This window comes from Pithys albifrons, chromosome 14 (genome assembly GCF_047495875.1).
Source record: "Pithys albifrons albifrons isolate INPA30051 chromosome 14, PitAlb_v1, whole genome shotgun sequence".
Taxonomy (NCBI): domain Eukaryota; kingdom Metazoa; phylum Chordata; class Aves; order Passeriformes; family Thamnophilidae; genus Pithys; species Pithys albifrons.
Genome location: NC_092471.1, coordinates 21,070,256 through 21,133,654, shown reverse-complemented (window position 1 = coordinate 21,133,654; position 63,399 = coordinate 21,070,256). Strand labels below are relative to the sequence as shown.

Here is a 63,399-nt window from a genome sequence, read left to right as displayed (position 1 = left end):
CCTTGGCCCTGAGGCAGAAATAGAGGTGCCTTTAAAAACACCAAACCAAGAGGCCCTCTGTGAGACCCTCCTGTGCCTGGGAAAGGCCTGGGATCAGGTCCCACGCAGCAGCTGCTGTTCTGGCTGTGCCACAAGGACTGAGCACACAGCAGTCCTGGCTCTGTGGGAGGGTGTGGGTGGATCCAGCAGGTGGATCCAGCCTGATCCACTTCTGGGGATCAACACATCATCTCAGGCTTTGCTGCCTGTTCTTGGTCATGCCTGAGCTCTGCTGGCTGTTGCTGTGACCATCCTCATCCTTGTCGAGCTTCTGGAACTGCCACACCCAGTTCCTGTCTCTCCCCAGCACTTTCTCACAGTGGGCACCAGGACACTTTGGATGTGGGTTTCTGGCTGCTTCCCGAGCTTCCTGACTGCAGCCTCTGGCCAGAGTGTGCCCGGCTGGCCGTAGTATGTGCCCAGCTGGCAGCAGTGTGTGCCCAGCTGGCTGCAGTGTGTGCCCCGCTGGCTGCAGTGTGTGCCCTGCTGGCAGCAGTGTGTCCCCAGCTGGCACCATGGTGTGCCCAGCTGGCACCATGGTGTGCCCAGCTGGCAGCAGTGTGAGCCCAGCTGGCTGCAGTGTGTGCCCAGCTGGCTGCAGGATGTGCCCAGCTGGCAGCAGTGTGTGCCCAGCTGGCAGCAGTGTGAGCCCAGCTGGCTGCAGTGTGTGCCCCCCTGGCTGCAGGGTGTGCCCAGCTGGCACCATGGTGTGCCCTACTGGCCGCAGTATGTGCCCAGCTGGCTGCAGTGTGTGCCCAGCTGGCTGCAGTGTGAGCCCAGCTGGCTGCAGTGTGTGCCCCGCTGGCTGCAGGGTGAGCCCAGCTGGCTGCAGTATGTGCCCAGCTGGCTGCAGTGTGTGCCCCGCTGGCTGCAGGGTGAGCCCAGCTGGCTGCAGTATGTGCCCAGCTGGCTGCAGTATGTGCCCAGCTGGCTGCAGGGTGTGCCCAGCTGGCTGCAGTGTGTGCCCAGCTGGCAGCAGTGTGTGCCCAGCTGTCAGCAGTGTGTGCCCCCCTGGCTGCAGGGTGTGCCCACTGGCTGCAGAGTGTGCCCAGCTGGCTGCAGTGTGTGCCCAGCTGGCTGCAGGGTGTGCCCCCCTGGCTGCAGGGTGTGCCCAGCTGGCAGCAGTGTGTGCCCACCTGGCTGCAGTGTGTGCCCAGCTGGCAGCAGTGTGTGCCCCGCTGGCTGCAGTGTGTGCCCCCCTGGCTGCAGGGTGTGCCCAGCTGGCTGCAGGGTGAGCCCAGCTGGCTGCAGGGTGTGCCCGGCTGGCTGCAGTGTGTGCCCCCCTGGCTGCAGGGTGTGCCCAGCTGGCTGCAGTGTGTGCCCCCCTGGCTGCAGTGTGTGCCCAGCTGGCAGCAGTGTGTGCCCAGCTGGCTGCAGTGTGTGCCCCCCTGGCTGCAGGGTGAGCCCAGCTGGCTGCAGTGTGTGCCCTGCTGGCTGCAGTGTGTGCCCCCCTGGCTGCAGAGTGTGCCCAGCTGGCTGCAGGGTGTGCCCAGCTGGCTGCAGTGTGTGCCCCCCTGGCTGCAGGGTGAGCCCAGCTGGCTGCAGGGTGAGCCCTGCTGGCTGCAGTGTGTGCCCCGCTGGCTGCAGAGTGTGCCCTGCTGGCTGCAGTGTGTGCCCAGCTGGCTGCAGAGTGTGCCCCGCTGGCTGCAGGGTGAGCCCAGCTGGCTGCAGTGTGTGCCCCGCTGGCTGCAGTGTGTGCCCCGCTGGCTGCAGGGTGTGCCCAGCTGGCTGCAGTGTGTGCCCCCCTGGCAGCAGTGTGTGCCCTGCTGGCTGCAGTGTGTGCCCAGCTGGCTGCAGGGTGTGCCCCGCTGGCTGCAGTGTGTGCCCCGCTGGCTGCAGTGTGTGCCCCGCTGGCTGCAGTATGAGCCCAGCTGGCTGCAGGGTGTGCCCAGCTGGCAGCAGTGTGTGCGTGCCCAGCTGGCTGCAGTGTGTGCCCAGCTGGCTGCAGTGTGTGCCCCCCTGGCTGCAGTGTGTGCCCCCCTGGCTGCAGTGTGTGCCCAGCTGGCTGCAGGGTGTGCCCCGCTGGCTGCAGTGTGTGCCCAGCTGGCTGCAGGGTGTGCCCAGCTGGCTGCAGTGTGTGCCCTGCTGGCAGCAGTGTGTGCCCTGCTGGCAGCAGTGTGTGCGTGCCCAGCTGGCTGCAGTGTGTGCCCAGCTGGCTGCAGGGTGTGCCCAGGCACAGAACTGGGGTCACTGTGGGTCTGGACCAATGTGAGGAGCAGGAGTCCCGGCTGTGTAAGATCTCCCACCCAAGCAGGGTCACGGCTCAGGCAGCCTCCTCGGTGCCATGGACACAGCACAGTGGCTTGGATGGGAGTGGGGACACCTCCAGTACCTGAAGGGAGCCTACAAGAGAGCTGGAGATGGACTTTGGACAAGGGCTTGGAGTGACAGGACAAGGGGGAATGGCTTTCCACTGACATAGGGTAGGGTTATATGGGATATTGGGAATTCTCCCCTGTGAGGGTGGGCAGGCCCTGGCACAGGTGCCCAGAGAAACTCTGACTGCCCCATCCCTGGGAGTGTCCAAGACCAGGTTGGACGGGGCTTGGAGCAGCCCAGGATAGTGGAAGGTGTTCCTGCCCCGGGCAGGGGGTGGGACTGGGTGGGCTTCAAGGTCCCTTCGGGCCCAGACCCTTCCAGGATTCCATGACACTGTGCAGATGGAGGACATGGAGCAGCTGGAAGCAGAGTTTTCCTGCAGCAGAGCATCCCTTGCTGGGCATCTTGCTCTGGCATGGACCTGTCTCCTCTCTCCAAGCCAGGCTGGAGCGATGCCCACAAGCATCCCGCTAGGATAGCCTGGAGCAGCCGCCTCTCCTTGTGAGGCCACGGCTGCTCCCGTCCCTCATCCCCCGCCGCTCCAGCCCGCAGTGACCGCGGCCCCGAGCGCTGCGGGAGCGGCCGGACCGGGGTGGGCGCGGGGAGGACACGGAGGGGGAGGGAGGGATGGAGTCATCCTGCCCCGCGGGAAAAGAGGGAAGGATCGAGGGCGCCCCCCCGCTGCTGCCCCGCTGAATAAACGCCTTTGACCCGGGCTGGTCTGTGCTCCGGTACCGGGGGTTGGGGCGGCTCTGCCCGAGGCCGCGGAGGGCGGACACGGAACCGGGGCGGGCGGGAGGGGGGACGAGACAGCGGACCCAGGGGGACTGCGAGGCTGCCCGGTCCCGGTGGGATGTTCCCGGGGACTGGTGCCGGTGGGATGAGGCCGGTCCCGGTGGGATGGGGCCGGTGGTCAGTCCAGGTGGGATGTGGCTGGTGCCGGTGGGATGTTCCCGGGGGCCGGTGGGATGTTGCCCGTCCCATTGGGACGTTCCCGGTGGGATGCACCGTTCCCGCTCCCGGTGGGATGTGGCCGGTCCCATTGGGACGTTCCCGGTGGGATGTTGCCCGCCCCAGTGGGATGTTCCCGGTAGGATGTGCCGTTCCCGGTCCCGGTGGGACGTTCCCGCTCACGCCCCGCCGGACACCTCCCTCCTCCCGGTCGCGGTGCGCGCGCATCGCCCCGCCCCCTGTCCCGGCGACAGCCAATGGGCGGGCGCGGTGGCGGCGCGTGGGGCGGAGCGGGCGGGGCAGCCGGGCCGGGACAGGCCAGGCCTGGCGGTGAGTGCGGGGAGCGGGGCCGGAACCGGGAGCGGGACCGGGAGCGGGGCCGGGCTGGAACAGGCCAGGCCTGGCGGTGAGTGCGGGGAGCGGGCCCGGAACCGGGAGCGGGCCCGGGAGCGGGACCGGGCTGGAACAGGCCAGGCCTGGCGGTGAGTGCGGGGAGCGGGGCCGGAACCGGGAGCGGGACCGGGAACGGGACCGGGCTGGAACAGGCCAGGCCTGGCGGTGAGTGCGGGGAGCGGGGCCGGAACCGGGAGCGGGACCGGGAGCGGGACCGGGAGCGGGGCCGGGCTGGAACAGGCCAGGCCTGGCGGTGAGTGCGGGGAGCGGGGCCGGAACCGGAACCAGGTTGGGACAGCGGGGCCGGGTTGGGGCAGCGGGGCCGGGAGCTGAGCACGCCCGGCCTCCCCCCGTGTGCGGGGGAGGTATGGAGGGTCTGAACAACCCCCCTGGAGGCCGCCGGGACATCGGGAGCCCTCGGGTCCGTCCGGGTGGTGCGGAGCCTGTTTGGAAAGGTTTGTTCCATGTGGGAAAACCTTCGGGGCACTACGGCGTGGTTAAAATCACATCAAAAAGGATCGAGAGTGTCCAGGGAAGGGAAGGGAGCTGGGAAGGGGCTGGAGCAGCAGGAGGGGCTGAGGGAGCTGGGGACGCTCAGCCTGGAGAAAGGGAGGCCCAGGGGGGACCTTCTGGCTCTGCAATCCCTGCCAGGAGGGGGGAGCCGGGTTCTTGTGCCATTTGTTTCCTCAAAATGAGAGGAAATGGCCTCAAGTTGTGTCAGGGGAGGTTCAGATTAGGAATTAGAAACAATTCTTTTCCTGTCAGAGTGGTCAGACCTTGGAATGAGTTGCCCAGGGAGGTGGGGGAGTCGCTGTCTCTGGAAGTGTTCAAGAGGCATCTGGATGTGGCACTTGGGGAAGTGGTTTAGGGAAGATTGTGGTGGTGCTGGGCTGGTGGTGGGAGTGGATGATCTTGGTGGTGGGAGTGGATGATCTTGGTGGTCTCCCAACCCTGATGATCCCGTGAAAGTGGCACAAGGTAGGGACAATTCAGTTGCATTTCAGGGAATTACTGTGATGCCCCAAAGGTGGCTGGTTTGCAGAAGGCAGGGTGAGGGTGGCAGCAGCTTCACATGGGGAGTGCCTGGCTGGGCTGGACCTGGCTGTGCTGTCTCTTTGCCAAGCTCCCGAGGCTGGGCTGTGCCCACTCGTGGCTCTGGGCTGTGCTGGGTCCGTGAGCAGCGTGGGAAGGTTTTGGGAACACTCGTGGCAGTCCCCACAGCTGCTCTGGGCTACAGCTCTGCCACAGCCCTGCTCCCTAAAGGTTCCTGGGCTGTAACTCATCCAGACTTGTGCACATATATTTGTTGGGTTCCTTAAGCATTATATCAAGCTTCTTTATGGTCTTCTTAGTGTCTTATTTCCTCATATTTTGGCCCTGTGTGAGGTCCAGCTGGTACCACCACTGTGTATCCAGGTCACGCTGCATACAGATGTTTTTCTTCTTTAGTGCCACGTGTTTGCTACACAAACGTTAATCCTTGGGTAAGCTCCTCATTAGTCCACACAATTCCTACCTTGCCTCTAGCTACAATAATTAGCCATTGTATATTTCCATATTTTCCTACACAACATTGCAGCAGAGCTGTGGGATGGCAGGGAGCCTGGGGTGGTGGGAGTTTGTCCCTCCAACTTGTGTTCCTTCTCCCTCCAGCCTTACTCTTCCCTGTGCTGGGGCCGAGGGGTTGGTTTCTCGCTTTCTTCAAGGTTTATTTGAGGGATTTTGTGCCATCTAATTAGAAAGGCCCTTGAGCTGAGTTGTTGAAAGCTGTGTGGGGCCGGGGTGAGGTCAGGTTTCTGCACTGAAGGTCATGTTTTTGGTGCGGGCGACTTGAGCTCCTGGCAGGGAGGAGCTTCAATTGCCGAGTCATTTCAGCAATCAGGTGTTGCTAGTGAGGCATTCCCTGCACCTTCCGAAGATGGTGTGAGATTTCTCCCCTAATCCCCCACTTTTCTGCTGACATTATTCCAGTTCCAGCATGTCTGTCCCATCCAGCTGCTGTGTCTGCAGCTCCCTGTGCTGCTGCTGCCCCTCTGTGAAACTCCCTCGTCCCTTAGGCCAGACTTTTGCACTGGGATTTTCTCATAATTCAGATTGCTGGCTTTGATGGAATTTTCTTTGTGTCTTCCCTCTCTTTTTCCCCTCTTTTTTTAATTCTTCCTGTTTTTTTTCCCCAGTTGGTCTGTGCAGTTAGTCCTGTGTCCCTTTGCCCACCAGTTTTATTCTCCTGACCTTTCAAAAAGACATTTCTGAAGATATGAGCTGTTGAGCCTTCCCACCCTGCCCTCCAGGAGTGCTGAGGGAGGCTGGCAGGGTGGGAAGGGATGGGCTGGACAAGCTGCCTGTCCCCTCTGAGCCTGAAACCTCCTGCTATGGAACAAAACCTGCTCCCCCCCCCAAAAATTCCCAATATTATCAATCCTAGACACATGTGGAGAAGGGTGATTTGGCAGAGCCATGTGAGCATCCTGAGCACATTCCATGGGATATTTAATAATTTGGTGTGATCACAGAACTGTAGGATGGATTGGGTTGGAAACGACCTCTGAGATCATCAAGTCCAACCCTTGATCCAACCCCACTGGGATCACTCTGGCACTCTGTGCCCTGGGCTGGTGATCACAGTGGGGTTGGATCAAGACATGATGGATTCTCAGTGCCACATCCATAGAATGACAGAATCATAGAATGGATTGGGTTGGAAGAGACCTCTGAGATCATCAAGTCCAACCCTTGGTCCAACTCCAGTCCCTTTACCAGATCATGGCACTCAGTGCCACGGCCAAGCTCAGCTGAAAAACCTCCAGGGATGGGGAATCCACCCCCTCTCTGGGCAGCCCATTCCAATCCCTGAGCACTCTCTCTGCAAAGAATTTCTTTCTGCTCTCCAAGTTAAATTTCCCCTGATGGGATTGGCAGAGTCCCCCTGTTGGGAAGCACTGAGGGCTGTGCTGGTGAGAAGTGTATGTGCACAAACACACTGGTAAGGGATGTTTTCCTATGTTTTTGCTTACAACACTGAGTAAACAGCACAGCTCAGACAGGACTTGATCAAATCTCCTTATTTTTTTGCTGTGGATGTATTTTTGTGCAAACCCTGCAGTGAAAACCCTGACTGGTGTTACTGACCACTGTGTTCTCGGGGGCAAAAAGGAGAAAGGGGCATTTTGTGTCTTATTTTTTCCTAGTAGTGTTCTGCTTAGAATAATTAGCTTGTCTGAAGTTAATATATTTCTTCCAAAACCAAGGAAAGTGAGCAGTGTTACTGTCAAGGATTACCAGGAATTAATCTTGCAGTGCAAAGGCCACTAATCTCGGGCATGCAAACAGCATTTATTGAGCTGTGTGCCAGCACTTAGGGCAGTGATGTATGAAATCCCTGGCAAATTCAGATGCTCTTGCTGCTAATTCCCACCTGCTCATCCACCTCCATCCCCTGCATCCTGGAGTCTGCCTCTGGGTGTCAGTCACTGGAGATGGATGGGCACACATGGAGCTGCTGGTTGCCAGGCTCTGCCCTGCCTGTCCTGGGGCAGTTCTGCTGTCAGAGTCCCAGCTTTCCTGTTGTGCTGGGAGCTGCCTGGGAGCTCAGCCTGGGACTCGGATTTTTAATTGAGTAACCAAGCTGGGAGCAGTGGGAGCACTGGCTGAACTACTGAGATATGATCAGCATCTTGCCATGTTCCTCCTGCAGTACACAGGTAACCTGGGCTGCTGTGGGGTTCTCTGAATGTGTTTCTCCAGTGGCTCCTGCTGCCATATGGGATTTTCTGGAGTTGGCAGAAGTGGCCATCAGAATGTTGCTGCTCTCCTCAGTGTGCCTGGCCAGCCCTGGGGTCAGGCTGATGATTGTGAAGCTCTAACAATGATAATTAAGCGAGGGGTGCAGCAAAGAGATGTGCACTAGCCCAGTGGTAGGTTTGGAATCTGGGAAACCAGGCTCTGAAAGGAAATGGTTGGGGTCAAAATGCAACTTCAAAGCTTTGCTGTCTCTCTCCTTTCCCTTCCTTGCTGTTCTGTTTTCTCTCTGTCTTCTAATTGAGGTACTTGGTGCCTTCTAAAGTGCATTTCTTGTGGGCTTAAAACCAGCACTGTGTAATGACATGGCACAGTGTATCATATCCCAGAATCCAGTTTATTCCTAAAAGCACAGGCACCCTGCTCAGGCTGAGCACTGCTTGTTTCCTGTATTTGCCAATGTTGGCAAAAGGTAAATCCATATTTATAGCAAAGCCTGTGTCAGCCCATTTCTGGAGTTCCCCCCATGCTGGGTAAGAGAAGTCTGGTAAGTGTTCAGAGGAGCCTGGGGGACCCCAAAATGTCACCTGAGGGGTTCAGAAGAAGCTGGGGCATCCCAGAACATGAGCTGAAGGGACAGAGGAAACCAGGGGACCCCAAAAAGTAACCTGAAGGAGTTAAGAGGTTTTCAGGGAATCCCCAAAGATGACCCAGGGGGGCTGGAGGGCTCCAGAGAACACCGGAATGTGACCTGAGGGGGTTGGCAGAGCCAAGGGTACCCCAAAATGTCACCTGAGGGGCTCAGAGGGACCTGGGGCACCCCAAGGTGTGACCCAAATAGTTCAGGGGGTTCCAGGACACCCCAAAATATGCACCAGCCTGCAGGGACTTTGTGTTATCATTGAAATGCCTTTAGGTGTGTGACAGTGTCAGAGTACCTGTTAGTAGTTTTAATTTGACCTTAGGGACAGAGGTTTGTGTTCCTGCTGCTTATTAGCTAGCTGGATGTCAGGAAAATGGTTCCTGACCAGGGTGAGGCTGCTGTTGGAGCGTGTGGTTCCAGAGCAGTGCCAGGCTGTGGCAGAGCTGCTGTCACAACTGAATGTTCCCGAACCCAGCAGGGCAGATTGTGCCCAAATCCTGAGCTGGCAGCCCGGTGGGTGCTGTGTGGGCACAGGAGCCCTGCGTGGGAGTCACACAATCCCACGGGTTGGTTGAGGTTTCCAGTGTGTTCAGCTCTTGGTGACAGGAATGATCTAAAACCAGGCATTTCAGTTCCCTTGGGGGCTGCTTTGGGTTCCTTTTTCCCCTGGTCATTAAGGCAAATGGCCAAGCTCAGTTGGCAGGTTGGGAAAACCAAGTCCTGTCCTGGCTCTGGCACGGGCCCCAGTGAGGATGGACACCTCCCTTGATTTATGCCTGGAACATTGAGATCTTCCCTCCCTCTCCAGCCCCTTTCTGGACGAGTGCTGTGAGAGTTGCAGCCACTTGCAGTCCCAGCATGGACCTGGATTGATCCCAGTGGAATGGGGGGCCATGCGTTGTTAATGCTGTTTATGCCAACAGGAAGCTGGAGCCTCTCTTCCCATAAAACACACCTATTTCCAGAGGGGAGGACCATCCACAGCACCCCACTGAGCTGGGAGAGAAGCCTTGCTCAGACCCACCTCCTGCTCTCTTCAAGCATCTCCCCTTTTTTTTTCCCTGATCCATTTTTTCTTGCAAGGAATCTTCCAGCCCAGGGTTTTTATTTTTAAATGTTTAGTCACTGCATTATGGCAGTGCCTGGTGGCTCACTGTCAAAAATTGACTCTTCTGAAAATCACTGGAGATACAGATGAGAATTGCTTGGAGTTCAATGGCACACTGACACCTGTGCCCCACATGGCTCTGGAAATGCTGACACTGGTCTGACCCTTGCTGGAAACCTGAATTTTCTCTTCCCCCCTCACCTTCTGCATGGCATTTCCCTGCAAATACAGAAATCTGCTGATTTTGGCCTTTGCAGGCTGGCTTGCTGCAGGAGAACTGAGCAAACCTGGCTTGCTCCTGTGCTGTCCCTTCCCTCCTGACAGAGCCTGGAGTGGCCAAGGACACTTTGTCCTGGTTGGCAGGAAGGACAGAGAGGTGTTTGTGTCTGTGCCTCACAGTCATCCTGGCTGAGCTGTCAGCTTTTGTCCTGCTCTGTGCCCAGGAGAGAGGAGTTTCTGCAGCTTCAGCTTTCTCCTGGGCACGTTCTCTGTGTGTAGTGGCTGGAGCTCTGACTCTTGCCTGAAATGGCATTTCAGGGTGGCAAATCTGACATAGTGAGTGGTTTAAGCACTAAAGTGTGTTGGGAATCCTCTCTGCCTTGGTTAAAACTCTGGGAGCAAACTCAGTGCTTCAAGAGAGCAGCAAGCAAGGTCCCTGCTCTTTACTGCTACCAGTACTGCCCTTTGGTTTCCTGGGTCATTTACTCTTTCCCTGTTCTGGGGAGGTGAGAGCAAAGCTTTCCCAGGGTGTTTTGCTCCTCCATGTTGGGTTGTTACCTGCCTGTGGGTGGTGGATTGTCTTTTTTGGGGGGACTCTGAGGACAAGGCTGCCCAAATCACGCAGGTGCCTCCACCCAGAGCCCTACTTGTTCCCAGCTGCAGGCCTGCCCTGGGACACTCTGGGACACTTCACTGCACCCATGACCCTCACCAAGGTCCTGACCTGTGTTATCGGAGAATTTGTGGTTTCTGTAGGTGAAGGGGATTGTGTGTCCATCCAGAGTACCTGGAGCAAAGCAGGGAAAAGTGCCTGTGGAACTGGGTCTTGTGATCTTGAAGGTCCTGGTTGGAGGAGTTACCAGGATCCCTTGTGGGAGCAGGACCAGGAGTGACTGCAGCTCCTCTGGTGCTGTTTCCAGACAGCACTACCCACCAAATACATTCACTGTGAAGGAGCTGCTCAGTTTCCAGCCTGTGCCTGCAAAGGAAAATGTGCTGTGGTTCATGATCTCCTCAACTCCCATTTTCTGTGACTCTGGAATATTTGGCTTGTGGAATTCGAGCTGGAGGCTGTATGAGGACAACAGTGGGCTTGTCTTCCAGGTACCATGTGAAGTTGTGAGTGCTGAGCTTTAAACTCCAGACAGTCCTGTTTCCACCTTTAAGAGTTTTGGGCACTTTGGAACAGTGAACATTGAACAGGCAGAGCTGCTCTAAACCGGTTTCTGAGTGGAGAAATAATTGGCTTGGAGAAAAGAAAACTTCCAAATGGAGATGAAATTTCACAGCAGGAACAAACATGGTGCAAACACTCCTCCTTTCCTCAGGCAGTGTGGTAAGGTTTTTGGACACTTTGAGCTTGATTTGAAGCCCTCACATTTTATCTCTTTAAGTCTTGCATCCTAATGCAGAGAATCACAGGAAGGAATCATTGGCTTGTGGGATGCCACTTGGAAAAAAGGCTCTAGGAAAGTCAGTTCTGGAACTCTGGGAGCAATATAATAGTTTTTGATCTCCTTCCTACTGTTGGGCCCTCACTGGACTGGCTTGGCTGTTTCTGGATTGCTCTGGGAGACTTGACTGTGGCTTGAGGCTAAAAACAACCCCAAATCCTCCTGTGGGAGCACGTGAGGGGTTTGACTCTGACCTCTTTGCTACTCTTGGGGTGGGTTCTCCCTGAGAATGAGCTGAGCTGTGCCTGAGGAGACTGAGCTTGGGTCTGCTGCCTTGATCCCACTGCACAGTCAGCTCTGAGCATTAACCTGACACCCCAAACTTGTACCAGCACAAAAAATGTTGCTGCATTCACGTCCCAGGATCATGTGCTGCCTCTGAGTGAATGTATCCGATTGCATCTAATGGAGAGCCCATAAATTATATATTTTTTGGAAGAGGGATGTTCATAGAAGGGCTGGAGCAAACCCTTGGTCTGTTCTGCCTGGAGTATCTTGGGTTGTCTTTGTGGTGTTTTGGTTGGTGCCCACATCTCTCGGGCACTGTGTGCATGTGGGTGGGTAGCACTGTGTTTGTTGCAGGAATGCTGAGCTGAGCACACCCTCATCCTTTAGATCTCACACCAGATCTCACCTGACTTCCCCCCCAAAACCACCTCAATGAACTTGAATTTGTGCTGCTGTCACCCATATGTGGTTCCTGTCGTCACTGTCCCTGCTCGTGGCAGGGGGGTTGGACCAGGTGGCCTTTAAGGGTCCTTTCCAAGCCAAACTATTCTGTGATAATCCCCCACCTTGGGGAAGAATGACCCCATGCACTGGTACATGCTGGGGATAAACTGCTGGAAAGAGCATTGTGGAAAAAGTCTGGAGTGTTCTGGTTTGCATCAAGTGGAATCTGAACCAACCACAGACCCTGGAGGCAAAGGAGCTCAGTGGTGCCTGAAGCTCTGCTGAGGGGGCTCCTTCCCCTTGGCACACCTGGAGTCCTGTGTCCAGTTCTGGGCTCCCCAGGACAGGAGCGACATGGACATTCTGGACTGGGCACATGGAGGAAAATTAACACAATGAAGGGACTGGAATATCTGTGGGTGAGGAGAGTCCGAGAGGGCTGGGAGAGTGTGACAGGGAGAGGTAAAGAAGAGGAAGTCAGAGTTGTCTCCACGGTCCAGTGGAAGGTCAAAGGACATGTCAAAATTCAGGAAACTCAACTAATAATGAGAAAACTTGCAGTGCTTGTCCCAGAGGTGTTTTCCAAGCGGTGCTGTTGGTCCTGGGGCACGTGCTGAGCTCCTGTGTGTGTGTGTTCACTGGGGGCTGGTGCCAGCCCTGCAGCCTCATCTGGCTGGGCAACCTCATCTGCAGGGCAGCTCTGACAAGTTTTGGAGCACTGGGGAAGCTGGAGGAGAGGATCAGTTGAGGGGCTGATTTGGGATCTCATTGCTGAATCTCTTTGTGGTGACATACAATGCTTGGAGGAACCGAGCTGCAGGCTGAGCCTGCTGCTGCTGCTGCCCCAAACTGAGCACTGGGGCAGTTCTGGGAGCTTTGGGACAGGTCTGTCCACTCACAAAGCCAACACTGGTGTTCCTGTGCCTCCTCAAAAGCGTTTTACTTGCAGTTGTCCCAGCCTCCTTTCCTCTTTGCTGCTCCCCAGCTGTTCAGACAGATTGTGACTAGGTTGATCTTTTGGTGCAGGAGATAACCTGGAGGAGAATTCCTCAGGAGTGCTTTTAATTACTGGCTCCCTTTCTGGGCTTTTCATAGGGCTTGATGAGTTCTGGGATTGTCCCTTTCTCTTATTTTTAAATTGTTCTTAATGTTCTTGCCTTTGAGGCAGTGTTTAATGCCAGCTCCTGAGGGCTGGATATTTACAGGTAAAAATGTCATATGAGGAAAAGAGAAACAACTACTTACTAATTACTGTTCAGGTCTCCATCACCATAGTCTCCTCTCTTCCTTTTAATGATCTCCTCTTGTTAATCCCCATGCTGAAGGGAGAAGTCACGCTGGCATCCAGCATGGGGAGGGGTGGGCAGTCAGAGCTGTTGCTGGAGGCTCACGAGCATTTGGGGGTCTGTTCCTGCCCCTTCCTATATATCAGGTTGGAGTTGGAGCCTTCTGTGAACAGCTGGGACACACTATTTCAGCAGAACATCATCCATTTCCCAAGAGCTGCATGAATTTCTGCCTGGGGCATGAGCTGAGCTGGATCATGGGATGCGTCTGAGGCTGGCACAGGTGCCTGGGGTGTGTGGGCCTCTGCTCTGGGCACTTTCTGAGGCTTGATTCATCCCTAACTGGCAGGGTGAGTGCTGCCTGTGCAGTTTGAGAGCTTGCTTGCTTGGTTTGTCCTGTACCTAAGGAATCTTTTCACAAAAGACATTAATAAAAATCCCTTTGCCAAGAACACAAGACGTTTTTTCACTCCTTGGTTGCTGCTGGAGCTCTCTGCCTCCCTCCCAGCACAGCCATGGCAGCCCGTGCAGCATCCAAGTGCTCCTCCTGCACCACAGGGTGTCATCAAACATCCCACCTCAGACTGGGGATGGAAATCACCGGGTAAGTGGCTACCTGTGCTCCCCAGTGGGTTGGAGGCAGTGGCTGGAGCTGTGTCCATTGGCATTCAGGTGCTGGGCACTGCCAGGTGTCTCCATGGTGTGTTGTTTTCAGCCAGAGCAGAGTGTCTGTCTGTGCTGGTGACACTAGTGTCCAGCTGTGTCACTGCTCATCCACATCCTTCCCTACTCCCAAGTGTGGAAAAACTCTTGTTCAAGTTTAATGTTGCTTCTTCCATCACCCGGATAATAATAGAGATAAACCTTAGAATTACTCCTTTTCCTTTCTCCTTATGTCCTCCCTGTGCGTGGCCTCTCTATTTTTAACCTGGAGCATTCAGATTTGCTTTCCTGAGCCCTCATGACCTCCATGCTATTTGGACTTTGGAGTGTTTCAGACCCAGCATTGTAGGCACCCTGGATAGCCGGGCGTGACTATTGTTGTTGCCAGCTGAATAGTCCTTAGTTTTTTGGCTGCTTCTTGTGCTCTCACCTTTCAGTGGCTGGGAGAGGAGCCCTCCAGGCTCCCTGTATCCACTTGGCTATTTCCAGCTGGACCCAGCAGCCATGTTTACCAAGTTCTTGGAAGTGGAATCCTCTGGAATAGAAATCACAGCACTGCAAAGTGTCTGGAGGAAGGTTTGGTACAAATGCCTTGGCCCATCGGTGTTTTGGGACAGCATAATTGTCATCTTTGGTGCTCTGGTAGTTTTTCAGATTTCCCTTAGAAATGTGGTTATTTTTATCACTTTATATGGGTGTAGAAAAAAGATTTGTTTGGTTTTTATATTGTTTTTTTACATTGGTGGTTCAGAATGTGTTTGCTGAGAAAAAAGTAAATCAAACTGAATACGTTAATGCTCCTTTGGTCTTGCATCTCTGCAAGTGCTGACTGTGAGAGAAGGTGGGCTGAGGAACTTGGTGCTCAGCTCAGAGCACTGGACCCCTCTCTTGAGCCTGGAGAAAAGGAGACTCAGGGGGAACCTTCTTGCCCTTTCGGACTCCCTGAGAGGAGGTTGGAGCCAGGTGGGGATTGGGCTTTGCTCACAGGGAGAGAGGAAACAGCCTCAAGCTGTGCCAGGGGACATTTAGATTGGATATTGTGGAAAATTTCTTTACAGAAAGACTTGTCAAGCCCTGGCATGGGCTGCCCAGGGCAGTGGTGGAGTCACCACCTCAGGAAGTGTTTGAAAAATGTGCAGGTGTGGCACTTGAGGACATGGTTAATGGTGAACATGGTGCTGGGTGATGGTTGGACTTGGTGATCTTTAAGGTCTTTTCCAACTGTAACAACTCTGTGGTTCTCAGACTCGCTGTGATGAACTGCACAACAGAAGCTCCAAGCCTGGAGACTCCATTAGTTTGGAATTGTTTACACAGTACTTGCGTCTTGTTACCTGTAGTTTTAGAAACAGACCATTTTGGAGAGCTGAGACTGTGATCTGCTGGCACATAAATGCCATTAATTGTCCATCACCTGCAGTTTGCCCACCACAGATCCGTGGGTGGATCATCCAATAGCTGCTTTAGCACAGAGTTACTCTGAAATGAGTGTAGTTCCTTGAATTAGGAAATACACTGGAAGCTGCAAAACAATTTTTCTTCAACCCTCTTTGGTTCAATTCTGCGTAATTCTCTTATATCTTTACCTTTGATTTACTTAATTTATAAGGCTCAGTCTGTATTTATTCATGAGTAGACCTCTCTGTTGTTAGACCTTTATCAATAGCAAAGCCTGAGCAGGAGGACTCAAGGCCCCTCAGTCTTTGAGCACTGAGGCTCAAAATGGGCATGAGGAGGAGTGTGGTCCTGTGGGCTGGGTCAGGAGCTTCCCTCTTTGGGGCCATGAAGAGGAGCAGCTGCCTGCCAAACTCCTTGAATAAAAATTCCAGTAGTACCTTCTGGTTTTGAAGATCTTTTAAGTCATGACTTCATTTTTGGTAGTAAATGACTCCAGGTGAATTCACAACTGGTGACACACAAGTAACTATTGGAAGTGTATTCCTGCACTGGCAAAAATAGGAAATAATCCTGTTTTCTGAGTTTTCAGGCATGAAATTCTGCTTGGCACAGGGTGTTTACACTGTCAGGCAGTTTGATTTGTGTGGGTGTTGGGATTGATGTGGGGGAGTAATAATATTTTATAGTGATATCAGAGTAACATTCAGATCACAGGAGGGCTGGAGTGCTGCTTGGGCCTGAACTGGGCATTTCTCTCATTAATGTGACTGTGAAGCATCACAAATCAGCTTAAAGAAGGTCTCTAAGTGTGTTCTTTTCTTTCAGGCTTAAACCCTCTGTCCTTTGATCCTGCCAGCAGCACCGAGTCCCTGCAGCTGGGCAGTGCCACGTGCCCACAGGTGTCGGAGAGCCCAGCTGAGGATGGAAGTGATCCGGGAAAGAGGAAGAGAGCAGTTCCTCCAGGTGAGCTGAGTGGCAGCTCTGCTGCTGGCAGCAGAGAAGGGACCCATGTAGGGAGCTCGAATCCATCTGCTGTGCTGGGTGTTGGTGTGGAAGGTGGGCAGGTGGGGCTGTGCTGGTCTGGTGTGCCTGAGGCCGGGCTTGGATCATGGAATCTCTGCAAGGAGCACTGTCTTGGGTTGAGCTGACAAATTGCCAACTGCCCAACACAGGGTCAAGGGAGAAAGGAAAAAAACTTTGAAACTCAGAACAGGTTTGAACCCAAACTAATTATATATATTCATACAGAAAAGAGAAAATTAAGAGAAACTACAATATAACACACACACGAGTTAGAAATAACAAGAAATAACTCCCCACTCCCCATTGAGAACAGATTTTATCACTAGATCCATAAGCATTCTAAAAGACACCCAGCAAGAAACAGAAAGTATAAAAACAAAATGTTTTTCCTTCCCTGAACTCAAACAAAATGCAAAGTAGCAGCAGCAGCCACATCAGGGCCCAGACAGCTGAGCATGTCCTGCCTCTACTGCAGCCATGGTGGAACTGAGTGAGCACCTGCCACTCCTGTGTTCATATCTCAGGTTTGCCTCATCTGGTATGAAATACTTCTTTGGTTACTCGGTCAGGTGATCCCTGTCTCTCCCAAGCTACAGCAGATTCTCTGAGCCTGCTAATTTGAGGCCTGGCTAAAAGCACCACAAGCACATAGAGATAGAACAAGGGGGAATGGCTTCACAGTAACAGAGGGCAGGGTTGGATGGGATATTGGGAAGGAATTCTTCCCTGTGAGGGTGGGGAGGCCCTGGGACAGGATGCCCAGAGAAGCCCCATACCTGGAAGTGTCCAAGGCCAGGTTGGAGCAGCCTAGACCTGACTGCTCCAGTGGGACAGCACTGGTGGTTTTTTTCTCATCTGGCTCTTCCCTGAGTGTTGGACTCAGCTGTGGCTTTGGGTGCTGACACTGCAGAGCCTTGCTGGGCAATGTGTGCCCTGCAGCAGAGCTGAGTGCTGCTCTAAGCTCTTAATCACTTTTATTTTCCTCTCAGCAGATGGTGGCAGAAATCTGAGCCTGGACTCCATTCCGATGGGATTGCCAATGTCTGACCCAACCGCCTGGGCCACCGCCATGAACAACCTGGGGATGGCTCCCATGGGCATGACAGGACAGCCCCTTCTGCCCGGTGAGCTGAGCCAGGCCCTGCCCACCTTTCCTTTCTGACAGGCCTTTGGGAATAACCTGTTTCAGTGGAGTTGGGTAAACACCCACCATGTACAAACCACGTGGACAGGCTGTGTTTGAAATGCCTTAAATCTGAAAGTGATTTATTGAGAGACCAGATTGGAGGGGATACATATTTTTTAGTGCAAATAGTAGTTATTGTGGGGTATCTCCAGATATTCTGCAGTGGATCAGGAGCCATGCAGAGCTCAGGAAACCAGTGATATCCAGGAACACATTACTCTAAGCTGAACTGGAGTGGCTTAAAAGGAAAGGTGAGAGGAAGATGAAGAGGAAAGCAACAGGGCAGCAAATTGGATACAGCAGAAATTAATGGAGGATTCTGCACCTTGTCCTGAATACATGTGCATGGGTGAGTCATCCTGCCCAGGACGAAAGAGCTCCTGTGACAACAGAGCTGTGCTGTGTCTGATTTCCCAGCAGTGTGGGATTTGGGGCATCAAAGTCCTGAACTGAACTGACTGTTGCAGTGCTTTGCTGCACTGAGGAGGATGCCCTGTCGTGCCTGAACACTTTGCTGCTCACCCAGGGAGAGAATGTCTGTGTTGGCAGTGTGAGAAAAATCTCGGCTCGAAGAATTTTTAGAGAGACGAGTTGAAGGAGCAAAGCCAGATAGTGTTTAATGGCCAGACTGCACACACAGGGTGCCTCGCCCCAGCGAAGTCACCGGGGAGCACCCCGGGGAGGGGGGGGTCACCCCCATTTGTCTCCTTCACGCCACGCCCTCTTCCCTCCCCTCCAGGAGTCCATCCCTCCGTAGTCCATGCATGGTCCCGTGCCCGCTGGTTCGAGGTTACTCCATCACTTCTTCACTGCCTTCTTTGGGCAATTTCTTGCTGTGCCATCAATGCTGATTGGCCCATCCAGTCGCCCTGTCAGGCCCTACCACCGTCTGCAGGCCCTGACAACAGCCCCCCTTGCTGGGACTGCTGCCTCACAGGCTGCCCTGACAACAGCCCCCCTTGCTGGGACTGCTGCCTCACAGACTGCCCTGACAACAGCCCCCCTTGCTGAGGCTGCTGCCTCACAGACTGCTCTGACAACAGCCCCCCTTGCTGAGGCTGCTGCCTCACAGACTGCCCTGACAACAGCCCCCATTGCTGGGACTGCTGCCTCACAGACTGCCCTGACAACAGCCCCCCTTGCTGAGGCTGCTGCCTCACAGACTGCCCTGACAACAGCCCCCATTGCTGGGACTGCTGCCTCACAGACTGCCCTGACAACAGCCCCCCTTACTGAGGCTGCTGCCTCACAGACTGCCCTGACAACAGCCCCCCTTGCTGAGGCTGCTGCCTCACAGACTGCCCTGACAACAGCCCCCCTTGCTGGGACTGCTGCCTCACAGACTGCCCTGACAACAGCCCCCCTTGCTGAGGCTGCTGCCTCACAGACTGCCCTGACAACAGCCCCCCTTGCTGAGGCTGCTGCCTCACAGACTGCCCTGACAACAGCCCCCCTTGCTGAGGCTGCTGCCTCACAGACTGCCCTGACAACAGCCCCCCTTGCTGAGGCTGCTGCCTCACAGACTGCCCTGACAACAGCCCCCCTTGCTGAGGCTGCTGCCTCACAGACTGCCCTGACAACAGCCCCCATTGCTGGGACTGCTGCCTCACAGACTGCCCTGACAACAGCCCCCCTTGCTGAGGCTGCTGCCTCACAGACTGCCCTGACAACAGCCCCCCTTGCTGAGGCTGCTGCCTCACAGACTGCCCACCAAATTCACCTGTCTGACCTGCATGTGGAGAAATCCCCCCTTTAAAGGGCCATTCCGCTTTTCCAAAAAGCAATTAACACAGAACCTTTTAATTCAACTGTTCAAATCAACCAAAACCCCTTCCTTCCACACCTCCCACAACGAACCCTCTCTTTATTTCTCACAGGCAGTACTCTGCAATCCCCTTTCTGCTCTTGTGGCACAGAGCAGGTTGTTTGCTCTGCAGCCCATACAGATTTAACAGCATCACTTAACTTGCCTTAAGTTTTGCCTGCAGTCTGTGCTCTTGGAATAATAGAATCATGGAATGGGTTGGTTTGGGAAGGACCTTAAAGTTGATCTTGTTCCACCCCCTGTGTTTCACCCAGAGTTGTTTGGAAGGTTCTTAACTGCTGGAATTGGTGCAGTTGTCTGGTTGGCAACAAATCCCTTAATCCCTGAATCCCAGAATCACTGAGGTTGGAAAAGCCCTCCAAAACTGTCAAGTCCAACCTGTGACCAACCCCTGCCTTGTCACCCAGTCCAGAGCACTGAGTGCCACATCCAGTCGTTCCTTGGACACATTTAGGGGTGGGGACTCTGCCATCTCCCTGGGCAGCTTCTGCCAATGCCTCACCACTCTTTCCAGGAAGAAATTCCTCCTGATGCCCTTAACCCTGTGTGATGACTGTCTGTGCTACTGAACTGCCTAATACAACCAAACTGGCTCAGGGTTTCCACTGTTCCCATATGTCACAGGTGTCTTTCTGTGGACAAACCTCACTGGGAAGTGCTTGACACTGTGTGGGAGCTGGTGTCTATGGAGTGGAGAAGGTGTAGTTTATTTTAAGAGAGAAAAGTTATTTGAAGCAATCAGCAATGAAATAGTTTTAAAACATTGTTTTAATGGCACAGATCTGAAGTTTGATGGTGCCATGTTCCCTCTCTGGTGTTTATTCAGCTGGTTGTCACTGGCACATGTGGGAGTGCACCTCCTTTGCTGTCCAAGGTCACAGTCACTGTATGACTCCAACCCCCCACCTGACTGCCTTATTCTCTCCCCTTGTAGACTTTGATCCTGCTCTTGGGATGATGACTGGAATCCCTCCCATCAACCCCATGATGCCAGGCTTGGGGATCGTCCCTCCTCCCATCCCTCCGGACATGCCTGCCGTGAAGGAGATCATTCACTGCAAGAGCTGCACCCTCTTCCCACCTAACCCACGTAACTGTGCTTTGTCCTGTCTCTGTAGGAATATCTGTGTGTTTATATTTGTATAGAACCCAGGTGTGTGAGAGAAGGGCCATTCCTGTACCTGGGCAGAGCAGCTCTGGGCTGTGACTCACTGCTTGCAACAAGGTGACAGAGCAACAGGAAAAGCCTGTTCTTGTCCCTGAGTGTTTGGCATTTCCAGAAATAGCCTGTTCAGTTGTTAGTTTGATAAGGATGGAGAACAAAACATTCCAGCCCCTGGATATTTGAAGTCTTTATCTAAGGCTTCAAAGACAGTGAACTCTTGGAGGTAAAGGGATCATGAGCCACGGGAGTGCTCTGGGATTTGCAGAATATGGTGGAAGGAAAGCAGAGGCAGTTGGAAATAAGACAGAAAACTTGAAGAAACACAGTCAGGGCTCACCAGGCTATAGCAGGAAACAGGAATCCCCTTCATGCTGCCTGAGGACCCTTTCTCCTCACTTAATTCTGTTATAAAAACCAGAGGGTGAAAACCAAACCAGAGATGAACAGGGACATGTCTATCATTGATAGTGTGGGTCTGTGTGTTAGGGTGTAGCTCAAGCAGGAAAGTCTGGAGTGGGTGCAGTTGCAGCACAGAGAATCCTCTGTATACATTTTTCACTTATTGTTTACATTAGGACAGTTTTTAAACTGTGCTTTTGTAACACCTCCCATGCTGAAGTTTTGAGCCTGTGCTGTCCTATGACAGCAGCTCAGTGAACTTCTGCTTGCACTTGAGAGAGTGTTTGAAGGGCTTCAGCTCCTGAGATATTTTCTTTGGAAACAGGCAGGTAAACAGAATCACAGAATCACAGAATCAGTTGGGTTGGAAGAGACCTCTGAGATCATCAATTCCAACCCTTGATCCAACCCCACTGTGATCACCAGATCACGGCACTCAGTGCCACGTCCAGTCTCACCTTAAAAACCTTGAGGGTTGGAGAATCCACCCCCTTCCTGGGCAGCCCATTCCAATGCCTGACCACTCTCTCTGTAAAGAACTTCTTCCTGATATCCAACCTAAACATGTCTTTGAAGGAAGCCAGAAAGGTGTGGTTGTCCCTCAGGAGATGGAATGAACATGCAGTGACAACCCCAATACTGACCTGCTCTCATTTCTCTCTTCAGATCTTCCCCCTCCAGCCACAAGAGAGAGACCCCCGGGGTGCAAGACAGTGTTTGTTGGAGGCCTGCCAGAAAATGGGACGGAGCAGATCATCATGGAGGTGTTTGAGCAGTGTGGGGAGGTCATAGCTATCCGGAAGAGCAAGAAGAACTTCTGCCACATCCGCTTTGCTGAGGAGTTCATGGTGGACAAGGCACTTTACCTGTCTGGTGGGTGTGTTTATCTCAGATGGCAGCTTAAAAATCTGGGACAGAGATGTGATCCTGCCTTTACAGACAGAACAATAGGATTTGGGGCAGATTTATCTAATCCTGTGTCAGTTTGCCTTCTGCTGCCATTGCATTTCTGTTTAAATACATGACAGCAGCTCCTGAGAGGAAAGACAGCAATGCTTTGTTACCTGCACACCTCTACAGAATATTGGGCTGAGATAGAGAGTCCATCCCTGTCTCACCTGGATAAACATCCAACTGATCCTATAGATGGTTGTCTTGGTTTGAGCTGGCAAAACGCCAACTACCCAAGTACAGAGAAAAAGTGTTCCTGTCCCTGCAACCAGCCAAGAGAAAAAGAAGGAGAGGAAAAAAGAACAACCTCCAAACTAGGTTTATGCTGAAACTAACTACATGTATTTATACACAAAAGAGAAAATTAGGAGAAAACTACAATATAACACACACTTACACAAGTTATATATGTATATATATATAAAAGCAAAATTAACCTCCCACTCCGCAATTAATACAAAGTGTATTACTCTAGATCTATAAGTACTCTAAAAGACACCCTGCAAGAAAGAGAAGGTCTAACAACAAAATATTTCTACTTCCCTGAAACTCAAACAAAATGCAAGCAGCAGCAGCTGGAGCAGGGCTTAGCACAGTAGAAGAGCTGCAAGACATCTCCTCCTAGTTCAGCCATGATAGAACTGATCAAAACACCTCCCACTGCTGCACACATATCTTAGGTTTGCATCATCTGGTATGAAATATTTCCTTGATTACCCAGTCAGGTGAGAGCTGTCTCCCAACCCACAGAGATTCTCTGAGCCTGCTAACTTGAGGCCTGGCTAAAACCACTACAATGGTGCTTAAGGATCTGGCTTAGGTTGAGCTGTCAAAATGCCAACTGCCAGATACAGAGTATCAGAGGTTCCCTCCCCACACTGAGAAAAGGGAGGAAAAAGCCTGGAAGCTCAAAACAGGTTTTATATATTTATACAGAAAGGAGAAAATGAAAAGAAAACTACAATATAATACACACACAGTAAAAAAATAACTCCCCACTGAACACAAATCCCACCATTCTAGCTACAAATCACTCCAGAGCTCTCAATCCACCAAGGGACAGACTCAAGCAGAGAGAAGGACGAAGAACAAACATTTTACTTCCCTAAGATAACATGATGGTAAGGCAGTGCTGGGCCTGGTCCTCCTTAGACAGCAAAGTACGTCTTCCCAGATGAGAAGACACGAAAGAACTGAGAAACTCCTCCTGCTCTACTGTATTTATATCTCAGTTTGTGTCATCTGATATGAAATACTTTTTTGGTTGCTTAACTCAGGTGATGCTTCTCTCCTAATCTACATAACATTATCAGGGCCTACTAAAATTAAGGCCTACCAAAAGACCTAACTAAAACTACCACAGGGTCCTATAAAAATCGGCTGTTGTTCCCAATTCCTGGTGTGCTTGACTTTCATCCCGACTTTTTCCCTGTTAGTCATAAGAGCCAAACCCCCCAGGCTCCTGTTGCCTGGGAAGCCCCACGTAAGTCCTGTATCCTGCCTGAACTCTCGTTATCCCCCCAGGCTACCGCATCCGGCTGGGCTCCAGCACGGACAAGAAGGACACGGGGCGGCTGCACGTGGACTTTGCGCAGGCGCGGGATGACCTGTACGAGTGGGAGTGCAAGCAGCGCATGCTGGCGCGGGAGGAGCGGCACCGGCGCCGCCTGGCCGAGGAGCGCTTCCGCCCGCCCTCCCCGCCACCCGTCGTCCACTACTCCGACCACGAGTGCAGCGTCGTGGCTGAGAAGCTCAAAGGTGGGTGCTCTGGGGGCCCTTGTGTCCGGTGCTGGCCAGAGGTCTGTGTTCTCCAGGGGTTACCTTGCTGAGCTGAGGTGCCATGGAGACCTTACAGATGCTCATCCCACAAACAGCAGCTCCCCAGACCGTTCTCTTGCTGAGCTGAGGTGCCATGCAGACCTTACAGATGCTCATCCCACAAACAGCAGCTCCCCAGACCGTTCTCTTGCTGAGCTGAGGTGCCATGGAGACCTTACAGATGCTCATCCCACAAACAGCAGCTCCCCAGACCGTTCTCTTGCTGAGCTGAGGTGCCATGGAGACCTTACAGATGCTCATCCCACAAACAGCAGCTCCCCAGACCGTTCTCTTGCTGAGCTGAGGTGCCATGGAGACCTTACAGATGCTCATCCCACAAACAGCAGCTCCCCAGACCGTTCTCTTGCTGAGCTGAGGTGCCATGCAGACCTTACAGACCCTCAGCTCACACACAGCAGCTTGCTCGGCTGTTCCCCTCTTCGAGTTGTTTCTTTTTGTTGAAACAATCCTGTACTTCAGTCATATTCATAGAGTCAAGGACCTCAAGGCTCACCTGGCCCAGTGTTCCTTGGCAGAAGCACAGCCCAGACCAAATGGCACAACACCCTGCCCAACCCAATCTTGAAAGCATCAGATTTTGGGGAATTCACCACTTCCAATGGCTGGTTGTTCCCACTGTGAAAAATTGTCCTCCTGTGCCCAATTGGAATCTCCCCAGGGATACCCATTCCCCTTCATCTTTTCCATGTCACTCTGCTTGTAAAAAAAAGTAGTTTCCATATTCTTTGTAGCCACCCTTTATATCCCAGAACACAATGACAAAGTCTCCCCTAAATCTTATTTTCCCAAGATTGAACAAACCTGTTGAGTACAACAAACTTGTGCAAATCAAAACTGTTCAGGACAAATTTCATCCAGAAAATTTTGGTTAAGGTTTAAAGGACTAGTATAAGTCCTAATACCTTCTTTGAACCCTGAGACCGATGTGTGACCTGATGGTTTTGGAGCTGGAGGATATTTTCTTTCACAAAATGGTATATCTGAGTAGACATGAAGTTTTATGGCGAGTTTCTAGCAGTTGGTCCTCCTCTTGTTGAGCCTCAGCAGATGATTTGCTCCATCAGCTTGGTGTTAGACTTTGCCTGCCTTTGTGCAGCTGTGTGTTCAGATCATTCCATGCTTCCAGGAGTTCTCATAAACTGCCTGAGGGAAGCTGACCTTTGAAAGAGCAGTTCAGTGCCAGGGAAAGGACCTGAAAGCTGTGCAGGCAACCCCGTACCTGTGGTGTAAATCTGTTCTTTCTTGCTACAGATGACACAAAGTTCTCAGAAGCCATCCAGACCTTGCTGACCTGGATAGAGCGTGGGGAGGTGAACAGGAGAACTGCCAACAACTTCTACTCCATGATCCAGTCAGCCAACAGCCACATCCGCAGGCTCATCAATGAGAAAGCGGCTCATGAGAAGGAGATGGAAGAAGCTAAAGAGAAGTTCAAACTGGCTCTCTCAGGGATCCTGGTGCAGTGTGAGTAGTGTTTCCATGCTGGATGTTGGTTGTCTGGTGTAGGGAAGACTCTCAGTTTCTAGAGTCTGGAGAGGCCACACTGAAAGGGCTCTGGGAACAGAAGTAGTGATGGTTTCCATGCAGTTTCAGCTCATTTAGAATCAGGTGTCTTTAACCTGGCAAAAATTCCTTGTGGTACTTTCTGCTGGGGTAAGAGCCCACATCTGGGGGAGGAGAGTGTGAATGCTGAGTTTGTTTCCTCTTTTAGTTATCATCTATTAGTAGTTCTGTCATCTTTTCACCTCCTGCAGTGCACAGACAAGGTAAGTTCCTGGGAATCTGGTGCCTCAGCGAAGTGTGCAGTATTTATTCGCCAAAGGTAGGACACAGCAGGGTGTTGCCAACACCCTGTTGCAGAAGCTGGTTCTTTCAAATCCCAGTACTTTATTAAAACAGGATATAAGGAAGAGACATGGACTGCATTAGTTCCAGGATGTGTTTTGTAACAGTTTCTCAGACCATTCATTGCCTCTTACACATCTTTGCTTAAATAAATCTGAGTATTTTTACTTCTTTATGAGTACCTTCTCCACGATTGTACTAATTTTCTTTGATCCCCTTACCTAGGTCGTGAACATTCCTAACTTTTGGTTTTATATCTAATCATTTTAGCTGTTACTTGATTTTAATTTTTTTTACTTCTTTTTTTATTTAAATTCTGTTACTGGTAAAAAATATGGGCAGACGGTCCAGAGGGGCACACAGTGAGCACTGCAGAGTAAGTAGTAATGAGACTAGTGTGTAACTCCACTCCCTAAAACACAACTGATAGCCATTCTTAGGTTACTCTAAGGAGTAGGGAGATGTTATTTTTTGAGAATTACAGCTACTGCATCACAAACATAAAAAACCCAATCAAGTAGATGGGCTTCGTGCTGTGGCTGAGCTCTCAGCCAAGGAGGAGCACTTTATATATCTAAAATGCTCTGCTAATTTTCTAGAGAAACAGAAGGAATAAACTTCAGGACCAAGAGAAGCTGATGGAAGGTGCCAGGATCCTTTTCCTGTAGGTCACCCAGGCTTTGGGATGTCCCAAGGGACAGAGCTCATGGTTGTACCTCATCATCCCATTGTGAAGGATGAGTGCTGCCTCCCTGAACTCCCAGCCAGCCTTGCACAGCAAATTAGAATATTTTCCAGCACACATGTGCTGCCTTTTTTCCATGTGTCCTGCCTTTTTCCCAGCTGAGAGCAGAGCCAGTTTCCCGGCTGGTCGTTGCCCGTGAGTGTTTGGCGAAGCCCACACTTCTCTTTCCAGGCACTGAGCCTCTTCCTGAGCGTAGCATCAGCACAGTACAGTGTTATAAGACAAAGGTAGCCAAACCACCTGCCTGATTCCACTTTTTTACTCCTTTACTCCTCTTGTTCGCCCTCTCTGGATGCTATTCGGGCCCGTTTGCTGCTGATTTGCCACTCCAGTCGAGCAGATAGTGGCCGTGTACCATTCTGCCTCCAAACAAAAGGCTTGGGACCATTTCACGAAAGCTCAGCGTAAGAACATCAGCGTGTGGTGCAAACAAGCAGAGGTTGGTAATCTTTTCTTGTGTTAGATCCTCCAGCACGGTCTCTTGCTTGTCAGGATGTTGATGTTAAGTTTGCACGATGCTCGTGTGGATAACAACACCTTCATTCACAGTGTGAGGTGGGAGTGACTCCCTCAGCTCTCAGGTAATTAATTTCCTCTTGGTATTTGTGTTAGTTGTAGCAATACATCGAGACCTGTCTGCTCATTGAAGTTGTGCACAATAATAGTAATAATAATAATAATAAATACTGATTTGTGTTCTGCTGGTTTTATTATTAAAGGAATAAGGATTTCTAGAGAGATGGTAAAAAAAACCCTCAACAGCAAACTCTAAGCGTCATCAGAATCTGTTTTATCACATTTTTATGTGATATTTCCACCTCAAAAGATGGAAATAACTGCAGCTGGACAGCCTGGAAACTGCAGCTGGAAGGCTTGAGGGAGGATGTTTTCATGTTTGTGAATTTATCCCATGCAGTGACAGTGAAATATGGGATTTAAAGGTGGTAGCAAGGATGGGCCTGATGGAAGAAGGCTTGTCACTCCCACTGCTCTTGCTGCAGGAGGAGGGATAGTTCTCAGTCTGATAAGGTTTGATGAGATCAGGTAAGGGAGTCAGGAAAAATGTCAGGCAAAAGGAAGCTAAGGTAAAGAAGGGGTGTCCATTGGGAAAGTGGTGGGTTGGGGAAATATTTTTCATGGGATGTCTGATGAAATCTGTGCTCCTGATGGAGCAGGGATGATGGCATTGCTTGGCAGGATCTTGTGCTTGGCCTTGGTTGGTCTCATGAGGTTTGATCCCACTCCTCCACCATGTCCTGATCCCTTTGATTGTCACTCTTTACCTCTAGTGTAAATCTTCTGTGCTTCTGGGTTTTTCTTGGATATAGAGTTCCTTATTACAGACTTGGGAAGCACAGCTATCCCAGCAAAGCCAGAAGTTGTCTTTCACCTTTGAGATTATTTAACATCAGAAGTGTAACTGGGCAAAGCTTAGAGGCTGGTGGTCTGTGATCACCACAGGCTGGGGTTGTCCAGGCCTGTGATCCCCATGGGTGGGGCAGTCCAGCCCACCTTCCCATACAGCTGTGACCTGGGAAGGGTCTGTAGAGCTGGATCATACCCAGCAGGGCCCTTCTGTAACAACCAGGTGGTCAATCCTCCATCCTGCTGGAACACTGTAAATGCCTGTGTTGTCCTGGGAAGTTTCCAGCTGTGATATCCCCATGAGACTGCACTTCTGGGACTTTGAAAATCCCACTGAGTAGAACCTTTGTAGCAGCTAAAGGAGGAACCCAGGTTTCCTTTCCACCTGAGAAGCCACGTGCAGTGGGATTCAGACTGTTCCTCCACCCTGGGCCCCTGTGCTCCCGTTCCTCCCTGCTTTCTGATTGCTTTCTATGGCTGGGGTGGGAGCTCTCTCTCCACTTGGAGCTTTCTTTTGTTCCAAGGTAAGTTGTCCCGGTGGGAAGAGGCTGTGAGACCACCAGCAAAGCCTCTTCCATGAGCACTTGATTCTGGCCTCAGCCTGCTGCTCTTCCCCAGCTTAGGGTCTGCTCTTAAAGGAAGGTGCAAGATGCAGCTTATTGAGGCAGATTTTGACAGATACATACATAGATAAGTATATGTAAACATGGTCAGCACATCATGTACTTTTAGGTGCAATTTAAAATGTCTCTTATCTCATTGTAGATATGAGATGCTGGGTAAAGGGTGTCTCAGCCTTTTGGGGTCACTCTGGGGAGGTCTGCTCAAAGGACACCCCACCCTGCTGCTGCACAGGTGGCTCAGGGGGCTGCCGGTATTTGTGGTGCCAAGAGATGGGCCTGTAGGCAAATGTTCTTTGCTCTACGTGCAGCTGTAGCAGTCTTGGTTTGGTCTGTCCCAGCTCAGCCTGGGACTTCTGGCTCCAGAGAATTTAAGGCTGAGCACAGTCCCTTGTGGTTTGCATGGCAAGGCTGACTTGTCCTGGCACCAGAGCAGAAGGAAGATGGAAGATGGAATAACTCCAGTAGCACTGACAGATTGACTCATGTTGGATGTTGCCCTTGATTTAAATCATCTGTGCCAGTTTTTAAATCATTTCCTCTTTATTCTATCATGGAGTTGCGTTTTGTAGACTTGGGTTTCAGCAACTTTTCATCCAACCAACCTGTTCCTTCTAATCTGTATTGAAACTCCCTCTACTTTCTGAACCTCAGGAAATCCGTAACATCCATAACGATGAGCTGATGGGTATCCGGAGAGAGGAGGAAATGGAAATGTCTGATGAAGAAATAGAAGATCCATCAGAAATGAAAGAAACAGAAGAATCAGGTAAGATCAATTTTTACAGCTCATAAAGTGCTTCTTTTCAGTGTTTTCTTTCAGAAGTCCCTTTCTGAGTGTCTTGTACCCCAAAATGGTCACAGGCAGAGTAGAATCAGTTCCCTGGAGCCGTTTCCTCTCAGTGCCTGGGTCTGGAGCCAGTGCTTGTCACTGTTCCCTGCCATGGTCAGGAGAACCCAAAGCAGTGTCTGAGCTGCTGTCTCTAGTGAAATGTTGGGAACTGGATGTGGAGGAGCTGTGAGCCCTCTCCAGAGGAAGATCAGCCCTATGGAAGTTGATCCAGGGACCGCAGCCCACAGCCTGCCTTCTCTGGAAATCACAGAATCACAGAATGGTTTGGGTTGGAGGGACCTTAAAGCTCATTCTCTTCCACCCCCTGCCATGGGCAGGGACACCTTCCACCAGCCCAGGTGGCTCCAAGCCCCATCCAACCTGGCCTTGGACACTCCCAGGAATGGGGCAGCCACAGCTTCTCTGGGCACCTGTGCCAGGGCCTGCCCACCCTCACAGGGAAGAATTTCTTCCCAATATCCCACCTAACCTTGCCCTCTGGCTGTGGCAAGCCATTTCCCCTTGTCTTGTCTCTCCATCCTTTGTCACAAGTCCCTCTCCAGCTCTCTTGGAATCCCTTTGGGCACTGGAAGGGGCCCTGAGGTCTCCCTGAGTCTCTCCTCTCCAGGCCAAGCAATCCCAGCTCTCCCAGCCTGGCTGCAGAGCAGAGGTGCTCCAGCCCTGCAATATCCCAAACAGTGCTTGGGACACGTTCCTCTGAGTGCTCCGGACTTGTCCGGGAGTGGCCAAGCCCTTCTGTGTGGGGTGGGTGAGGGCACCCAGGGCCTTCTTGCCTGCAGTTGTTTGACTTGTGTTGTGTTGCCAGCGCTGGTGTCGCAGGTGGAGGCGCTGAAGGAGGAGAACGACAGCCTGCGCTGGCAGCTGGACGCGTATCGCAACGAGGTGGAGCTGCTCAAGCAGGAGCAGGGCAAGGCCACCCGCGACGAGGACACCACCAAGGAGCAGCAGATGAAGCTCCTCCAGCAGGCTCTGCAGGGCATGCAGAAGGTGGGGCTGGAATTCTACGTGGCTGGGGACTCGCTGCAGGGGCAAAGGGGCTGGCATGGAGGGCAGAAATGCATGTGAAAACACTCTGTGTTTTAGTGGGTTACAAACTGGCAAATGGAAGTAATTTTGGCATTACCAAAAAAACCCCCAAATGACCAGATATTTCAACCAGTGACTGTATGAGCTGATAAGTCACATGGAAGCAATTAATGGATTCCATACATGGTCTTTTCTTGACCCTGTGACTTCCAAAGTACCAAGTCTGTGCTTACCTGCTCCATAAGCGAGTAAGGAAGTGGGAAATCCATCCATTGGTGATGGAATTACTGTCCCATATTTGCACAATATGCTAATAGGCAAAGGCATTTCTAAGGTACATTGCAGGTTCTTCTTGTTTATACTTTACCTTGTAGTAGTTCTGGACATGCTCTGTCTGGTCTTCATGGAAAAGCCCTTCTTTCTTTTATAGTCTTTGAATAATGGGAAGTGGAAGGCAGGTTAAGAACTGAGTTTATCTTGTCTCTTCCAGCACCTTTTGAAAGTCCAAGAGGAATACAAAAAGAGAGAAGCAGAGTTAGAAAAAGTGAAAGAAGACAAATTAAAAGTAGAAACATTACTAGAAAACCTCAAGGAGCAGGTATGTGTCATCCAGGGTTTCCTTGTGCAGTCCTTGGATTCTGTGGTCCATCAGGAATGTGGTGAAGGACCTCTGTCCTTCTGTAATCTTGTAGAGGATGCTCAGCCCTTGTGGGAGCAGTTGTCCTTGGAGAGTGAGGAAAAATTAGCTGTTGAATTGGAGGATGTCTGTCAGTAATGGACCTGTTGTTGCTTCGTGTAGCTGTGAGAGCACCTGTATAAATCTCATTGTACAGTCATGTCACAGCTGGAATGGGGTTTTCTGCAATCTGAGCACTAAAAGATGAGAAAAAAGGTCTCAATTATCAAACATTGATTCTTAGCATTGTGGTTTAAGGACATGTTTTGATCTGCTGTCCATAAAACACTATGGAATTGAAAGGTTTTGTTGGTGTTGTAATATTTTGATGCTTGCTGGGTTTACTGCAAACAGAAATACACAGTGCTGCTTCTCAGGTGTGCTCCACTCTGTTTTCATTGTGGATCCCTGCAGGAATCTACAGTTGCTTGGTCCTCTCCTCTGTAGCACAGGCACAATTACCCAAGAAGCACAAGGCAGCATTTCCCCCCATGGCCCCTAGAGACAGACACTGAGTTTTATCTCAGCTTTTCAATCTGTAGCCCCACTTTGTTGTGCCATGAGCTAGGGAAGATAATGAGTGTCCTTCTAGAACTAAAAATGGCTTTGTATATCCCAGCAATGGTCAGAGCAGAAGCTTCAGAAGAGAAATGACAGATTATCATCAGTAATCTTTCCTTTCTTTGCCCATATATAGCAGAGCATGGCAGATGAAGAGGACAAGGAGGGAGATGCAGCTGATTGTCAAGGGAATGTAAGTCCAAGAGCTGCTTTTCTCTTATTTCAGGTAGAACCTCTCACTGATGGGTAATGACACCTTGGTGTAAAACAGGCAGTGGTTTATGGATTGATTTGTGTGGGGTGTGTGAGCCTGGTACAGATGGATTGGCTTCATGTCCAAGGAAAAGGCTCTTCCCCCAGAGGGTGGTGGGCACTGACCAGACTGCCCAGGGCAGTGGGCACAGTCCCAAGGCTGCCAGAGCTCCAGGAGTGTTTGGAATACACTCTGAGGGACAGGGTGGGATTGTTGGGTTGTCCTGGGCAGGGCCAGGAGTTGGACTGGATGATCCTGTGGGTCCCTCGCAGCTCAGGATATTCTGTGATGCTGTACAAATCAAATTATCCATTGCTGGAAGCTTTTGGCTGGAAGAATTGGAGGTATTTGCATCTCTGGGGTGTAGAAATGGACTTTGGTGTGCAAGATAATTGGTTGCAGGGTTATTTCTACTGAGGCTTCAAAAATGTCAGGTGAATCTGGGGCTGTTCAGCATGGAGGAGAGAAGGCTTCAAGGAAACCCCATTGCAGCCTTCCAGTGCCTGAAGGGAGCTTATAAAAAGGAGAAAAAGGGACTTTTTATGTGGTCAGATTGTGACAGGACAAGAGGGAACGGCTTCCCACTGCCAGTGGGCAGAGTTCGATGGAATATTGGGAAGGAATTCTTCCCTGTGAGGGTGGGCAGGCCGTGGCACAGGGTGCCCAGAGAAGCTGTGGCTGCCCCATCCCTGGAAGTGTCCAAGGCCAGGTTGGACAGGGCTTGGAGCAACCTGGGATAGTGGAAGGTGTTCCTGCCCATAGAGGAGGTGGAACTGGATGGTCTTTAAGTCCCTTCCAACCCAGATAATTTCCATGATTCTGTGATTTCCAGGAGAAGGCAGGCTGTGGGTTTGCAGTGTAACTGCTGCTGAGCTGTTGTCCCTGGATCAGCTTCCACACGGCAGAGCTTTGCTTTCTCCTCTGGAATGTGGAAGCTCAGGCCATTTGGGCACAGCCCTCAGCCCTGTGTAGCTGAGAACTGCACTGGAGTCTGAATTTGAGCAAACCCAGGGGACTATTCAGTTCTATGTTTGTCACTGGCCCCCCCTCCAGCCCATCTCATTGGTGACTGGAAGCTGTTCCCAATTATAGCTGTCCACAGCTCTCAGGCCACTGGAATTCCACATAAAACTCAGGAATAAAAGCAAGTCCTGCTTTTAGTGCACCCACCATCTTTTCATCACTGTCAGACTTGTGTTTCTTTCAGAGATAATAAATTATGCCAAATTCTGTTTTAATTCAGTACCACAAAGTCAAGTTGGGGACAGTCTGATCCCAAACCCTGTGCAGCCCCTGGGCACTTGGTCAGTCACTTTGGCCTCAGTTTGTGCTTTTGAAAAGTAAACCTCTGCAGCTGAATTAGCCATGGCAAGGCTTCTTGCTCTGGTTTGTACTTTGTTACTTAAAACAAAGCTGTTCTGGAGCAGACATGTCACAGAGCAGGGCTGGTGCAGTGAGAACTCCACGGGCTCCTCATCTCACTTGGTAAATCACACACAGGACCACAGACATGGCTGTGCTTTGTTGGAAGCATTTTGGAAAACAAAACAGTAGGTACAGCAGTGATGGTTGCAGTGACTGAGAAACAGGAGAACACCAGTCCAGGCTCTGAGCCTGCCCCTGCCTGCTGTGCCAAGGGGGCTGCTTGTGCCTGAAAGGGGCCCTGTGGTTTTGTTTTGCAGGAGAGCAGCACATCCAGAGTTTGTGCCTGCAGCCAGGAGAAGGAATGTCCAGTGGAGAAGACGTTGAGCAACAGTCCTGTCAAGTCTGAACGAGAAGTTCTCTTAGTTGGTGAGTTCTCATGGGCTTTGTGGCCATGCTGAGCTGGGGAACTTGCTTCAAGGTGGCCTCATGTTCCCTCTGGCCTCCTGTGATTCCTTTGGTTATCCCAAGGGAGGTGGGATTCCTGGAACCAAGGAAAACCCGGTGGGGTCAGGGAGTCCTTGTGACAGGGCTGGTGTTCCCAGCTGGCTCTTGCCTCACAATGACATTTGTGATGTTCCTTTCCCCAGGAATAATCTCCACGTTTCTCCACGTGCATCCGTTTGGCGCCAGCATTGAGTACATCTGCTCCTACCTGCAGCGCCTGGACAGCAAGGTGGGTCTGGGGCCAGCTGGGGGCTACACAGGGGGACTTGGGCTCTGTCCCTGCAGTAATCTGCTGGAAGGGGAGGAGGGAAGGGATGAACTTTCTTGGAATCATGTGATGGTTTGGGTGGGAAGGGATTTTAAAGCCCACGTCGTTCCAGCCCTCTGCCATGGGCAGAGACACCTTCCACTAGACCAGGTTGCCCAAAGCAGCTCAGCTTTGGGGTTCACCACTAACCCATATCCCCAAGTGCCACAAACAAATGGCTTTTAAATCCCTACAGGGATGAGGACTGCACCACTGCCTTGGGCAGGGAAAAATCCTCATCTCATATGTATTTTTGTTCATTCTGTTGAAGGTTGCTGCCTTTAGGCAGTTTCCCTTTATTTTCCTTATCCTTATGACCTCCAAGGAGAAGGGCAAACAACCACCTTGTGCCTGGAACATCTCACACACTCTGCCATGTCCCTGTTTCTGTGTGTTCTCTCTAAATTGAACAGTCACTCTGTGCTTGTGTCTCGGAGCAAAGTTCTTGGGTCTTTTGGGTCCTGTCGCCCTTCCCTGAGCCTGTTCTGTCTCTGATCCTGTCAGTGGAGTCATTTTTAGGGGGTGCTGTGCAGGGCTGAGCACCACAGAAACGGAAGCACTGGGGCACAGCCCCTGGGTGTGGGGTGACTGAGGGCAGTGCCAAGCCATGCTCCTGCTTTTCCTGTGGCACAATATGGAGCTGCTGTGTCCTGCAGCATTCCTGTGTCCTGCTGGCTTCACACTCCTTTTTAGAGTAAATGGGAGCAACTGTGCAAAGGCTTTTTGGATGTCCAAGGGAAATTCATCTGGCTCCTCACTGTCCTTCCATTGTCTTCCTTATAGAGCCCCAGGAACAAGAGGCTCACCAGCATGGGAATCGTCTCTTGCGACTGGAACTTTTCCAGCTGCTTGTGTTTATAACTCAGTGTTTAATTTACCCTGTTCTGAGAAAACACAACTCCCTGGCCTGGCTCACTCCAGCCCTATAAAGACAGAGTTAATAATTTATCTCCTCATTCTAGCTCGGAATTTGTTTGTGAGGCCAACAGCTGCCTTTATTTTGGTTTGGAGCCCCTATGAAAATGCCATCATAGCATTCAGCTGCCTCCTGGCACTTACTCTTTGGACTCCACAGGGCAGAGAAGGGCTGCTGGAGGTTTCTGCTGTCAGCCTGGGAGAACAGCCCTGTGCAGAGCCCACCCTTGAACCTCTGCTGTGGTCTCCTTTTGCTTGCTGACACTCAGGGCTGTTGTGCCTCCTGCCTTGGAATATGTTCTGTTTGTCCTTTGTGTCCCTCCTGAGCTCTTCTGTCTCCCTCTTCACTCTTGCAGGAGCTTGAATTAGTTTGGGATGTTTTAGCTTCCAGCAGATCTTTGGGCCTGAGGTGAGGCAGGAGGAGGGGGAGTGCTTGGAAGCACAGCCTGGTTTGTTGAAGCTGCCAGCAGGAAAGGACAAGGAGTGTCTTTCCCTGTTCCCTGCCCATCAGTTTCACCAAGTAGGTTCAGCAGTGAGTGCAGAAATTAGGACCAAAGGTGGTTTGGATCCATGAACCAGCCCTTCAGAAGGTGTCTGTAGCCCTGAATGGGACTTGGCAAGGCCTTGGGCTGACAGACTGCCCAAATCACCGGCTCAGGGTCCTTCTCTGCACTGGTGCAGCCCCGCTTGGCTCTGTTGGAGCAGCTCCTGCACCATCAGGGACGTGGGAGTCAAAATAAAATAATGTACAATTGCTCCCTGTTCACTGACTTAAATACCTGGGAGGTTTTAATCCATTATTTTGCATTCCATACGGCAAAAAATCCAGACAGTCCCTTTACCCCTGACTTCCAGTGTTCATCCCTGCAGCCAAAGTGGGACAGAGCACAACTCACCGTGTCCCAGCATTATTGCCACGAGTCCAGGGAAAGCCTGGATGAGCTTCAGCAATGAAACTGTTTGAGTTTGAATATCTCCAGCCATCACAGGGCTCCCAGCTTCGTTTTTGGTCACTTTTCCTTGTGTTCCCACAGATCTGCACGGCGGAGGTGGAAGTGCTCATGACGCGACTCCAGAACACGTTCCGGCAGGAGCTGAGCGGGGTTGGGGCCAGCTTGGAGAAGAGATGGAAGTTTTGTGGCTTTGATGGGTTGAAAATGACTTGAGCTTTGGCTTAATGCTGAAAACAGCAGGATGTGGACACTGAGGAAATCCGGGATGCTTTTCCCTCTGTTCCTGATGATTCCCTCGCACACACCACGGCCTCGGGGTACAACGTGTAAGTGAAACAAAGTCTGGAGCACCACTGGAAGAACCTTCAAGTTCTGCAGCTCCTTTGATCAGTTATTTGTTAATGGGCAAGTGCTGTTCAATATATTTGGGGAAAAAAAGCTCCTGCCTGACCCTCTGAAGTACAGCGTGTCGACTCTGTTCTGCCAATGTTGTATGTGTTTGTGTGCCCAAATCCTTCCTCCTCAACCTTCCTACTGGTAGGAACAGCCATAGACTGTCCTGAAGCAACAACAAAGAGGCATTTTTTGGTTTCAAGATCACAAAAAGGAAAAAAAAAGTCATTTTTTAGACATTTCTATGAATAAAACCCAAGGTATGTTTAAACAGAAGATTCAGATGGCTCAGGGCTCTCTGAGCCAAGGATTTGGTTCTTTTTTTGTGCTGTTTTCTCTGTTAGCAGTTGTTGAGGTGGGGCCAGAGCCTCTGGGAGCCAAGGGGTATTCTGGCAGTGCCATTCCTGCTCTAGGTCAAATCTGTAAAGAATTTCTTACATGGGGAGGTTGTTTAATTTTCTATGGATGTGGGTTTTGGTGATTTTTACCACCCAGTTCCTCCACCCTCTTTGCTTTGGAGACTGAGCTGCAGCCAGCCCAGACTTCTCTGCTCCTGAACCTTCCCAACGCTGTTCCTCACGCTCCCAGTGCCTGCCAGGCTCCGCCCCAGCCCTCTGCAGGGGTTGGTGAGCGGCAGATCCCACTGTGGATCCTCCTGCCCTCCAGCAGATCCCACTCTCATCCAGCCTGCTGTCACCTGCAGAGCTCACAGCCATTCCTTGCAGGATTCCCGCTGTGCTGTGCATCCTCACATGCTCCTGGGACGGCAACTGTCAGTTTTCCAGCTGCAAACTTCCAGGCCCTCTCTGTTGCCCACACTGTGGGCATTGCTGTAGGTGCCCTTCATTTTGGGTGTTGATTCCACCACGTTTTTGGGGGTGTAGCCCCAATTCCTACGTGCCTGTTCATGGGCTCTTCCCTCGTTTCTGACACGTCCGCAATCCTCGTGTCTTTGGTGCCAGGGGTTCTCCACCCCCTGTCCCCCTGACATGGCTGAGGTGCTGCCTACGTGAGCACAGGCACATTCCAGGTGTGTCCCTGTGCACCTGGCACAGGACGGAGCAAACACCTGGAGTTGTGTGAATCAGCCCGTCAAAACCTCCAAAATCTGCTGGTTGGGCTGGGCTTGGAGCCTGGTGTGGACCTGCTGGCTCTGCCTTTTTCTCCCCTCGTCATTCCCTGCAAGTGGAAGGATAGAGGAGGGCACTGCCTGTGCTCCTGATCCCTTAGTGCTGAAGTCTCTCTGGATCCCTCAGAATTCTTCCTGCAACTTCACCCTCTAACACAGATGAAGCATCATCCCTGTTGCTGCTTCCACTGGCAGAGCCTGGTACCAGTTCTCCCAGGGCCCTGGGGAAGCTGGGATTGTCATGCAGGTGACACACCTGTGCCAGGTGCTACCCTGTCACTATGTCCCCCTGTCCCTTCAGGTCAACCAGGTGGAAGAGGGCAGGGTGGTGTGTGCTCAGTGAGGCTCTTCTTGGGAAAATCAGGGAAGAAACTTCAGACATCAGGACTGTTTCAGAGCCCTGAGGGCAGCTGTGGCTGGAGCACACCCGAGCTGGGGCAGACATGGGGTCAGTGGGATGAGCAGGCCCAGGGGCTGGATCTAACCCAGTGTGGGAGCTCACACAGCACAAAGACTCACTGGATCCCGTCTCTGTCAGCTGCAGGGTGGGAGCTGGGATGGGGGTGGGCCACCCTGGGAAACCAGAACCCCCTCCTGTGGGGCTGGAGGGGCTGGGGCTGTCAGGGGAGCAGGCAGGTTGTTCCATGGGGCAGCAGGAGGGGGCAGAGCTGGGCCCTACTGAGCCATGGCGGGTGCTGTGAAAGCGAGTCAGGGCCAGAGCAGTCCTGGGTCCTGCTGCCTCCCCTCTCCCACCTTTCCCTACCAGGCTCTTCTGGAGGGACTGAGGAGGAGAACCAGGAGAGATCTGGCCTGCAGGTGGGCTCCCTGGCCAGCCAGGAGGTAGGTGAGGTGCCACTGCAGGTGCCAAACGCTCTTGTCTCCATGGAGAGCTTGGAGTGGTCAGCCCTGGAACTGGGGCAGCAGTGAGAACCCTGCCCATGTCTTGCCTGGGTTCAGGGATGGGTGACAGGGACCTTCCTGTTGAAACCAGGCTGTGCCCAGAGGGGCTGTTGCTCTTTCTGCTCCTGAAACCCAGCACTTGCCATGCTGGGAGCAGATTAAAACACTTTGAAGAGAATGTTCTGAGTAGATGTGTCCCTGCAGATGAATGCTGTATTTTTAAGGAATAAACATTTTCTATGGGCAAATCTTGGCCCTGGTGCTTTCCTTGTTTTGTTTGGTGTTTATTGCCTGCCAGGGGAGAGGGAGGCTCCATCCCGAGTTCCACCAACATGGGGCTTCACCTTCCCTGTGAATGTTGAGAGCTCCCTGCTCCCTCTGCAGCCTCTCTGATGGTGTCTTCCCCAGGCAGTGAATTTGGGATCCATGGACTCTTTCCTCCCTCAGAGCAGCTGGAGTTTGCAGATTGTGGCAGTGTTGGGGTGGATGTGGCACAGCAGCACCAGTTTATACTGGAGACAAGGATGGGCAGTGAGGTGATGGCAGAGAAAACAGAACTGGGCAGCACCCCTGGGGTGCTGGAAGGGGTTCTGTGCCATGGCTGTGTGTTTGGGAGGAAGCTACAAGCCGGTCTGTGGCCTCGAAATGGAGCTGCTGTGGGGAAGGAAGCTGGTGGTGACTGGTGGCTGGTGGATCGGGAGACCCAGAGATCCCTTGGCCAGCAGCAAGGGCAGAACAGGGGCCCAAGGAAGCAGGAGGTGTCAGTGCTGAAAGGGAGCCTGTGGATAACCCAGCCCTTCCTGGGAAAGATGCTCTGGAGATGCAGAGCTGGCACAGGGTGCCCAGAGAAGCTGTGGCTGTCCCATCCCTGGAAGTGTCCAAGGCCAGGTTGGATGGGGCTTGGGGCACCCTGGGCTGGTGGAAGGTGTCCCTGCCCATAGCAGGGAGTGGGAACTGGAGAGGCTTTAATGTTCTTCCCAACCCAAACCATTCCATGAGCATCACCATGTCATGGCCCAAGAGCCTGGCTGTGGTCCCTGAGGAGCTGGTGGGTGCATTAATGGACAAGGTGCCAATTTGTGGGTTTCTGTAGGTTTGTGAGGCTCTCGAGGGTCTGTAGCCCCTCAGGGACAACCTGTGAGCTGTAGATCCATCACATCAGGTCTTTGAGCTCCTCAATGCCAGAGCTGTGCAGGGACCCTGCAGTGCCCCAGAGCTGTGGTGGATGTGGAGGGCATCCGTGTGCCCTGCCTGTGCCAGACCCTGCTGGAGACACAATCACTGGAAAGATGCCGTGATGGAGCAGTGGAAAGGTCTGCATGGAGAGCTGAGGGGGAATCCACTTGCTGGCCCTCACTGGCCAGTCCAGGCAGCACATTCCCAGTTCATGTTTCACCTACTGGAACAGCCAGTGCTTTGGTGGGTGTCCTGGTGCCAATGGATGGGAGCGGGAAAAGCTCAGGGTGGAAGGGATTGAGCAATGGTTGCTCCCTGCCCAGGCGCAGTGTCCGGCGTGGGAAGTGCAGCTCCTTCCATCTAACCCTGCCCTCTCTCCACACGCTGTTTCTGGCTCGTTTCTTTTGGCAGAAAATTTACATTCTCATCCCCCCCTCTCCTGCCCTCGGCCACGGCGGCTCCTCTCCAGCCCTTCTCCACTTCTCTTGCTGCCTGCGGGCTGGGAAGGGCCCCCAGAGCCACGGTGGGGACGCTGCCGTGAAACCTCATCCCGAAGGAAGAGCTGGGAGCCCTGGGAGCTGCTGGTCCTGCTGAGACAGGACACAGGGAAGGTAAATGTGGGCCCTTTGTTCCAGCTGGGAAGAGAGAAACTTTGCTGCTGAAACTGGTGGAGCAGCTGCAGCTCCTTGGGAATGAGCTTTTCCTCATGAGATTTCCATTAAGTAAGCCCTAGTCCTGTTTTTGAGTTAGTAAGATTCCAGCTCCAGCATCCCCCTCCGAAGGGAGGGGCACTGGCTTTGCCCCCTATCTCTGAACAGCGTTTTCCTTCCCATGGGGAGCCCCAGGGGCTGCTTGGGCTGAGGGAGCTCTCCTGTCCCGTGGGGCTCTGCAGGGACACCCATCCCTGTCTCCTCCGAGGATCACCCACCCCTGTCTCCTCCGAGGATCACCCACCCCTGTCACCTGCCAGTACACTCATCCCTGTCCCCTCCAAGGATCACCCACCCCTATCACCTGCCGGGACACCCATCCCTGTCCCCTCCGAGGATCACCCACCCCTGTCACCTGCCGGGACACCCATCCCTGTCTCCTCCGAGGATCACCCACCCCTGTCACCTGCCGGGACACCCATCCCTGTCTCCTCCGAGGATCACCCACCCCTGTCACCTGCTGGGACACCCATCCCTGTCCCCTCCGAGGATCACCCACCCCTGTCACCTGCTGGGACACCCATCCCTGTCCCCTCCAAGGATCACCCGTCCGTGTCCCCAGCAGTGACATCCACTGAGCTGCTGTTCCACCGGGCTGGGGGTGCTGGTCCCGGGGTATGAATGTACACCTGGGGTAAGAAGCAGGGGTGGGTGTTTGGGGTTAACTCCTGAAGGATGGGTTTTGGGAACACCAGCGGTGGTGGCACATCACTGGGCTCTTCTCGTGGTGCCTGCGGTCGGACAGATAGCCAGCAGCTTCTCCTTCCTGCCTTCTTCCTGCTTTCCCTCTGCTGCTCCCTCTCCCAACCGGGATTCCTCCTCCTCCTCACCCCGTGGCAGTCGCGTCCTCAAACAGGGGCTGTGGCCGTGGGCTCTGTCAGAGGGTGCAGCTTCACCTGCTGGCAGGTAATGCCCTTCAGTGTGTCTGTCCGGGGGTTTGTCCCTCTGTCCGTCCAGCTGCCGCGGAGCTGCTCCCGTCCTGCCGGGAGCTCCCGCCTGGCACGGCTGTTTGCTTCTCCTTCTCTCCTGGTGTAGCAGAGGCACAGGAGCTGTCGCTGGCACACGGAGATGCTCCCAGTTGTCACAGCCAAGGTGTTACTGTGCTCCACTTCCCAGCGGGGCTGTCCCGGGGGAGCAGGATGGGAGTTATAAAAATCCTGGTATTGCATTTAGTTTAATCTGTCAGAGGGCAGGATTAGGTGGGATGCTGGGAAGGAATTCCTCCCTGTGAGGGTGGGCAGGCCCTGGCACAGGTTGCCCAGAGAAGCTGTGGCTGCCCCATCCCTGGGAGTGTCCCAGGCCAGGTTGGAGCACCCTGGGCTGGTGGAAGGTGTCCCTGCCCATGGCAGGAATGAGATGATTTTTGAGGGCTCCTCTAACCCAACCAGCCTGGGATGCTGTGATGTAGCTGAATTCCTGTTCTGGTGTGCCCTTCTGGGGAGCTCTGAACAACTGGATTATATTTATTTTCATCTTAAATTTTCTTGATACCTCTAGAAGGTGAAAACCTGGTCAAAAGGAACCAGCCCCAGGGGCTGTAGGTGGACAGCCAGCACTGACCAGGGAGCCCTGTCTCATTCCAGGGTGTCTTACCCTCATCCCTGGAGATTTCCAGGCATTTATTTTTCATTTTTGCATTAAACCCTCTTTGGGGAGGCTCCTTTCCCAGCCCATACCCCGCCCCTTGTCCTGTCTGCTGCTGCTGTTGCTCTTTGGACCGGGCTGGGTTGTGCCGGGGCTGTGGCACAGGTGGCACCAGCCTGAAGACGCCCAGGTTAGTGTGGGGTGGAGCCAGGTCCCTGCAGGGGCTCTTCTGGAGGCTGCACACAGCAGGGAGGGCTCCCCACAGCAGGGAGGGCTCCCCAAAGACGTGGGAGAGGGAATGGGGTGTGGGTGTGGGGCTCTGGTCCAGCCTGTGCTGGGAGTAAAGGGAGTTCTGGTCACGTGCAATTGTTTATGAATTACAAGAGATGAATCATGGAAGTGTGTGCTTGGGAGGGACCTCAAAGCTCATCTCATTCCATGCAGGGACACCTTCCACTATCCCAGGTTGCTCCAAGCCCCCTCCAACCTGGCCTTGGACACTTCCAGGGGTGAGGCAGCCACAGCTTCTCTGGGCAGCCTATGCCTCATATCCCTCATAGGGAAGAATTCTTCCTAATATCCAGTCTAAATCCCTTCTCTTTGCTTGGAAATTCAAAGTGAGATGTTGTGTATGGGGCACCTGCAGCCCCACTGGCTCTTTGGAGAGGTGACAGAGGAATAAGTGTCTCCTGCAAAGACACCCTGAGCTGTTTCCAGCATCCCTGCTGTGTGCCCCTGCCTCTTTTATTTCATATCTGTGTGTTTTCCAGAGGATCCTTGTCTTGGCTCCTGTGCCAGGCCCTGGGATGCAGGCTGTCCCCCTGCAGAGCCTGTCGGAGCTGGAAAGGGCCAGTCTGCAGGAGCTCGCCCTGTACCAGCTGCAGGAGAAGCTGCTCCTGGGGGACCTCAGCCTGGACAGAGGTACAGTCTGGAGAGGGTGGGAGGGGACGGAAACAAAGCCCTGAGGAGGGTTGAGGCTGAGCCATTAATCTTGAGCATCCACGCTCCAGACCACGGGATGATGGTTATGCAAAGACATTTATGACAAATTTTGGTCATTTTTATTTTCCATCCGTGCTTTGGGCTGAGCCCCAGGAGCTCAATCAGCCTTTGGAGGGGATTGCGTGTCCACAGGAGTGTGAGAATGTGACCCTGCCCTGTGTCTGCCTCCAATCCCCCCTAACCCAAACCAGATGTGACTGCTTGGCAAGGTCCCCTCTGGGACTGTCTGAGAGCTGTTGGGATGGGACAGGCTTTGTGTTTGCATCCCTATCCGGCACAAATTCCCGATGTTGGGAAGGGGCTTATGGGAGGCTGGAAGATGCACTGGGAGATTAATGGGTGGATAAATTTAGGAGTTCCACAGGGACTGAACACAGAGGCCCTGTAGGGGTTCCTAGGGCTGCCCAAGTCCCCTGACATCCTCCCAGCAAACCCAGTGAGCTGGGGGTTCCACTCACTCCTTTGCTGGGGCACCTTTTTGCCTCCCAGCAGGGCAGGGGATGCCTCCAGCTCTGGGGTTCCAGCAGTGCAGGTGCAGAGGGAGTTCAGGGTTTCCAGCCCGCCTCTCACTTCCAGCAGGGCTGTCACCAGTACCAGGACAGGTGGGGCTGGGATCCCCCAGGGATGGAGTCCCCCAGTCTCTGGGCACCTCTCCCAGGGGTGGAACATTTCGCAGTGCCTCACCCTGGGCAGCAGGGGACACCCAAGCTTGGTTCCCAATCTTAATTAATATTTGTAAGGTTTCATGACATGAAATGAACTTTTAATCATAAAATGGCTTCAAGAAAAGTCCAGCAAAGCTCCTCTCTCCCTCCCAGAACTCCAGTTGCTCCAGGGCTACAGCACCAGTCCCTGGAGGAGTTTGAGCACTAACATCCTGGTTCCTTTTCGAGTCTATTTTATTTTAGGCTGTTGTGGTCCCATTTGCAGTGACACCCTGCAGCACTGGCTTCTCTAGGGACCAGTCCAGTGCCAACCCCCCCCCCCCCCCCAAACCCCAGTATTTCCTTCCTGGCTTGTTAATGTGCTGCTGGATAATTTTTATTGGCTTCCATGTTGATGTTCCTCATTCCAGCTGTCACAGCTTTCCTCTAAATCTTACAAAATAATCCAAACAGTCACATATAAGCCGTTCCTAGGAAGAGAATTCTTCAGGAATGAGGAGCATGAGCCAGAATAGCATGATGTGCCCTTGAAGGACTCAGTGTAGGCAGTCACTAAGTTCTCAGTTTGTTGCTACTGGATGTGCAACATGGGAGTCCTCCAGACCAGGATGGGATATATGATGGTGTTTTGTCCAACTTTGTCTGTGCTCTGTAAAACATTCCCCAAGACTTTTTGGGCTGTATTCCTTGTGTAGTGCTGTGGTATCCTGGTACCTGAGTGCCAGTCCCTCCATCCCTTCACCCGGGAAGGATGATGTCCATCTCCAGGGCTGGTCCTGAGGTAGCTGATGCTCATCTCTGGAGCTGTTCCCACGTAACTCATGGATCCCTCATGGATCCCTCAGGGCTGTGGCTGTCACACCCAGAGGCTGCAGAGGAACAGGTATCTGTGAGGAGGGAGCCTGTGCTGAACCAGCTCCAGGATGATGATGCTGAACCTTCTGTTCATCCTAGATGGACCCAAAGGCAGTAAATCCATCCGGCAGAAGCTGGAGAGCTTCTCCAAGGAGAGGAAAGGTGAGCACCCTCCCTTTAACCTGGGCTTTCATCCCTGCTCTCAGGTGGAATGGGTGATTTTTGGTGGGGTGAGCTGGGAGGTGCCTGAATCCAGCAGGATGCTTCGTCCCAGGTTGTTTTGCTGCTTTGGGGGTGAGGTGGAACAGCCTGAGTGTGATGGAGCCTGGAAGGCATGGACATGTGTGGGTGGAACACGTGGGCACATGAATGTGCCTTTTCAAGCTGTGCACATATAAACGTTTCTATTTGCCCATTTTCCCCCAATCTTGCTGCTTCCAGTTCAATTTTATAATCTCTTGAAGGACCTCAGCGACAACACTGGAGCATCCAGAATCCCACAGCAGAGCCAGGCAGGAATGAGCTTCTCCACACCGGTACAAAGCCAACCCAAGGAAATTATTTCAATTATTAGCTCATATTTTACTACATGGATTTGTGGCTTGTGTTCCCAGGGTGGTGTGGAGGGCGGGGGTGAGGAGAGCTCTCCTTGTCAGAGGGATGGAAAGGGCCAGTTATTTGGGAAAAACACCACCAATACTATGGCTGTTCTACGTCAGCAGATGTAGCTGAGACAAACCCTGTAGAAACTGGAGGTTAGACTTTGGGAGGAACCTTTTGGTTAGGGTATTTCTGGTGATTTATGAAGCCTTTGCTTCACAGGTACCATGGTACCTTCCTGGGCTTATAACCAGTAAAAGGAGAGAAATTCCAGGAAAAACCAACACAGGCTCCAACAAGCTCACTGATGGAGATCAGTTTTCCTTCCCATCTCCCTTGTATCTCCTTCCTCTTCCTCCAGCACCCCATTTCCCATGCTGTGCCTTCCCTGCTCAACTCTCTGGCACCCAGGATCCCACCACACAGTGCCCTGGTGCTTTCCAGGGGCAGCAGCATCCTCTGGCTTTGCCAGGTCCTTGGGAATGCTCTTCCCACCTGCCCCAGGTGCTCCTGGGGACAGGAAATCTGGGCTGAGTGCAGCTGGTGCTGTTTCTCCATGTGTCCCATGTTTTCCCCAGACTGCTCTCCCCACACCTTCGGGATCCCTCTCTCCCAAGTCATTGCCAATGACCGCGCCCACCGGCAGCTCCAGGAGGCCGTGGGGAAGAGCCGCCGGCTGTGCCTGGAGGTGGAGGCCACGGTGGCCAGTTTTCGGGCTCAGAGGCAGAAGAAATCTGGGATGGGCCCGAGTTGTGTCCGGGCACCTGATGGCAGCTGCTCGGAGGAGCCGCTTTCCCCAACTCTTCTGGACAGGAGCTCCTGGAGTCAGCGGAGGGTACGGTCCCAAAATGGGCTGTGATGGTCCTGCAGGATGGGGGGGTCTGAATTCAGCAAGAAATGGGCTTTTCCTGGGTCTTTTCTTCACAAATGTGAATTGGTTGTGCTCCAGGCAGGGTTGGTCCCAGGTTGCCCTCAGGGAACTGGGGATGTCCCTACTCCCCCTGGAGATGGACTGTGAGAGATCTTACTGATCCAGGGCTACCAGGAGGACATTTAAGGGTCCAGAGGGTTGGTTTAGCTTGAATATGGAGAAAATATTCTTCCCTGTGAGGATGGACAGGCCCTGGCACAGGTTGGGCAGAGAAGCTGTGGCTGCCCCACCCCTGGGAGTGTCCAAGGCCAGGCTGGACAGGGCTTGGAGCACCCTGGGCTGGTGGGAGGTGTCCCTGCCCATGGCAGGGGTGGAACAAGATGCTGCCCTTTCCCACAAACCTCTGAGATGGCAGCAGTGATGGTTCACTGGGATCTGGGGGGGTCATTCCTGCCCCCCTGCAAGCCCCCGTGCAAATCCCCCTGCTCCATCCCAGGGGGCCATGTCTGTGGATTCCATCACGGACCTGAGTGACAACACGTCCAAGCTGCTGGAGGCACTGCAGCTGTCACACCCCTATGAGCTGGACCCACGGAGAATTCCAGGCAAGAAGAAGACCCTGAGCCTCAACCCCATCACCTGGCAGGTCCCACGGATCGTGGACAGGTGTTGCACACACATTGAGACCCACGGTAAGGGCACAGGTGCCTCCAGCAGGTCACATGGGAGGCTGGAAAAAGCCCCTGTGTGCAGTGTGCTGGGGCATTCCAGCCCAGCCATTCCCCAGAGTGGGAGCAGACAGCTGTTTTAGTGGGCATGGATTCGTTTGAAGGTTGGACTTGATGATCTTGGAGGTCTTTCCCAGTCTTAATTATTCTATGATTCCTGGGGCAGGGCATCCTCCCAAATGGCCACCTGTGGAGAGTTCTCTGGGCTGGGTGCTGCATCAGAAGGGAATGTCACTGAGAAGGGAGTGACACTGTGTGTCAGTGACCATCTCCTGAGGCCTTAACTCCCTCTGCACATCCAGGCCCTTGCTCAGAGTGGCTGTGGGGATGGGAACTCCTCCCTCACCCACAAACACGGAAAATCTCACAGCTCCTCAACCTTTCCTTTTCCCCACCCTGCCTGGAGAGGGGAGGGTGCACACAGGAGCCCTTGCCATGGTGCTGAGGTGCTCCCAGGACCAGCTGGGGTGGCACAGATCCATGGGGATTTACAGCACTAACCTGTCTGTTTCCAGGCCTCCAAACAGTGGGAATCTTCCGCGTTGGGAGCTCCAAGAAAAGAGTTCAGCAGGTAAAGGGAGACTTTTACTGCATCCTCGTGGCCATACCACATGCAAGGGTCAGAGGCTTGTATGGATAGGCATGAATATGGCAGGCACTGGTGTGGAGAGGTCTGACACATCCCAGGCACATGCTGGATCACAGAAAACCTGTATCCTGCTGCTGGGTCCTTCTCCCAGCAGGAGACCAGTCCAGCTCCTTCTCTCCAGGCTGCCTTTGGCAGACAAGACTCCATTCCCTGGTTGGCACCTTGGAGCCAGGAGCTCCATCTGGTCCCACAGCCCATCCAAAGGGCAGCAGGGGACTGTTGGGCTCTGACATGCTTTTTAGGGGTGCCCTGATTTGGGGAGACATTGGGAATAGCTGACTCTTGCATCCTGCTGTGGCAACAGTCCTCTTGTCATGATGACTCCTCCAAACAGTAAGAACTGACTGTTGCATTATTCTTTTCCCTTCATCCATCTCTAAGCTGAGGGAAGAGTTTGACCAAGGGCTGGATGTTTTCTTGGATGAGCATCAAAGTGTTCACGATGTGGCTGCTCTGCTCAAAGAGTTTCTTCGGGATATGCCAGATTCCCTGATTCCCAGAGAGCTCTATGGAGCCTTCCTGAGCACAGCCAGTGAGTACCTGCTGAGCAGAGACTGCACAGAGCCATGGAGTGGGTTGGGTTGGAAGGGACCTCAAAGCTCATCTTCTTCCACCCCCTGCCATGGGCAGGGGCACCTTCCACTAGACCAGGTTGCTCCAAGCCCTGTCCAGCCAGGCCTTGAACACTTCCAGGGATGGATCCTTCCTCACTGCCCTCCTTTTCCAAAACAACTGGACAGTGGTGGGATGGGTGATGTGCTGGCTGGCACTGCCACGTGCAGTTACTCTAATCTGTGGGTTTGGAGGATTTTTTTTAAATTGGATTATAATAATCCCTTTGGACCAGGACAGTCTTTGACTGTAAGGCTGTGTGATGCCCAACACCATCACATCACAGCCCTTATCGGGGGATGTGATGTGGGATGAAGGATGGGACACCAGCCTGGCTCCCTCCAGAGCTCATTCCTGTGGATCTAGAGCAGGTCTGGAAGTGCCTGGTGGGCTGGAATCCTCACTAACAGCTGCTCTCTGCCCAGCCATGGAGGGGCCAGCACAGCTGGATGCCCTCCAGCTGCTGCTCTTCCTGCTGCCCCCCTGCCACAGCGACACCCTGCACCGGCTCCTGCGCTTCCTCAGAGAGGTGGCCCGGCATGCTGAGCACTCCTGGGATCCCGACGGCCGGGAGGTGAGGCTGATCCCGAGGGAACCACTGGCCAGGGAAGGGCTGCTCAGGCTGTCATGGTTAGAACTGAGCAGAGCTGCTGCAAGCCTGGATGAAACCCTTTAGAAAAACCAAATCCTTCACAGAATCACTGAGGTTGGAAAAGCCCTCCCAGCCCATGGAGCCCACCCTGTGCCCAATGCCCACCTTGTCCCCCAGCCCAGAGCACTGAGTGCCACGTCCAGTCATTCCTTGGACACCTCCAGGGCTGGGCACTCCACACGTCCTTGGGCAGCCCCTTCCAATGCCCGACCACCCTTTCCATGAAGAAATTCTTTGTGATGTCCAACCTGAACCTTCCCTGGCACAGCCTGGGGCTGTGTCCTCTTGTCTTGACAAGACAAGAGGACAAGATTGTCATGTCCATGACAGGCCTGGGTGACTCAGGCCACCTCAGGGATTTTCAGGGTGCCAAAACCCCCAGAGAGACCTGGCTGTGTGTCCATGGGCAGTGCAAGAGGCACTTTTTGTGGACTAAATCTGGTTTCCCACCTCCCAGTTCCATGAAAAGACTTAGGACTTTGCATTGAGGTTGATTTTGGTTGTTTTTGGGCAACTCCACTCTCTCTTTGATTCAGAGGCTGGTTTTGTTCCAAAGTGATGATATAGAAGTATTGATCCTTACCTGTTAGTAGGGGTCAGGAATGCGAGACAGGTGGGAATGAAGGCCCTGATGCAAGGAGGGATGGAGCATGTGCTTCAGCTCCTCAAACCCTTTGTGCTTGCCCTGCCACCCACTCAGAGAGGACCAAACCCCCTGGCCCTATCCAGCAGCTCCTGTTCCTGCTCTGGAGAGGGGAGGGATGTGAGGATATCCTGGGACATCCCATGCTGCTACATCCATAATCCACAGTTTCCTTTGGTGCTTCCTTGCCAGATTCCTGGGAATAAAATGACCGTTTCAAACCTGGCCACAGTCTTTGGTCCCAACATCCTACAGAAAGAGAAGCCTGGAGAGAAAGATGCTGGTGCCCTGAACTTTGAGGACAGCACTGCCATAATCCTGGTGCTCCAGAGGCTGATTGAGCACCACCAGGACCTGTTCATGGTGGGTGAGGCTCCTCAGGGCAGCTCCTCCAGACCTTCCTTCGTGCCATGAAGGTCCCCTCTTTTCTGTCCCCTCCCACCCTGGGGACATCTGACCAAGCTCCTCTGGGACAGGGAACATCTGGCCAACAGCAGAGGTGGTACCTCAGGTCTGTTTCTCCCCCAGAGTCCCAGTGAGGGGGGAAAGAAGAGTTAAAATGGGAGAACATAAAAGAGGGGAGGAGCTGGAAGGGGATGATGTGGGGTGGAGGTGCAGGTGTGGGGAGGATGTAACAGGGTGACCTTGCGAGGGTGGTGAGGGACAGGACTACTTCAGATCAGATCAGCTCTTCAGCAGGAGTCAGGGAGTGCTCATCCTGCCCTTGGGAATGTGTCGCCCTGGGATTCCCAAAAGGTTTTTTAGAGTCATGTAAAGGTTCATGTGGGAAGGAGAGAGCTCTGGGGCCTCCAGACCAGCCAGATAAGGGCTCACTTCTAAAACAGATCAGGCCTGCATCCAGCTGGGCTTTACTTCTTCACAGGGATGGGGAGCTGTGACCTGTCCAGGTCCTGTCCCAGGACTGCATCATCATCAGGCAAAGGATTTTGTCCCTGCCCCTGCTGAGCCTCAGTCTGTGCCCGGCCTCTGGGAAGGGTCTGGCTCCATCCTCTCTCCACCCTCCCACAGGACACTTGCAGACAGCAGTAAGAGTCCCCACAGGTCTATGAGAATGGGATATTTCTGGTCAGAAGTTTTGTAGCAGTTTTTGGGGTCTGCAGGGAGCAAAAGGACTGGGATTACCAGGGGAAAAGCAGAGCCTGTAGACCTTGGGAGGAGGTGTGGTCCATGACCACATATTGTCTTGGAGTCCTTCCGCTCTCCTCGGCTGCCTCTGCTCATCCTCCTGCCCAGGGGGATCCCACGAGTGAGTGTGTCCATCTCTGCCCCCAGGTCTCTCCAGAAATGCAGTGTGACGTCCTGAGGAGGCTGTTCCAGACAGATCCCGATGTCATTGATTACCTGCTGCGCAGGAAGTTCCCTGCTGTGCCGTGAGTCCCCTCAGGCTCCTCCCTGCACGGGGCAAACCCTGCTGATCTCCCTCCAGCCACCCTCTTCCCTCCACTGCTTCTGGCCATGAGCACCCCAGCAAAAGTCCTTCACATCCCAGCTTTCCTATCCCTCCGAGCTCCCTGTTCTCCTTGTTCCCTCCCCAGACTGTGCCAGGTCTCTCCAGAGCATCAGAATCCCTCCTGATGGTATCCACATGACTCTCATCCAGCCCCCTCCCCTGCTCCTGCCTCTCAGGATTGCACACTGGTACCTGCTTCATGTTCAGCCTTCTCCAAATCTCCTTGGCCCTTGGTGTCCACATTTCCCTGCATTTTTGCCTTGTCCTGTGTGTCTGTGCCTGTGTGTTTTGGCTGCAAGAGGCTCAGAATTGGAGCTTGTGCCCTTTGCTGTCAAATACAGTGGGTAAAAGGACCTTGTGTCCCATAAACTGGGCCCACCACCACAGCACCTAATGCAGGAGGGGTTTGCTCCCTGGGGTTGGAAGCAGGGGATCCTTGGAAGCAGGGGATGCTCTGGAGCCTTTGGTCTCCTGGTAGAGCTGGTGACTCTTCAGCAAGAACTGACTCTCCTGTATGAAGGGTTTTCCTGGACTACAGGCCACATCCAAGTCAGGTTGGACAGGACTTGGAGCAACCTGGTCTAGTGGAAAGTGCCCGTGTCCATGGCAGGGAGCTGGACTAGATGGTCTTCAAAGTCCCTTCCAACCCAAACCTTAGATTCCATAGTCTGTGCTACAGTTCCTTGTCTGTCTTCATAATCCTTTTGGGACTGTCCAGAGATGGCAGGCTTTGGGATCTTTGGGATCACTGCTAGAGGCCATTTGGGAGTGGATTTGGTAATAGAAGCATTTGCAAATAGTATCTCTCTCTTGCTGTCCTTCCTCAGGAAGCTGGAGCGCGAGGATTCCGCAGAGGACCGTTCTCCATCGGTACTGCCCGGCTGGACACGCAGCCTGGAGAGCAGCGCGGTGTCCTCGGAGCTCTACAGCAACGTCTCATTCCTCAACCTGCACACTGGCATCTAGAAAGCCCTGGCCAAGCCCTCTGGACAGGCTGGCAGCCTTTCCCAGCACAAACCAGTCCTGTGCCCACTCTGTGGGAGACCCCCGTGCCTGTGCCCTGGGGTGTGTGTGTGGGGGCAGAGCTGTCACACACGGACTGCCACCTCCTTGCGGGTCCTAAGCACTGCCATGCCCTTGGCACAGCCCTACCTCGGCCATCCCCTGCTTCACAGGAGTTTGGGGATTGAGATTCCCATCCCCAGAGCTGAGGGGACTGGAGTGTCCCTCTTTTGAGGAAAGGCTGAGGGTGCTGAGACTGTTCAGCTTTGAGGAGAGACAACTGAGAGGGACTTTATCAATGTATCTAAATGCTTTTGTAAGGGCCTGGAGTGACAGGACAAAGTGGAATGACTTCCCATTCCAGAGGGCAGGGTTAGATGGGATATTGGGAAGAAATTCTTGGCTGTGAGGGGGCTGAGGCCCTGGCACAGGTTGCCCAGAGAAGTTGCCATGGGCAAGGACAACTTCCATTCAACCAGGTTGCTCCAAGCCTCATCCAGCCTAATTCTGAACATTTCCAGGGATGGGGCAGCCACAGCAGAGCACTTTTGAGGGTAAAATAGTACTTTTGCAAACAAAACCAGGCTGGAGTGTTTGGTGGAACTGCTGCATGGGAAGAGATGAGGATGCTCAAAGGCCCTAAGCTTCATCAGTGGTTGGCTCCATGTGGGTTTTCTTGTGTTCACATCCAGAATTGTTCCAAGGGTGATGGTCCATGGTTCTACATGACCTTTAAATTGCCTTCCTCTGTGGAAAATGGAATGGGGGATTGCAGCTGGGGCTGGCTCTCCAGGAGCTTTGGGCTGGTGGGATGCTCCCATCACAGTCTCACAGCTCTGGGCACATCCTGTAGCACCAAGAGGGTTGTGAAGGACTGGATGAGCCTTTCCATGATGCTGGGCTGAGAGGGAGGATGGAGTACATATTCCACCACAGCCTGTGCCCAGTGCTGGTCTAAAGGCACCAGAACCTTCTCAGCTGCACTGCTCAGGGCTGGGCTCTTATTTTGCAAAGGGCTACTGTTGGGATGGGTGGGGAAGTATTTCTGGAGGAGTGTGTGCTGTGAGATAGCTGGTGAGACCTCCTGGGAGCTGATAAGCTCCAGAGACCAGCAGTGCTGTTGAGTCTGTAGGAGTGGATAAGCTTGGGACACCACGAGGCTGCTGAAGGTTCCTGAGGTCACCAGTGACCACTGTGAAACCAACACCATGTCCAGCAGCTGCTCTGGGTGGGGTTGCCCCTCCTGCAAGAGCAGCCCCTCTGGGGACATTCCAGATTCCTTTGCAGGGTGGTGAAAAACTGGCACAGGTTGCCCAGAGCAGCTGTGGCTGCCCCATCCCTGGAAGCTGGACAGGGCTTGGAGCAACCTGAGACAGTGGAAGGTGACCCTGCCCATGGCAGAGGGTTGGAATGGGATGAGCTTTAAGGTCCCTTCCAACCCAAACCATTCCATGATTCTATGGATGGGACAGGGCTGCTGACATGGGGCAGCTCTTTACAGGAAAAGTTCACTTTCCCAGGGCCCCAAAGGGGCAGGGAGGGCATGTGGGGCTCGCTGGGAGGAGCTGTTTCTTCCTCCTTTCACTACTGAAACCATAATAATCACTGTAGGGTGTTTCTCCCACCACATCAGAAGCCGAAAACTGCTCAGTGCCTGTGGAATTGCTGGAAACTCCACTTGAGGGCAGCCCAGCACCGGCCTGGCCATGGGCTCCTCCGACTGCACGGACACTCCTGCACTCGCAGGAGCAGCTGCTGGACCACTCCAGTGCTTGCTCAGGGCTGCTCTCTTTCAGCCTCACGAAATAAACCCCTCCCCAATCAGTTGCAAAGCTCATTCATGGAGCCTCAGCGTCGCTCCTGACCCGCGCCCGGGGGCCTGCTCGGCTCTTGCCGTGCTCCAGATCCTGTTCTTGTGGGCTCTTTTCCCTGCCAGCCTTGAGTTCAGCTCGGAAATAATCGGGAATTTTATGTCTCAGCCTTTCTTGACCCCAGATCACTGGGAAAACGGGAGGGCAGAATTATGTAATTCTTGAGATTGGAAAAGCCCTTCAAGCCCACCGAGTCCAATCGCTCCCCCAGCACTGCCAAGGCCACTACGAACCCATGTCCCCAAGTGCCACATCCACATGGCTGTTAAACCCCCCTAGGAATGGGGACTCTCCCCTGCCCTGGGCAGCTGTGCCAGGGCTGGACAGCCCTTTCCAGGCAGGAATTTTCACAGTATCCAACCTAAAGTTCCCCCGGCACAGCTTGAGGCTGTTTGCTCTTGCCCTGTCGCCGTTCCGTGGGAGCAGAGCCCGAACCCCCCGAGCTCAGACCCCCCTCCCGGTGCCGGCACCCCTCGAGCGCCGCGGTCTGTGGGGCGGAGCCTCCGGGAGGCCCCGCCCAGGCCCCGCCCACCCATCACCGGCGCGGGGCCAAAACCGCCGAGACGGGGACGGGACCGGGACCTGCCGCTGCCGCCGGGACCGAGCGCGGGGAGCCGAGCCGAGCCGAGCCGAGCCGAGCCGAGCCGAGCCGAGCTTAGCCGCGCCCAGCCCAGCCCAGCCCGCCCAGCAGCCGGTGAGTGCCGAGCCGAGCCGAGCCGAGCCGTCTCCTCGGAACCCCCTTGGAATCCCCCCTCCCGCAGGGACTCTAGTCCTGTATCCCTCTCAGCTCGCTGCACATCCCCTCGGGAATCCCCGTCGGGGACTCCCGGACTGTCCTGGCCGGGGCTTGTAGTCCCTACCACCCCCCATCCATGTGATGCCAGGCTGCTCAGAGAAGCTGTGGCTGCCCCATCCATGGAAGGGTTCAAGGCTGGGTTGGACGGGGCTTGGAACAACCTGGAATAGTGGAAGGTGTCACTGACCATGGCAGGAGTAGGACTGGAGGGTCTTTAGGATCCCTTCCCACCCAAACCATTCCAGGATTCTATCGAGCCCTTGCCTGTGTAGGACCATCTCGTACTGGGATGGAGCCCAGCTCAGCTGTAGAAGGAGCTGGAGGGATGGCTGAGGTGTCTGAGGAGGTGAATCAGGTCAGAGCAAGGCTGGCAACTGCCTGAGCGAGGGGACCCGGAGCCTGGCTCTGTCCTGTGCCCAGCCTGGGGCTGCTCCCAAGAGGCTCCTGCCGGGGCTGCCTGCCAGGTGGGTGCTCCAACACCTCCTTGTTTCCCCCAGCGATGACTGAGGAGCTCAGTGACCTGCTGAGAGAGTTCGACGAGGTGATGGAGGACTTTGACCGAGGTCCTGCGTGTCAGTACCAGCAGCACCTGGAAGAGCTGAAGAGGAAAGCAGGACACAGTGTGTATGACAGTGGCATCGACGAGCTGGAGAGTGAGTCTGGGGCTGGGAAGCGACATTGGTGAGCTGGAGAGTGAGTCTGGGGCTGGGGAGGGGCATTGCTGAGCTGGAGAGTGAGTCTGGGGCTGGGGAGGGGCATTGCTGAGCTGGAGAGTGAGTCTGGGGCTGGGAAGCGACATGGGTGAGCTGGAGAGTGAGTCTGGGGCTGGAGAGGGGCATTGGTGAGCTGGAGAGTGAGTCTGGGGCTGGGGAGGGACATTGCTGAGCTGGAGAGGGAGTCTGGGGCTGCAGAATGAGGAGCTGTGGGGAAGGACAGTGTCTGTCTGGGTGGAAGCTTTGGGGTTCCTCCATGGTAAACCACTGAGCTTCCTGCTGATGCTGCCTGACTCATCCCTGGTGGGCTGAGTGAATAACATGGGGGATGAATGCTGGATCCTGGCCCAGGACCCGCCAACATCTGCCAGGGCTCCTTCTGCTGGGCTGGCTGCTGCAGGACTGTGGGAGGCTTGGGATAACTGGGAGCTCAGAGGGACCCAATTCCCTCTAATAGCCCTGACAGTCCTTGTGACTGTGCCCAAGCAACCTCTGGTGCTCTTTGACCTGAGAAAGAAGCTCAGGTCCCTTTTTCCAGGCATTCCTGGCAGCAGGGGAAGAGGAGGCAGGCTGTCCAAGAGTGAGGGTGGCCCTGGCACCCTGTGCCACACCCACAATCAGTTCTGGCTCCTGCAATGTGTTCACCAGGTGGCTGTGGCTTGAGCAGGGACTGATGCTTTGTCTCTGCAGGTGCCAGCACATCCCCAGGAAGCAGCCTCAACTCCAGTGAGGAGCACCTCAACACCCCAGCTGACACTTATCCCACCAAAGGTGAGCCTGGCTCTGTCCCAGGGGGTTTCCCAGTGCTTCCCTCCATATGCTCAGCTTGTCTGGGTGACAACAAGCTGTCCTGTATGGAGGGGTGTCAGTGGCGTCCTACAGGGTTAGGAGGTGGGAATGAGCCCTGGCGTTCTGGTGGGATCCTGGAACAGCCATGAAGCTGGATTGGTGTGTTCCTGGTCAAGGCTGGATTGGCTGGGATGGGAGCAGCTGTGGTTAGGAACAAAGGGTAGGGGTCTTTCCTCTCCCAAATGAGAGGGGGAATGGGAAGACCTGACTGTGTTTCTCCCCACCAGCTAAGCTTGGCGACACGCAGGAGCTGGAGGAGTTCATCGCGGACCTGGATAAGGCCTTGGAGGGTACGTGCCCACTCTGATCCCTGCACTTCCCACCTGCTGGAGCTCCTCCACTGCCCCTGGCCAGCACCTTTCCTGCCTGGGGATGCTGCTGCAGGGGGCTTGGAGCCTGGGTTTGGTCTCAGCAGTGGAACTCTTCCTGCTTTTCTTTTGGTGAGGGGTTCATGGATGTCACCTCCCTCTTCAAGCTCTTTCAGCTGGGGCAGAAATACCAAGGCTTAAGTGTCTCCCTCCCTCCCTCAGTTTCCCCCAGCTGAGGAGGTGGAGGTGCTGGTACCTGGGGAAGGGGACTGGGAACATGTTGGTCCTGGCAATGAAGCCCCACAGGACAACCTGCAGAGCTGTTGATGTTTTGGGGAAGATGCAGAGGTACCTGGGCCCTCTGCCACAGAGAGCAGCCTGGAGGCTGCTCTTTGTTTGGGGGAGAAGGACAGCAGGGGGAAAAGAGGATTTTTCTTTGTGGTATAACCCAGCCCTGTGGAAATAACCCCTCTGGAGGGAGGAAAGTGGGTCTGTGCAGTGGCAGGGAGGGGAATCCCAGCCTGTGGGTTTTCCTCTCCATATGTTTCTGTCCTGGTGAGTTCCAGGGGGTGTCCCGGGGGAAAGGGGTGATACTGTACTGGGCATCTCCAGGAGCTGTACCCAGCAGCTCTGTGGTCTGGTGAGGTTGGCTGCTCCCCAGTAGCTTCTTTGATGGAGAAACTGAGGCAGAGGCTTTACTTCCTCTCACAGGAGCCCCTGCGTGACAGGCTGGAGGCAGAGAGAACCTGATTAAAAAAAAAAAAAAAGATGTTTCCCCCTGCACAGACTGTGTAAGGCACAGCTCTGGTATCTGTTCCCTTCCCTGAATATCCAAAATGAGGTGGCTGGTGGGAAGTGTTGCTCTGCAGGCTCCAAATGTGCAGGGAGGGCATGAAACAGGAAGGGGACCAGAACTATCCTCACTCCCCCAGATCTCGGCTCTAGCCCTGCTGCTGGTGAAGCTGAGGGTCCAGTGCAGCCCCAACCATCCTCTCACCATCTTTCCTCTCTGTATTCCCCTGCAGAGATGTGAGATGTGGTTGGGAGTTTGGAGAGGAGGATCCCCAGCAGCCGAGCCCTCCAGCTGCCTCCCTGCTGCACCCTCTGCTTCTGCACCCTCTGCCAGCCCGGGGGCAGCACCCGGGGCCAGGCTGGGGACACGGAGAGGGACAGGCAGCGAGGACAGACCCAGCCATGGGACAGTGGTGGCAGGACCCTGCCAACGCCAAGACGGGAGAGCCCTGGGTGGGCACCGGGCTCTGCCCCGCGTGGGGGCTGGTGGCTCCTGGGACTGAGGGGTCTGGGGGGGTCTGTGCCACTGCTGATGCCAGATTTTGGGAAAGATCAGCCTGTGGGGCATCAGCGTGATCTTGGTGTCCCCTCCAGGCTGGGACAGCCTGTTCCGCTGGTGGCATCTGTCACAGGTGGTGGCAGCCACTGCTGTCCTTTGCTTTGCATGGGGAGCACCAAATCTGGCCCCTCTCTCCCCCCCAAGTGCCTCTGCCCCGGCTGCTGCTGTAAATACTGTAAAAAGGATATTTTGACCTGTACAGAGGGAATGTGTTTCTATAAACAAGATTTTAAGTCTCTGCTTGTACGTGTGTCTCTCCTTTTCCTGTTGGTGGGGCAGGAGCAGGGATTCCTGGGCTATGCCCTGGCCCTGGGGCTGCCTGCTGGTGGGACTGGAATTGAAAGAATGGGGGGAGAGACCTCAGGGGAGCAAATTAAGCAGCATATGCCTGCCTGAAGGAGGGTATTGGATTGGGAACCCCTGGTCCTTCGTTCCACTTGGGAAGTGTGGGGTGGGAGAGGAGGCAGAGTCCATCCCTTTTCCTCTCCATTGGCTCATGGAGATGGGTCACTGACTGCTCCTCTTGCTGCTCTGGGGGTCCTGCTTCCAAATGGATATGCCCTGGTGCCATTTCCTCTTGATATTGCCACTGAACAGCCCCAGGAACAAGTGCCCCAGGATGGGTGTTTGCAGCCCTCTGCCAAGCCGAGCTTGGATTGAGTTTGGCCATTGAATGGGATGATGGGTCCTCCCAGGTTTCCCCTTCTGTGTTTCCCCACTGGAGTTTCCCTCCCCAGGAGCTGCCCCATGAGCACTGGGGTGACTGAGGAGGAACGTGCGGCTCTGCTTGTCTCTGGCTGGCAGCGCTGCCCTCCCTCCCTCCCTGCGGTCTCCGCGTGGAGCGGCGTCACACGCGGCTCTGCTGCAACTCTCTGAGCAAGGAACGGGCAGTTTCAGGTACTTCCCTCCTCCCTGGCCCGTGGGGGCCGAGCAGGAGGACGCTGGTCAGCTCCTCTGGGCTGAGAGCTGCGCAGGAACCTGCCGAGCCCACACTGATCCGAGCCCTGGGAGGAAGGGCAGGAGGGTGGCAGGGGCTTCTGGGCAGCTCCAGACACCCGGGCAGAGCAGGAATGGGGGCACTTTCTGCTGTTTTTCTGTGATGTCAGCGCTGATCTCCCTCCCAGGCGGAGCCCGAGGGCGTGAGAGTGTGTGGCGAGGTGGTGTTCGGAATGTCTGTGACACTCAGCGATCTCCTCATGATGCCCTGAGTCCTGCCTGTGACACTCGGAGACTCGCCCTTGGTGCTCTGTGGGGACACGCAGCCCCCATCACTGGAGCCAGAGCAGCAGGAGCCGCGGGGACTGTCCCCGCCGTGCTGATGGCAGCACCCCCTGTCATTGAGGACGTTTTTCCCCTCTGAGTCACCGCACGCCGCGTTTCGCCCCCGTCGTCTCGCTCTGACTCGGGGGTTTATTCCACCCACGGTCCCGTTCTGCCCTCGGGCACCACCAGCTCCTCCCCAGCCTCTGTGGGAAGGGGTTTTTAAGCTCCCACCCCCAGTGCAGTCCCCGATGGGTCACGGTGGTGCTCGGGCTGTCGCTGTCCCCAAGTGCCACTCACCCCCTCACGCCCCTTGGCAGTGGCAAACGTTGCCAAGCAGCAGCAGAAATAAATATTTTCCAGCCCCAAACCTGCTGTGGCTGATACACCCCTGCGACCACAGCACAGCCTTGGTGAAGCTCCAGGGGTTGTTTGTTGTGGGGGTTGCCAGGAGCGGGTTGGGGTGTCACCCCGGGCTCCTCCAGCCTCTCAGGGCTGGGATGGGTGTGTGGGTGCTGCGTGCAGGAACCTCTCCGGGGCTCATGGAACCTGCCACCCCACTGACACAGCTGACAACATCTGCTTGGGTTGGGGCTGGCACTGGGCACAGTGCCAGTATTTTGTGTGGGGTAACAGGGATCTGAAGCCAGCCCTGCCCAGCCTGTGCCAGCAGCAGCTCAACCTAAACCTCTGTGATGGGCTTCCCAGGGCAGTGGTGGAGTTCCCATCCCTGGAAACATTCAAAACCACATCTGGATGTGGCAGTTGGGGCCCCGGTTTCGTGGTGGCCTTGGCAGTGCTGGGGAAATGGTTGAACTCTGGTCTTGGAGGGCATTCCTACCTAAATTATCCCATGATTCAATCTATGGCTTGTGCATGTTGGTGAAGCAGATTCCTTGGGCACAGCATCTCTTCTGCTGGGACAGGGGCTGGATCTTCTTTCTTGGGGACCTCAGGAAGGGCTTGGGGACACAGTTGGGTGGTGGGGTGGCACTGAGATGGGGGCTGTTGCATCCACTGACCTGTTGTGTAGGGCTGTTGTGTAGCCAGGGAGGACCCCTGACCATCCCCACTCTCATGGGGGGGCTGAGGCTGAGCAGGGTGGTGGGTCAGAGGTTCTGTGAGTTGGAAGGTCTGTGGGCCAGAGGGTCTGTGGATTGGAGGGTCTGGTGGCCTTGCTGTGCACGTGCTGAGGAGGTGCTGCAGAAACAATCAGCAGGAACACGCACGTCCTGTGACACAGCGGTTCCTCCCCAGGGGCTCCTTCTCGTGGCAGCTCAGGGGGAGCTGGAGCAGGGCCAAGGAGCAGCTGGGATGGGCTAGATGGGATGTGGGGCTCTGCAAAGGGTCCTGAGAGGGACCTGATGGGAACTCACCCTCAGGAGGCACAGGTAGCTGACTGTGCCAGAGCTGGAGCCTCCACCATCAGCTGGGAGCTGCTGGTCTAGGCTGTCAGAGTGCAGGCAGCTCCCCATCCCTCACAGGGAAGAATCCCAGCCCTGGGCAGGCTGGAGCAGGGATGTGGCACTGCACAGGGTCACCAGTGAGGCTGTCACAGCTCTGAGTGCTCCCCACTGTGCTCCCCCAACGGCTCGAGGGTTTTCTTAGAAGCGAGAGCAGTGTGTGCGGGACAGGAGCCACAGGAAGTGGGCAACCAAGCCCAGGCAGCTGCCTGCAGCTGTTCCCTCAAACCCGGCTTTTCTGGAGCCCATGTGGGTATTTGCCAGCTTAGCAGGTGCTGAGTCCCACACGCTCTCTCCCACAGTCCTCAGTGAACCCCTTTCTCCAGACTGGGGGCTCCAGTCTACAGCAGATCTGGCATTGTGGGGGGATGGATGTGCTGGGACATGTAGGTGACAGCTCTAGCAGAGGTGGCCCTGGCTGGAGCCAGTCACCCCCTCACTGACTGCAGGATGGGTGGCCAGAAGCCTCCCTGGTGCCTACCACTGTGGGGACCACCTGTGGGCAGGTGTTGCCTGTGTCTCCCGGCTTTCCCTCTCTCTATATCCCCAGGAAGAAGGGATGTATGGAGGCATCCCCCAAGGCAGGACCACCATGCAGATGCCAGGGCTTCAGTCTGTGCCTGGGAGCTGATGGAGCTGGACACAGCCCCTCACCCTCCCCAGGCCTGATGCTCCTCATTGAAGTTGCTCCCGCCTGGAGGGAACTTTCCAGCCTCTGACAGGGTAAGAAGAGTCACCAGAGCTCCCCTAAAATCTGCACTTCAGAGAGGAACCTCAGCTGTCTGGGGAAGGGAAGTCCCCAGCTGCCCAGACAGTCTGGTTGTGGTGATGTAAGAGGCAGGAACTATTTTGGGAGGCAGCGTAACCCCGGGGATGCCACCTGCTCTCTTTCCTGTAAAGTACCATCACATGTTTTCATGGAATCGTGGAATGGTTTGGGTTTGAAGGGACCTTAAAACCCATCCAGTCCCACACCCTGCCATGGGCAGGGACACCTTCCACTGTCTCAGGTTGCTCCAAGCCCTGTCCAACCTGGCCTTGGACACTTCCAGGGATGGGACAGCCACAGCTTCTCTGCCCAACCTGTGCCAGGGCCTCATCAAGGGGAAGAATTTCTTCCCAGTATCCCATCTATCCCTGCCCTCTGGCAGTTTGAAGCCATTCCCCCTTGTCCTGTCACTCCAGGCCCTTGTCTCAAGTCCCTCTCCATCTGTCTTGGAACCCCTTTAGTCAGTGGAAGGGGCTCTCAGGTCTCCTTGGAGCCTCTTCCTCAGGTGAACACCCCCAGCTTTCCCAGTCTGTCTCCAGAGCAGAGGAGCTCCTGCCCTTGGAGCATGGTGGGACCTTGCCACATTTACAGGAAAGAAGGGAGAAGTTGGGCCCTTTTGGATTCCCCAGCAGGCTGGTGCCTGCAGATTGGGGTGAGGAGGTTCCTCAGCAGTGCTGACTCCTGAAACAATCCCTGGGGAGTCTCTGTGTGACCCCCCAATTGCCCAGGGGACAGGAGAGCTCCACAGCAGGGGTTGGTGGGGAGAGGGTGCATCCGCCAGTCCCAGGGATGCCAGAATCCATGGATGGGAGGAGGCAATCTCCTCTGGGTCCCCCCTGAGGCCCAGAGCACAGCAAGTGCCCGTGATTAGAGCTCTCTCTTTGGTGTTTCTTTCTCTGGCCACTGCTCAGCCTCTGACTTCATCCTCCAGGTATCTAGACAGACAATGCTGGTGGTGGTGGCCAGCAGGGCATCCTGTCCCCTCACCCCCCTCCCTGCCCCCAGTCTCTTCCTGGGATTGTTCTGCTCCTCTGGCCAGGGGCTGGATGTGTTGTCCCCTGGGAGCAGGAGGGACGAGCCTCACGTGCCTCGTGGCTGCTGGAGTTTCGTTCAGTGCTGGAGCACAGTCAGGGCATGGGATGAAGCAGGGGAAGGTCATCCTGTCCCTGGGCTTTCTCCTGCTGCCATTCCCTCCACTGTATTAGGAGCTGCCCTCCTGCCCTGTGCCATACCAGCCAAAACCCTTTGTCTGATGTCACTGGGCCCGAGCTGGGCTGGGGTGAACTCCAGGGAGAACAGCAGAGCATGGCTCAACCAGGACATGCTCCCTGCTAGCTGAGCTGGCATTAACCTCACAGTTAAACTAATTAATCCAATACCAGGAGAATCCAGCCCTGTGTCACCATTCCCTGGCTCCAAGCCTCCATTCAAGCAGTGGCTAAGCCTGCCAGTACCTGTCCCTGACATAATCCCCCCAATTTCTGTGCCTGGAGACTGGCAGTCTGTTCCTGCAGTGATCTTTGGACCTGGAATATCTGCTTTTCTCTTTGTAATTCCTTGTGCTTTGGGAGCACGATGCCCAGCCACATGGTCCATCCTCGTGTGTCCCACAGGTCTCCAAGTCCTGCCCATCCAACTGCTGTAGGGAGTATTTAGATTGTAAAATTCAGTTCTTTACCTATTTTTTTTGTGGGTGTGTTCACAGAATCCCAGAATGATTTGGTTTGGAAGAACCTTAAAACTCAACCAGTGCCACCCCCTGCCGTGGGCAGGGACACCTTCCACTATCCCAGGTTGCTCCAGCCTGGCCTTGGACACTTCCAGGGATCCAGGAGCAGCCACAGCTTCTCTGCCCAACCTGTGCCAGGGCCTGCCCACCCTCACAGGGAAGGATTCCTTCCCAGTATCCCATCTACCCTTGCCCTCTGTCTGTTAGAAACCACTATGCCTTGGTCTCTGCTGGCTCCAGCATTCCAGCTGCCCAGCTGAGGTGGGGGGACACTGGATGCTCCCAGCTCCCCACCCCGGCCACGTGTTTCCACTTCTGCTATTTCAAGGCTTCCTGTTTCCCTGATTCAAGTGGCTTCCTGGCAGCCTGGAGCTGTCCCTGCCTTGGGGGGACAGGACTGGGCTCCACATCCAGCCAGGGGGATTAGTTCTTCCTTCTGGTGATCCTTCTGACTATGGAAAAGAGTGGGCAGGAAACTGGGGCTGTGGTTCCTCCCCCATGGAGCAGCCCAGTCCCAGCTGAGGGAGCTGGGGGGGCTCAGCCTGGAGAAAAGGAGGCTTAGGGGGGACCTTCTCCCTCCCTACAATTCCCTGGAAGGATGGTGTAGCCAGGTGGGGATCAGGCTCTTCTCCCAGGGAACAAGGGACAGGATGACAGGAAACGGCCTCAGGTTGTGCCAGGGAAGGTTCAGGTTGGACATCAGGGAATATTTTTTCCTAGAAAGGGCTGTCCAGCCTTGGCACGGCTGCCCAGGGCAGTGGGGGGTCCCCATCCCTTGGGGATGTGGCACTTGGGGACACGGGTCAGTGTGGCCTTGGCAGTGCTGGGGGATGGTTGGACTTCATGATCTCAGAGGGCTTTTCCATCCCCAACAATTCCCTGATTCCACCGCTCTGGGAGCACCTCAGGGCTCTCTGCTCCTCTGGGTTGTCACCCAGCAGGGACCGGCCAGGCTTCCAGACCTGGAGAGGAAACCAGTGGGTTTTGAGCCAGTGGACAGGGGGCGGGGGGGGGGGGATAGAGGGGGGGTGGGGGGGGGGAGGAGGAGGAGGAGATGTCCCCACGGTCCTGCCCGCACCGCTGCTGCCCTCTAGTGCCCGCGGTACTGGGACTGGTGGCACTGGTGGGACTGGGAGGGGAGCCCCCTCTCTCAGTGGGGGCGGGGATCAGTGATGGGGGGTCAGTGATGGGGGTCAGTGATGGGGGGTCAGAGATGGGGGTCAGTGATGGGGGTCAGTGATGGGGGTCAGTGATGGGGGTCAGTGATGGGGGGTCAGTGATGGGGGTCAGTGATGGGGATCAGTGATGGGGGGTCAGTGATGGGGGTCAGTGATGGGGGGTCAGTGATGGGGGGGTCAGAGATGAGGGGTCAGAGATGGGGGGTCAGTG

At 54.1% G+C, this 63,399-nt stretch overlaps 3 protein-coding genes across 8 annotated transcripts; all 3 read left to right on the top strand.

Moving 5' to 3' along the window:
* Positions 1-3,594: 3,594 nt before the first annotated feature.
* On the top strand, positions 3,595-37,941 carry ENOX2 (ecto-NOX disulfide-thiol exchanger 2). 6 transcript variants are annotated; one of them, XM_071569183.1, is made up of 15 exons: positions 3,595-3,639; positions 15,709-15,846; positions 16,896-17,030; positions 19,852-20,007; positions 21,148-21,354; positions 22,957-23,190; positions 24,523-24,735; positions 26,194-26,300; positions 28,501-28,615; positions 29,505-29,686; positions 30,216-30,323; positions 31,099-31,155; positions 32,898-33,006; positions 33,228-33,313; positions 35,341-37,941. In XM_071569183.1, exons 3-15 carry the CDS (start codon positions 16,934-16,936, stop codon positions 35,470-35,472), a joined length of 1,803 nt encoding a protein of 600 aa, XP_071425284.1. In that variant the 5' UTR covers positions 3,595-3,639; positions 15,709-15,846; positions 16,896-16,933; the 3' UTR covers positions 35,473-37,941. The 6 variants fall into 6 exon arrangements, with proteins under 6 accessions (XP_071425284.1, XP_071425283.1, XP_071425281.1 ...); XM_071569182.1 differs by lacking the exon at positions 3,595-3,639 and adding an exon at positions 3,746-3,791; XM_071569180.1 differs by lacking the exon at positions 3,595-3,639 and adding an exon at positions 3,784-3,867.
* Positions 37,942-40,398: 2,457 nt separating this feature from the next.
* On the top strand, positions 40,399-52,718 carry ARHGAP36 (Rho GTPase activating protein 36). Its single transcript, XM_071569202.1, has 12 exons — positions 40,399-40,473; positions 41,922-42,072; positions 43,773-43,835; positions 44,138-44,209; positions 44,852-45,108; positions 45,641-45,836; positions 46,388-46,443; positions 46,903-47,053; positions 47,559-47,707; positions 48,621-48,791; positions 49,722-49,819; positions 50,727-52,718. The coding sequence occupies exons 2-12, from the start codon at positions 41,958-41,960 to the stop codon at positions 50,863-50,865; spliced, it is 1,467 nt and encodes a 488-aa protein (XP_071425303.1). The 5' UTR covers positions 40,399-40,473; positions 41,922-41,957; the 3' UTR covers positions 50,866-52,718.
* A 610-nt stretch (positions 52,719-53,328) lies between these two features.
* On the top strand, positions 53,329-57,019 carry LOC139678476 (regulator of cell cycle RGCC-like). The gene is made up of 5 exons (XM_071569335.1): positions 53,329-53,466; positions 54,066-54,221; positions 54,972-55,052; positions 55,358-55,420; positions 56,464-57,019. Exons 2-5 carry the CDS (start codon positions 54,068-54,070, stop codon positions 56,469-56,471), a joined length of 306 nt encoding a protein of 101 aa, XP_071425436.1. The 5' UTR covers positions 53,329-53,466; positions 54,066-54,067; the 3' UTR covers positions 56,472-57,019.
* Positions 57,020-63,399: the final 6,380 nt, after the last annotated feature.

What these genes read in the sequence shown, in the direction of transcription:
- ENOX2 (XM_071569177.1), top strand. Translation starts at nt 4,070, where the DNA reads ATGGAGGGTCTGAACAACCCCCCTGGAGGCCGCCGGGACATCGGGAGC. An exon ending in TGCGGAGCCTGTTTGGAAAG is followed by an intron (nt 4,158 to 15,708) that starts GTTTGTTCCATG and finishes CTTTTCTTTCAG; the next exon opens with GCTTAAACCCTCTGTCCTTT. An exon ending in CAAGGCACTTTACCTGTCTG is followed by an intron (nt 21,355 to 22,956) that starts GTGGGTGTGTTT and finishes TTATCCCCCCAG; the next exon opens with GCTACCGCATCCGGCTGGGC.
- ARHGAP36 (XM_071569202.1), top strand. Translation starts at nt 41,958, where the DNA reads ATGCAGGCTGTCCCCCTGCAGAGCCTGTCGGAGCTGGAAAGGGCCAGT. An exon ending in GAATGAGCTTCTCCACACCG is followed by an intron (nt 44,210 to 44,851) that starts GTACAAAGCCAA and finishes TGTTTTCCCCAG; the next exon opens with ACTGCTCTCCCCACACCTTC. An exon ending in AGCCTTCCTGAGCACAGCCA is followed by an intron (nt 47,054 to 47,558) that starts GTGAGTACCTGC and finishes CTCTCTGCCCAG; the next exon opens with CCATGGAGGGGCCAGCACAG.
- LOC139678476 (XM_071569335.1), top strand. Translation starts at nt 54,068, where the DNA reads ATGACTGAGGAGCTCAGTGACCTGCTGAGAGAGTTCGACGAGGTGATG. An exon ending in TGGCATCGACGAGCTGGAGA is followed by an intron (nt 54,222 to 54,971) that starts GTGAGTCTGGGG and finishes TTGTCTCTGCAG; the next exon opens with GTGCCAGCACATCCCCAGGA. An exon ending in TGACACTTATCCCACCAAAG is followed by an intron (nt 55,053 to 55,357) that starts GTGAGCCTGGCT and finishes TCTCCCCACCAG; the next exon opens with CTAAGCTTGGCGACACGCAG.